Below are 72,089 nucleotides of genomic sequence, written 5' to 3' on the forward strand. Positions count from 1 at the left end.
GACTTTCGCCAATAGGGGACGGTGCCCGAAATTATCTTCACCTATATTTTCCCCGATCAGTCACTTCTTAGTTTTATTCTTATAAAACAACATAAACATGAAATGATCTCATAAACCTTATAAAAAGTGCGAGCGCGAAGCGCGAGCGATTTTGTTTTTACTTTCATGTAGTTTGTCCTGAAAATTTAATATTCTGGGCAATGTTATGTGTGATCCTGAACAAGATTCGTATGTAACTAGATGGTTACTGCGAACGCCAAGCGCGAGCAAAAATTTTTATTAACTGTTCTAGCATTATCGAAAAGGGACCTGTTAAGGACTGCTCATAGTTACCCATGAAGACGGTTTATATTTCAATAATGCGAGCGCGAAGCGCGAGCAAATTTTTTATAAACATATCGACATAAAAATAGTCATTCTAAGCACTTTTTGTATTAATAAATGGGATAGGTATGTAACTAAACAATTGTTTAATGGAACATTATGGAATACACATAAATAATATGAACTTGGCAAATCAAACAATGTGACCACGCAGCGTGAGCTTAAAATGCTGATATGTAGACCATAAAACATACATTTTACAGAGCACTTAAATTTGTAAATAAAAAAAAATAATGAAAGCTCGATGTCCGAGCTAAAATATGTTTTGTATATTGACTTCAAAACTTGCTCCATATTAGCCTATTGAGCAAGATATGAATCTCATCGAACAGGCAATTCTGGCGCGAAGCGCAAGCAAAAATTTTATATGGAAACATGACAGATTTTTTTTCTTCTCGTCTTCCCCTCACATTATTTCATTCACTCGTCTTCCTCCTCTTATTTTTTTTTCTTCTGTCTTTCTTCTTTTTTCATTTTTTCTTTTCTTCTTTCTCCCTTTTTTCTTTTTTTTTGCTCTGCCAATTTTTTTTCAGGGGGGCACCTGGGGGGGGGGGGCACACCAAATCTCAGGGGGGGGGGGCACGTGCCCCCCCAGGCCCCCCGTAGCTACGCCACTGAACCCGTGATATCTTATTCAAATGTAAATGCACTTCTTTTTGATCAAATCCTGACCAATTTTGTGTTTTAACTACAAAATCATAAAAAAACAGTATTGAATTTCTACCGGTAGAAATTCAATACTGTTTTTTTAATGGTTTTGTTATTGAAACAAAATGCCCTTGGCGTGTACTATCTTTGAAAAAAAAATAGGCAAGGCCTGACATCGCATGGACCTTTCCAATCGTCTCTTGATTTCGCGATGACTTAATGCCAACCTACTATCATGATTATTCTATCAAAGACTGGTCACACAGTAAATCAGAAAGCGTGGCTTGTCACAATCTAACATCATATAAACTGAGGTCAGGCTTTCACTCTTTCTGTAAATTGCATACAAACCCCTTAACCCCATCCTTTAATTAGGACTTTTAAAAGCTTCGAGACGAACGCTTCATCATTCTATGTCACCTGATTAATTATCTGTAAGATGATACATGATAAAAAGCCTTTCGTTTATCTCCAACGCGGTCTCTCCAATGATTAAACGTATTCGCTATAGGGTGTAAATGAGGTCTCTAAGTGCACGGATGAATTTACTTGCTCGCTTCGAAGATGTTGTCGAAAAACAGTTGCATGAATCGGGTTACTTTGTGTAATTAGGTATAACTTCCATTAAGGCCGGCGTCCACTTGAGAGAGGACAGGATTAAGAAGGGTTGTGGAATCAAACTGTTTTAGTTAGGCACTCTGGAGGGGGGAAGTCTTCGTTTCCAAACTCAATTCTTGTCTGAAGATTGTCTGCGGATTCTTCTGGTAATGTCTTAGACGTGTCCTGTGAATCGGTAGAGAATGCTGCATGTCCTGATGTTGGTTGTCGGTCAATATGCTATAGGATCACACAGGTAATGATAAAATCACTGACTACAAGACGATCAAGATGATTATCCGACAACGATGTTCTTTCACAAGACCATCCAGAGCTTTGTAAAATTGAGAATCTATCAAGGATTGGATAACTTTTAAGATTTTGTTGCTTGCCCTTCATTGCATTTACGGGCAGCTCCCCAATACAATCTCCTTTTAATCATAACATACCAACTATGTCTCTACGCTCCTCAACATCTCTTTCGCTTGTGGTTCCAAAAGTTTCAAAAACAAAGGGGAAAAGATCCTTGCTCATGCGTGTCCCATAAACGATAGAACAGACTTCCTGAAGACATATAAAAATGTATCTCTGTTGAGTCTTTCAAAAAAATTCCTAATAACTAAAAAATCTTGTTACTTCTTAATCGATTTCTTTATGCGCCTTGAGCACTCTACAGAGTGGAGTTTGTGCTTTATAAGTCTATTATCAATATTATTAGATTGTCCTCGAAGTCTGATGGGAGCTTAATGTTGAACGATTTTCTTATAGGAACGACTTATTGACTGTTCCAGATCTTTTTAGCATTCTGAGGGTATATAGTCTTTTATAGGGGTGGGGGTGAATTGTAGCTAAAAGAGGGAACCCTTTACACCATTGCCCAAATCATTACATGGCTATGCTGGATTCCTTTCCTTGCCAGAATAACGTGCAGTTAACATGGTTAAGAGGAGATCCTGACCCGTCGCTAGAGAGCCAACCTAATGTCCCGATATATTATATATGAACAGGTTTCAGAATGAATCATGAACACTCATGTTGCATTCTGCGTCTTGTCCTAACGTTGTCCTGGCTCTAGTGGACGCTTGGTGTTACGAATTGGTACTCTTATTTGGTCGTTGACCTCCATAGTGTGGATGATGGGTGGTAGATATTGATAATGTTTCGTTGCAAAGATGAATCGAACGCTTAACACGCTTAATGTCAGTTATACTTATACCTACAACAATGACAATGAATTATAGTTGACCTGTGCTAGTCCAGTGACAGTGAAAGTGTTCTGATTCTTTCTTCCTTTTTGCGCCCCTAAACCGGTTTATTAGTTTTAACTCCAATTTATCTATTTCATTTTCATTTTTCATTTTCTCTCAGGATCATGTTATGTTATATTGGACACATAGTCACCGTTATTATAGCTCCGTCACAATCGACATACTGCCCCCTTTTCTCTTTCTCTTCATCCATCCATTTATCTACCCTTTTAAGCAGACTGGTATTTTTCACTACAAAATGAAGGTCATTTTTATTACACTTTTCCATTTTTACACATCTTTCAGAATACCTGGGGGTGCTGTTTATGGAGAATAATACACGCAGCACCCCCGCTTCCAAGGGCTATGAAAACCTGTTTGCAATAATCAAGTCTAAATCCCGTATAACACGATGACAGATAGCAAAACACACGGGACATTGCTTCGATCCATCCAGAATAGCGTATTATGGGACATTACTCAATGAAACACATGTGTCGTTTGAAATGTCTGTTCTAAAAGACATCGTACAGCATCAATATTTACCCAAGAAAGCTTCTGACTCACGGGAAATCATTATACCACCAAACGCCCAACATGCCCAAGCCAAGGCAACGTCACATGCCCTTGTGGACTCGTTTAAAAACCAATATTATGTTTGGTTTCATATAGCGTGCCCCGCGGGTACACGAGGCAAACTTCGGGAATTTTATCATGTTACTCTCGCCAGCTCATTTTCCCAATGCCTGAGACTGAACTTGATATTTCACTCCCAACATCCCACGTTTTTCTAGCTGATAAAAGATATTTTTTGTTTCTCCCGCACGTTTCTTTGGGGTTTGTATATTGCGTTTCATATCACTCCTGGTTTAGCCGTGTCCTTTTAACCTTTTGATTTTGTTCTTCCAATTTTTGCCTTTATAGGGCAACGCTTTGCCCTGACTATATTTGTTTTTCATTGTTGAATCCAGGATGTTTGCAGATTTCTCACTTCCAATAAATGGATAACGTGATAGAATCTTAGATCTTAGAAAGAAAAGGTTAATGGGAGATTTAGGGTGAAAGAAATTTCATTGATATACACAAGAGTAAGCCAGGTAAACGAATGGAAGAGAATGTGAATGGTAGTCATTGAATTTATGGACAATAAAAGAAGAAAATTTCGTTTTTAAGAAAACTCTTTTAATGATAGGGCAGGAAAGAGTGAAAGTAACGAAAAAGTCGATGAATCATTCCGATTGTTATACAGAAAATCCATAGCAGGCTGTTTAGGAAGAGCTTGGGGCAATGTGGAATTACCTAGAAGTAATCAGTACGAAGATTATAGGCCTACATAACACGGAACGATGATAATTATGACTGTATTCTCTGAAAAATTTAACATGCAAAAGGAAACTAGACTGTACAATAGATTCACATCTAATGTAGATTGTAATGACAATTGTCGGAGAATGAAAGAGAGAGACGGAGAGACAGAAAAAAGGAAGAGATACACACATATGCTGAAAGAAAGACAATAAGAGAAAGAATAGATCAGAGAGAGAGAGAAAGAGAGAGGAGAAAAGAGGGAAAAGGTTCATTCTAAAGTAAGTACAAAAAAAGTAGGCCGATGTAAGGTTTTCTATGCGTTGTCACTGGATATTAAATATTGGAAAATGGTATCACGCGGCGCGCTGACCCAATTTGGTACAAATTCAGTGCTTTACTTACTCATTTCACCTTGATTACCAAGTCCCTCGGAGAGGACATTAAACCGTCGGTGCTGTGGTCGCATAAATACAAGCATTCAAAATTTTGATTAGCGGTCATCAATTTAAACGAAAAAGAAAATATAACCAACTAATACCAACCATCATTCCACGATATCAGTTTACATTAATTTTATAAACACAATGTCACACTCATTATGACGTCATAAATAATGGATTTGAATTTGTTTATATATGGATGTTATGCCAAACTGGTGACGTGAAATGTTGATTAAGTTTACAAAATGGTTAGACGAAATTGAAGTCAACCTTACACGCTTGTACGTATGGTGGTGTTACGTTTTCTCTCATTGCGTGTAAATCACTCCTTGTTAACACGTGGCAGCCGGGTGTGGCGATTAAAAAGACTGTCTTCTCCGAAATGCTATCGAAAGGACGAACAAAAAGTACATTACACTTTTCGAAAACATTATGAGCCCTGTCAAGGGGGAGAGAGAAATCCTATATAAAATACAGACGTGCAATCAATTGAAATGATTTCAGAAACGGTGCAATATAGAAACCTTTTGGCCAGAATTGGTCGATGGCTATTTCGAGTTGTCGATTTGCACTGAGGCAGTATTGATAGCACTTAACTGCCAAGCTTAGTAATTTTGCACGTCGGGCTTCGTCCAATGTGGCTGCGTCAAGTGATAAGTGGCTTATGGGAACGTGCTTCACACCCCACAGTTGAATGAATTTCTTGATGAGGTTACAAATCTAGGCAAGAGGGCTTTCCACAAAAGGGAAAAGAAGAAGACTCCCCTCCCTTTTGACCTGTACCTTTTACTATTGTATCACACATCCCTTTTAGGTTAGAAGATTGAAATATTTTCCTCTTTTTATGCAAGATGGCCTTGTTAATACGCTCGCTACATTGTAGACAAGGTCCTTTCGAAAAAAAGAAGAAGATACAAATGTATTATGTACGATCATTGCAAAATTAATGTATTATAAACCATGTATTAAAATGACTAAAATCAGTTATAGATAATTTTGGCTCATGGATTTTTCCCATTTAAAAATTCATCTGATTTTCAATACTTTTTAAAATTGTATTCAACACCGCCATTTCCCAACTTCGTCAAGAGGCTAGACCCGTGATCAACTACTGCATGGGCGACATCAATATCAGAAGAAAAAACAACCTCGACTTACCATCAACCAGAGTTTGTGTTCAAGGAGGAGACCGAGAGGCGGTAGGAATGTTCATTTCATTCTTTCGGCTTGGCATGTTTTGACATTTTGAATGAATTCATAGCAAGTGGAGAACATGGATTCGTCATCAAAATGTCAACCAATATAGAGACTTATTATTACTAATGTTAGGCAATCCAAGTGTGTTTATCGCTCATGGCAATACCGGGACACGGTCCGGCTGTTATAATGAAACTCTAATCTCTCTTTACTTAAGAAAGAATTTGATGTGCTCCATTTCTCATGTTATGATATAAATGGATGGCGTGAATCATAAAAGATGACATCATCATTATTACTGTCTTATATCACAAGCAGTGTTTATTCATTCATGTCATCTGGTCAGGAGGAGTCAGCCAACCCAAAGAGCTTCAAAATATATCCCAATGGTAAAGGAATTCGGAAGATTAACCTACCCTCGTGCTGCCACATTCATCGGTGCGAGTGTGTGTGAGGGTGTGCGTGGGTGTATGTGAGGGTGTGTGGGTTTGTTTGTTTTTTAGATATAAAAGTACATTTTAAGGCATTTCAATCCATCCTTATTTGATGAAGTTTTTGGAAAATATATTTTTGCGTATTCTTGTTGATATAAAATTAAGATTTGTATTTTTTTTATATTTATCTTGAGTTTATGTAAATCATTTCAATAAAAAAAGTGTGGGGGTGCCATGGTCGAGTTATCTAAGGCGCTTGGTCATACACAGACATTCCTATGCCCGTGAGCAAGGTACTTAACCGACAATGCTCTTTTATCCCGCATTGAATAAATGGAAATGCTATATGCATTGACTAGGTGTGCACTTTTTTTTAAAGGAACCTTATCTCATTAGCTTTAGGAACACTACCTGATTGGCTGAGAGTCCATGCTCCGTGAAAAACTCCCCACATGGAAATAATTTACCAAGACAATGTAAATGTATATTGCAGTAGTCATGGCAGTATGAACATGAGCGTTTTCTTCTCCACATCAAATTTTAATCTCTCCCTCTCTCGTTTTTCTTTCTACATCCATTTTCTTTCCTTGACCCGTTTCTTTCTAGATGACTGTGCAGGAAATTAAATTGAAGGGAACCCAAATAATCCAAGTCTATTCAATCCATGATGAAGTTTATGAAGACTTTGTGGATTGCGCATGCGCGGTGAAAGTGGAACGGAGAAAAAAAAGAACAGCGCAGGACAAGCCCATAAAGTAAACATAACTTTGTGCCCCACATATTATCATCATATCCGACTCAAGTCATGTGTGATTTTGTAGAATTTCGCCAGCTCATACGTCGTAAGTGGCGTACCTAGGATTTTCCACAGGGGGGGCAAAATCGACCACCAAAAAACTTGACAACCAAAAAAAAAAAAAAAAAAAAAAGTCTTCAATCCAAATTGAAGGTTATTGTATCAGAAAAAAAATTGACAAGCAAAAAAAAAAAAAAAAAGGTCTTTCAAGCTCGTCAGGGGGGGCACTGATATGTATTTTGTATGGGTTGTGGCTCGTCAGGGGGGGCAGAGTGCCCCCCCCCCCTGCCCCCCCCCCCCGTAGGTACGCTAGTGAACGTCGTGCGATGACATTTTGAGTAAATCCTAGGCAAGCGAAGATCATGGATATGTCATTAAAACGTCAAACACTTGGTCTTCCGGGGCATACCTAACTTATTCTTTACATCCTTACTGTTCGTCACGCAGATATGCTCGTTCAAGTGATGAATCCAACGGGATATCCTGGCTTTACTATCGGTCGCCAGGGTGCTTTAATGTACGTGATGGCTTGATGAGTGGAAAAGCTTCTCAATTGTTGGGAAAGACCCAGGCGAGCTTCATTGAAGAGACTTTAATTTGGTCATTTGAATAAGGATGGCTTTAAAAGTATAACCAAAATAAATGTTTACCTATATCACTTGCTCTGCTAAAATACGTTAACATCAGGGGCGGATCCAGGATTTCCCAATATAGGGGTGGGGGCACATGCCACATTCTCCGAGGGAAAATTAGACAAGCAAAAACAAAGTTTTCAACCAAACACTAAGGATATTTCGTCCCAGAAAAAATTTGACAAGCAAAAAATAAAAAAAGGAGGGGGGACCGGGCCGGCTGTGCCCCCCTCGATCCGCCACTGGTTGATGGGTTGAAACCAACATACACCTCTTGGTCTAAGCTAGAAAGACGGTAAATGGGTGACTCAGATCAATTAAAGTTTGCGGGCACGCCCCTTGTTCCAAGCTAGAAAGATAGCGAATGGTGAACTCATCTCAGTTGAGGGCATGCCCCTTTGGTATACGATAGAAAGATACGAATGGTTAACTTAAATATAAGTTGAATGGCAGGCCCACTTTGGTGTACGTTATAACCATAGCTAGCTAATGGTGAAATCAGATGTAAGTTTAGGGACACGCCCTTTGTTCTAACTTAGAAAGTTAGCTATTTGGGAACTCAAGGACACACTCTTGAAAGTGATCGGTAAGTTCAGATCTACTGAAGATAGTATAATAATACTCCTAGGTCTTTCTCTGCCCATCTATTTGTCTCTGACGACATTTCTCTGTCTTTTTCTCTTTTTGTCTCAGATTAACTCTTTCACCCTATCTCTCTCTCTCTCTTGCTGCCTCTGACGTCTCCTTCCTCAGTTTCGTCCACTCATTGTCTTAATCACTTCCAATTTCACTATGAGGTCACTCCCTCTTTCTCTATCTCGGCCTAAGGTATGGGTGGCGATCCCGGGGGAGGGGGGGGGGTGCTGGGGTTGCAGGAAACTACCGCCTCGACCTATGTCAGAGAGGGGGGGGGGGGGCGTCTACCTCTTTCCACCTCCCTCGGCCCCCGTAAAAGAAAACAAACAAAAAATATAAAGTAATCGCCGCACCTGTTCTCTTATACATGTCTTTAAGATTGTCTCTCTCCGCTTTTCTTGTCAACATAAATGTTAGAAGGCGAAATACAACCAAGCCCTGCTAAACCTATAGAACTTAGACATCGAAAATAAGTTGGGTTTTTTTAATTCTATAATAGACTCTAATAATAACAAACATTATCAGCTACCAAAGAACAGAATATGCAGATTCGTTTTTGACCGGTTGTCTCATTGGCATTTAGCCAACTGTCATTAAAACAAATTGAGTTAAAACACTTTAAACAGAATGACAAGTTAATGTTAGAGACAGCTCAATGCGTAGAATCTTTTTTTTCCCTCTGTCTGTCTTTTTATCTCTCTTCTAGCCATCACCCTCTCTCTCTCTCTCCTTCTCCCGCACGTACATCCCCTTTCTCCTCCCTTTCTTTATTTCTTTCACCATCTCTTCCATATACTGCTTTTACCCTCTCTTCCCTTATCTCCTATACTCTCTATTTCCCTCCCTCCTTAGAGACAACAATCCTTCCTCTCGAAACTAAACTGGCAAATATATACCCTTAGCGGCACTTTAAAACATGACTCTTGTACTTATATCTCGCCCATTTGACATGTTTATTACCAAACCTGTTTTTGAAATGTCTCGTGTTACCCCAAAATTAATTTCGGCCTTGCCTGCTCCGGGGCGTCAAACGCAACGGAATCCTTTGCCGAGGGAGATATAGAGGGATGGTCTGGACAAATCAAATGGTAAACCTGATGTCCAAGCTGGCTAACATGAACACTGATACGAAAGAGAATCCATGGATGGGGGTATTGGTGTCACAACTAACCGGTGGTTAATTAAAACTTCGAGAAGTTTTCGATCAAAGTGATAGGAAATTCGTGGGTTGTGGAAGGTTAACAGTAGGGGTCGGCAAACTGTAAATTTTAAGGGAATGTAACTTTTGAGTGTTGAAAGGGGATGTTGCTGTATTCCATCACTCGAAAAAAGGATAATTATCATGAAAGAGTTCAATAACAGCACACCCAAAAAAGTAAAGAAGAAGAAAGCCCCCTCGGTGACATAATCTGAACTGTAATGGGAATTAGAACTGCACACATTGTAAATTTAATCATTTCACAATCATAATAAAAAGGGTGTATGTTACTGTGAATGAAAGTTTAGACATAGACTTAATACAATTATAAATTGTAGGTCCGCGGTTAGAGGAGCTATTAAGCATCCAGCGGGTCCTATTCTGTCTTTCATTGGCTGGGAAATGTATTTTCATTATGATTGGGATGCTAATATTACATAAAGAATGAGGATGAGGAAATTAATGTTGTTCTGACTGCTGCCAGCCCCAGACCCCTTTCAGATGTGAGACATGACGTAATGTTTACCCTTTTTCTTGATGCGATTCTGTCGAAAATGACGGTCCTATTTGCCCTGTTGAGGGCACACATGATGAACGGGAAGCATTGTAATCCGTTGGACATGCCTTAGCCCAATTCCAGCTGACATAAACGCCAACATAACAACATGCATTTGTGCTTCAACTGTAAGATATACTGGTGCTGACCTCGTTGAAAAAACCATCAACTCCTTATGATTTATATGTCTTTCATTCGATGAGATGCCAACATTTCGGGCATTGTTAAGAAAATAAGACTAGTATAAGGTATCTAAAGAGCTAATAATTCATTTCATCTATTTCAAATTTATAACTTAAGAATAGGTACAAGCACCAAGCGATTTATCGCGAGATATGCACCCCAAATGACTGAATCATTATAATCATCACCCTTGATCGTCATCATCAACGGACAAATCAAAGCCATCATCAGAGTGATCATTGGCGTCAATCCCGTGGAGGGTAGGGGTGGGGGCTGGGACGTGTCCTTTTATATTTTGTAGAGTAGCCTATTGGAAAGTGTCGTCTCGACGTCCCCATCACCTAGACCAACAAATTCACGAAATCGCCGCCTTTGGTCGTCATCATACCCTTACAGACAGCTAACCTTTACTGATGGGGGAATTCCTTTTTCAATTGGAAGAACACAGGCATGGTAGTTTATTATTCATTGAATATCACACTTCAAAATAAACCATCTATTAACCCCATTTCCTATTCCAAAGATAAAGAGAATAATTTAGTTTGCCTTTTTAGCCATGGACCTCGAGGGTTTTTCTAATAGACAGAATTGGAGCACGGTTGATGTGCGTGTGTGATTTTCTCTAAGTTTGTGTACATAATCAAGGGTTGGTCGTTCTACCAGGGAGTCGCGAGTAAACTCCCTGGTTCTACCACTGAATATTTATAAATAACCAGGTCAAAAACAATCTATAGTTTCAAGAAACTATATTAACAAACTATTAACAAATTCTAGTGGGGTAGGCACAGGGAGTGGGGGAGATAATATTTGCGCCCAACTTGCAACTCAGCGGTGAATGCAAAAAAAGTGTTTTAGAACAAAGTTTTGCACAGTTTTACAAAAGTGTTGAGAATTAACAAGTTCTCAGGCCCACGTGTAATTCAAACAGCACAACTTTCACATCGTTTCCTTTCTCCTAATCAACAACCACCAAATATTGAACTCAGGCGGTGATGCTGTTTTATTACCAATATCTTGGAGAGAACTAAAACGTCTCGTAAAAAGAAGAATCATAAATCCTGGTGATCGAGTGTGTCTGATATTTATTTGGGCTGAATTTATGAGGAGGAGAGCTGAGATTGTATGTCTGAGTATTATAGTCTCTCGCTAGAGGTCTCACTATCATCCAGGGAGCATGCGTCACCATGGCAACCAGTGATACTCTTCCGCATAATATACCGCCTCCTTTTTACCGGCCAATTGGTCAAAATGGGATGCTCCTCATACTTATTTAGATTTTAAGATATTTTAGGTGGACTACAAAGCAAGTTGAAGATAACAGCAGCTGATGAAAAAGATATATTTTACCGTACCACACCAATATTACGATTATGATCTTTGATAGCGAACGCAGGTCTAACAAGGTTAAGAGAGAGAGAAAAAAAAATCTTTTCGGTCGTCAACTCTTGTAATAATTATGTAAACACGCTTATTAATACAGGATAATGAACAAGTTCATTGAATGATCTATTGTTTTGACGCCTGGGGTTGAGTTGAAACAGAGAGAGAGAGAGAGGGGGGGGGGGAGTGAGGGGGAGATAGCAAAACATTTTTAGATTGTTATCTGTTAGTAATCCAAAAGAATTTTATTATCTGGTAAAATGAGTATCCTTGAATAAATATAAGAATCTAATGTTCAACCATCATCCAAGCATAGCGCCAACTTGTCATAAACCTTTAATTGTTAGAATTCCCTGGTCTTGACACTGTTGATATGGAATGCTTTCCCATGCAGTATCGACCATGTACATGATGTAAGAGTGGAAATTCTTTTTTATTGTGGTCGTAAACATGGAAGATGGCAAACAGTACAGCTTTTCGCTACTTTCGTTATATTCAATCATCTCTGTACAAAGGCCTATTGTATTTCTCTACCAAAAAGACCACAACGTGTGGTTTCTTTTGAATTGGAGTATCTTAATAATAAGAATAAAGTTACCTTTGTATAGCGTTTATATCACTTTGTTTCTAAGCACCGATTGCAGTTATAATTACCCAAGTCATCTGATCTTGGCATGTCCGCACATAAGTCAATTTGTCAATAATTCAACTTGTGTGACAATATATATCCTGGGCAACATAGAATATGCCGCATACATTCGTAATTCCGAAGCTTCGTTATTCCGAAGGTTCGGATATTCTGAAGGTTTGTTATTCCGAAGGTTCGTATTTCCGAAGGTTCGTAATTCCGAAGGTTCGTTAGTCCGAAAACGAAATGAGGTTCGTAATTCCGAAGGTTCGTTAGTCCGAAAACGAAGTGAGGTTCGTAATTCCGAAGGTTCGTTAACCCGAAAAATAAATGAGGTTTGTAATTCCGAAGGTTCTTTAGTCCAAAAACTAAATGATTAACTAACCTTATTTCGTTTTCGGACTAACGAACCTCCGGAACAACGACCCTTATTTCGTTTTCGGATTAACGAACCTTCGGAACAACGAACCTTATTTCGTTTTCGGACTAACGAACCTTCAGAACATCGAACCTTATTTCGTTTTCGGATTATCGAACCTTCGGAATAACGCCACAAATGTTCGGATTAACGAACCCTTTTACGTTTTCGGATTAACGAACATCGAGGTACAGGCAATTTGCGTGTTTTGGAATTACGAACCTTTGGAATAAAGAACCTTCGGAATTACGAACATTCGGAATTACGAAGTGTAACCGAATATGCAACTAGATAATCGGTGCCTCATAAATGCTGTATTATAGAATTGATAACAATGATACCCCCCCCCAAAAAAAAAATAGCCAGATTATATAGGATATCTCAAAAGTCCTTGTAAATATCCTTGCCATTAAGAAATACTTAGTTGTCTACGAGGTTACCTAATTTCATTATGTTAAAGTACTCAAATCTAAAACAACAGAGTTCAATGGTAGGTCAAAGTAATCTACTCGTATGAAACCGCTTCATGAACGAAATTGGCTGATTGGGCCTAAACGAGGTAGGTATATGCAAATATACTCCATTTTCACGAAGGGGATTCAAATTAAATATGTGATTATTATTCAAATGCCATACAATCAGAAAGCCTACCGTTCCATTATCGAAAGAATAGGATCAAAATGATAAAAACAAAAATCAGTGCTGACTATATATGCAGACTAATCGCTATCGCAATGTTCATCGCAGTGTAGGCCCCTACTTGTAATAGATTCTCTTGAGCACGTGTCATTACAAAGATTATTCAATAGGTTTTTAATGTAATGGATATTTAATTCCTTTAACGACGATTTAAAATGGGGCGATCATTTTGTAGGTCATAAGTGATCATAATCCCATGTGTGCGAACAGGCAAGAAACTGAGATGAATCTTGAAGAGTGGATGGTAGGTTCAAAAGGATAGCGCGGAAAGTAGCTCAGCTAAAGCCAGACTAGACTGCGTTTATTGTAGGGCGCTTTAATAGAGACCTCTCAAAAAGAGGTGGGGAAGATCATTCTGATAAAAAGTTTATTGTTAAAAAAAGCAGAAAAATACAAACAATATTGTTGAAGGTTTGAAGAAAATCCACCAACATTTAAAAAGTTATCAGAATTTTTTTTTGTGTGTAATGTCACATGCCAGCAGCTTCACAGGTATCGTGAACCCCCCCCAAAAAAAATCAATGAAATTTCATTTTCCCAAAAACTTAAAAATGGCTTTAACTGTACCTTTAGCAGACAAATTATTTTGCACCTGCAAAATTATTGATCATCATGAACCATTAAATAGAATAGATTTATGCATTTTATGGTTGATTGATTTTATTCGTCAAGAATATCACAGGTTATTATAATGAATTTGAAGAATACCTTGACAGGATAGCCCATGAAAGCCGAAAGGCTTATTTCCGATGGGGTCTTCTTGTTAGTATAAAACATTAATATATTGCAACAATAAAAAAAAACTACGACAAGTACTGGAATATGGTAAAAAAATACATATCCATCAGTCAAATAATTTACAAAAACCTGAAGCAAACAATAATCTACCTTATATATGAAACAAGGTTATATTTTAACATACCCTACATTATCTACAATACCAGAAACCAACTGTACAAAATGTGTGATTTTTCTGGTAATACTGTTCCAGTTTTAGGCCCTTATTTTACAAAACATATGGCAGCTGCTAGTTTATGACGTCACAAGTCACAAACTTAAAATTCTAATAATTTTCTTTATTTCTAATGGATCTTGCTCAGACCTTCAGCAATATTCTTTATTATTATTATTTCCATCTGCTATTTTTACAATAAACTTTTCGTCAGGGTGAACCTTTCATTTAAAGGATAGGTTTACAGAAACAAAGATTTCTTTAATAAAAATCCGCATTTGGATGAAGGAGAGAGTATGGTAGGGGAGGATGAGAAGAGGGCATATATACGGAGAGAGAAAGGGAGAGAGAAAGAGAGAGAGGGAAGGGGAGATACTGCGCAATCATCTCCAACAACTTTGTTTAATATTGGTTGAAGTTATTTTTTTATAACCTCCTCACCTTGGGTGATAGAATCAAACACTCAAAGATCGAGCTATCATATCCATCAATGACTGACAGTTTGGAAGTAAAATAAAACTTCTCAAGATAAAAAAAAGAGGTGTGATAGATGGATCTCGTGCGAATTATTGATGCTATGAGGAACCCATCATAGTACAGTCACACTGAGTCCAACGTTATTACGTTCATTTCAATGACATACCATCGACTAGTTCTACGTTGGTTTCGTACGTGTGACTGCATGGGCATTCGCCTCTCAATAAAATCTTATTCCCTGGACTCAAATGGAACGCAGGCAAAATTAATCTTCGGGACCAATGAACATTGATATATTCAAAGTTCATTCTCAACGGTCTGACTGTATTTCCGATCGTTTCAACCAATTCATGAATCGGGCCGCAAGGTGATAATGTTCAATGATCCCAAGGAGACGGCATACGAAGTTTATTTTTAGTTCCATACTAATTTTAGGCCAAGTTTCCGAACCCTTCGTATATGTAATCACATTTTCGTATTATTCTGATCGTTTTATTTTTCTTGTTTAATCTCAGAGATACGGTTAAGTTCATGAAAACACTGTCAATTTGAAATTGATTTCCTCAAATTTTAATTCTGTGCATAAAAAACACAATCTTTTATTTCGACTGGTTTTGATTTAATCCCACCGATGAGTAAATTCATAAGCGTATATAACAGGAGCTTTAGAATAAAAATTCACTCCCAATTGTTTTCTAGCATGGAGAAAAAAATCCTACTTCTGTCAATTTTGTGTTAATTCTGACTTTCCCCTATTGATTCCCTAACGGTCAAAACCATCCCAGAAAAATGTTGATATAAATCAATAGAGAGAAATCAAACAATCATTATACTGAAAAATTAATTGAAATAGGATTTAAAATAAGAAGGTTATGAAATATTAAAGTTTCGTAGATTTTTCACAAACCAGTTATATGCACAACTCAGTGACATGCAAATGAGAGAGTCGATAATGTCTCTCATTTTTTTTGTTGTTGAAATGTACAATATTTGAATTTTTACAGATTTGTCAATATGGACCAACCTGACTGGACCAGAGTGTTTAAACAGGGAGGAATAACACTTTTTTCACAGGAAAAAATAGATTATATCATATATCAAAAAAACGAAATACAAAAAAAAAAAGAATGTGTGACGTCATCAGTCCCCTCATTTGCATACAAACCAAAATGTGCATACAAATATTTTGTGAAATAAAGCGGAAATTTAAATGTCATAACATTCTTATATTACATGTGATTTTGATGAAATTTTCAGTGTTATGCTGTTGGATTTCTCTCTCTTCATTCAAATGAACTTTATGTTGGGGGTGGACTTCTCTTTCAATAAGTGCGATGTGACTATATGAAGACAGGGCGTGTATATGAACTGACAAGACATTTGCTAGCATGGCCAGTGCGACATTGCTCCGGTTTTAATATATCAGACTATACAAGGCTAGAATTAGAACTGTAATATTTGTTGGGGGGTTCATAATAATGTAAAGATAAGGATTAGGGTTAATTAAAAATGGAGATTAGTTTATTTGTTTGGCTTAACGTGCAGATTTTCCATCGGAACAATTTTCGCCGTATAGCAATTGATAAATGATTCGTTGTCGTATTGACATTTTATTATGATTAATAACCTACATTTTGTTATACCTAACTTCATGGTTGTAGTCTGAACCGTCAAGCAGCTTTTATTCAGGAAACATTAAAACATTTCTCGTCTGAATGAACTTGTCAAACCCTTTATACAGAGGCGGCGCAAGGACATTTTGACACGAAGGGAGGAGGAGGGGGAGGGGGCAGACGAATTTTATTTGACGTCAAATCTTTTCTCAAATAAAAGTGTAATATATATGTAGGCTTACATAGCCCAGACCTCTCTTATCTTTCACATTAAAAGTAAAACGCTATAACATTTTATATAACGATGTTTACTATATGAACTTTACAGTAGTTTTAAAACAGTTTAAACAGGTCTTAATATATTTTGAACAACAACGCTTGATTTATGAACTTTAAATATATCCAAAAAAAAATATATACTGCACAGTTTTATAGTAAACAGCGTTCTACAAGACAATCTTTAACAGCGTTTTTACTGCGTCCTTTGTTCCTTTCTTTTTCTCACTTTTTTTTGTCTCCCCCTGTCGTAAGAACAAATCATATTGAGAGCGGTTACCCCTCCCCCCCTTTGGACCCGTCCCTGCCTTAAACGATAATCAAACCATCGAGCTATTCCTTTTTTAAACTCTATGATCAAATCCTCTACACAGACGTATTCGTAATTAGAGCAGAGATGATTAGCTAATTATACTTCTTACAATCAACAAGGGTAAGAAAAGGAAACCCATTACAATCACTGTACAGAAGAATCGTCATTAAGTAGCATTAATATCACGGAGATGGGTTATCAATTTTCGGGATAAGTGGCGTGCGAAATTGTAATTTCATCGCATCTTGGTCATGGATGTCAAATGTTCTGTTGCGTGTATTCATGCAGAATGCAACATGTATGAAGGTATCCCTGTATTGTATTGTACTGTATTGTAGTATGGTTAATTCATTAGAACTGTAAAGATTATCTACAGGAATGAAAGTGGCTTCTTCATTAGTGTCTGTGCCTTTAGGGAATTAACTTAATTAATGCTAATAATCATGACATAATGTCGATAATCTCTACTCGAATTGTTTGTCTGTTTAACTATTTTATGGTTATCCTATATGCAGTGGCGTCATGAGTAAAAATGACGCTTTTGACAAAATTTATAAAAAAATGATCTCGAGGGCGAAGGGATTGATTGCAAATTTGGCTCTTTCAAAACAAAAATCTACCAATGTGATAGGTTTTTCCCCTTTTCATCTTGTGTTCATCTTTTTATTTATTTCTTCTTGGAACTTAGATGGGGAGGGCAGTGTTACAAAGACCCATCTATACGCCCTTTATCCTATGCAATAAAACAAAAAACGTGAAGAAGATGGTCATGTCACGAGCAAAAAATATATAATTTGAGGCATGCAACTGACCATTTTTTTCTCTCTATTTTTAGTTTATACGAGTTAAACAAAAGTATATCAAAATGACACAAACGTATTCTGCCCTGCTCTTAACGTTATCATCGGAAAGATATGACCCATTATGACTTTAAAGGAGAATGAAACCCTTGAAACCAGCTGAATCCATATCAAAGAGAAAAATCAAAGAAACATATTGTTGAAAGTTTGAGGAAGATTGAATGAATAATAAGAAAGCTATGAGCATTTAAATATTGAGATCACTATAGTGCCATGTAGATCCTCCCATCGGCAATGCGACCAAGATCTGTGATATCACACACGTACAACTCCCTCATTACTCTAGTACTTATTTCACTTACATTCTCACTTTTATAGAGTCTATCACAAGATGAGGTGTTCTCTTTATGAGATGACAAGTACAGAGGTTTCACAACATTATACCATTGATGAATCGTTTGTCATATGATTAGAATGAGCAAAACGATATGTTTTGGGGTATATTTTCAGTGTCCAAATGGGAGAGTTGTACGTGTGTGACATCACAGATCTTGGTCGCATTGCCAATGGGAGGATCTCCATAGCATTAGTGATCTCGACATTCAAATGCTCATAACTCTTTTATTGCTAGTCCTATTTTAAGTTTTGTTGATCTTATTCTTTGATTTTTCTGCTTTCACAAAAGCTAACTTGCTCCAAGAGTTTCATTCTCCTTTAACCTTCGGCCACTGAATCAGTTTGTAGCTTGCACTTTATTTTTTATTTTTTTTGGCGAAGATAGGGGGCTTATATACCTCACCTATCTAAATGGGTGTGGGTGTGTGTGTGTGTGTGAGGGGGAGTGATGAGGGATGTGCGCTCATGTATTTCTTTCTTTCTCATTGCACTGTAAAAAATGAAGCACTTACGGTGCTTGTATAGTGACTGCACTACGAGTGCTGATTTTCTAGTTTAAATTTGAACTAGAAAATCAGCACTCGTAGTGCAGTCACTATACAAGCACTGTAAGTTCTAAATTAGCACTTCATTTTTTACAGTGTATTATCTCTTTTTTTTTCTTTCTTTCTATCTTTCTTTCTTTCCTTCCTTCCTTCCTTCCTTCCTTTTCTTTCTTTCTTTCTTTCTTTCTTTCTTTCTTTCTTTCTTTCTTTCTTTCTTTCTTTCTTTCTTTCTTTCTTTCTTTCTTTCTTTCTTTCTTTCTTTCTTTCTTTCTTTCTTTATTTCTTTCTGTCCGTCTGTCTGTCTCCACTCTTCCTTTCCTAAACATTCTGATGCCTATACTCTTTCTACCTTATCTTTATATTAATCTCTCCCCCTCTCTCTTGCGCTCTCTCCCCCCTCTCCCTCTTTTTCAACCCTCTCTCTCTGTGTGTGTCTTCTTTAATCTACACAAGAAATCATATTGCATGTTGATTATGAAAACAGAAAATCGACTTGTGAAGTGGGGATGGATTGGAAGGTAAGTGGTGGATTTGTAATTGAGTGGTGAACTTCTGTTTTCAGTACGTAGCTCCTGGTAATACATCAACTGACCGGAAAATAGAAGGATAATAGATGAATCTGACTACAGGAGAAGCTAATGGGGTCTCTACATTTTGACAAGTCTCTTCAATTTTGCTTTGTAATACTCAACTCTTCAGAGTGTTTCGCTTCTTATTCGTTTTTTTTTCTGTCATTGGGGTCTGTAGATTATTTTTCAAATGATATGACCCGTTGACCCTTCTCTATTGCTTTTCTCTATTCTTTCCCCATATCAATCTCATTCGATCGTACTTTGTCTACCCTCTTTTGAAATTACGTCACCCCATTTTTTTCTTCGTTTTTACATGAATCTTTCTTATTTCCCCCTTTCCCTTTATTTTAGTTTTTATCCATTATGATTTTCGCTTTTTAGTAGGTCTTTTTCTTTCTAAACATTTTCCTTATCTCTATTATCTATCACAGACTTTCAAGGATTCAGACTATTCAATTTCTCAACACTTTCTCGTTCTTCTCTGCTCAACCCACACTCCTCTCACTCTCCTTTCCTCAAGCATTTTATTTCTTTTCCCTTCACAGTAGTAATCCAATATCCCAAAAGCATCAACTAAATAACTTTATAGAATTATACCCCTTTCGTTTTATGGGTTTCCTTTTCTCTTAAAGAATACATGAATTTCTTTTTTTTAATTCTCTCTCAATTTCTCTTCATTCCACTTGTTCCATCCACCAAGCTTACAAGTCTCTCATTTGATATCTCGTTTCTTTTCCGGATGTATCTACTCTGAACTTCTCTGAAGTTCACTTGTCTTCTCTTCCTCTCAAATCGATCACTTGGACTGTTCTATTCATCGTTACAGTCCTACATTAGTAATTCAGTGGAAATGATACTTACAAGCGCTCCAGACATTTGAATTAACATTCAATGAGTAATCTGTGATTATATAGTGCTAAACAGATATATAGTTTGCAACACACTAAAAAGAAAAGCCACTGGGCTACATGTTTTTGTTGAATATTTGAAATTAAAATCCTTTATTGAATCTGCCCGAATCGTTTTCTTCCGTAAAAAAATACAGCTTACTTTTGATACCTCATTAACCTTTACTAAATAACGCTTCATACCCGTTCTATAATCTTGATCACACGGCTATTCATTATAATAATTTGATCATTACTTTATTCATTTTGAATTTATCGGAAATGTAGATTCTTTATGTGTAAAGGCTGTCCGATGTAGACTTTATTGATATTTTGATGATTTCTTCATTTTTTTATTAATTTTTTTATAATCTAAATCTTTTGAATAATTTCATAACTACTAAAAGATAATAATTTGGAAGTCTGCTTTTAACCTAAATATATTTTACCTCCTCTTTCTTCTTCTTATGCTCCCCTTATTTTGATTACTTGTGATGAAATTAACTTTACCATTATCTTTTATATTACTTAGCTCCCAAGCTTTTTCATGTCTTAATCTTCCGCAGTAACATATCTACTCCACATCTGAACGTCTGACAAGTCTCATGAAAATAACTGGAACTTGACATAAATTGTAGTAAACAGTTCAAATCCTTCGGTTTAAGCTCTAACGATCGTTGATAAAATTACCGATTAAGTGAACTCCTTTCATTTTACACTCCTTCTGAAATATTATCACGACAGGATAAGTAATCAAATATTTTCTAGTGATCTTGTCTATTTTCTCATACGATCGAGGGTATTACCCCAAATATGTCAGAAATGTACACTATTTTGCCTGGCTTCATTCATTTTCTACGAATAATTATCCTTATTTAGAAAACTTGTGAGAGTCTTGCCCTTTTAAAATATTTAACTTCCTTTTTGGCATCTGTTAAGACTCGACTTAATTCACAGGACAATTTTAGGTTAATTACTTAATAATTTCTTGTAATTGTTATACGCCTGTGCAATGAATAGAAATCTTTAAGAAACCTGAAGAAAAAATAAGGAACCCCTTTCCTGTATGGAATAAACAGAATTACGGAGAATGTAGATTTATGTATCAACGTTATGTGCTCTACCTCTTGAACGTTGTGAGCATTTTTTTTGCTATTTCAAATTATAAAACTTTAGAATCACTATCATGTTTGAATTTGAATTTATTGATAAACTTCATTCACTCGACATGAATATTTCATTTTATAATACATACAATGATAGCATGAAATGATATGTATACAACAAAAATATGTCAAATAATTTTTATCAAATGCGCTTTTCATGGATTTTCAATAAATTTTTATTGAAAGTAAAACAACACATGGAAATATGGGAGTATATCATATTGCAATAAAATGAAACATTTATATGTTTCCAATCCCATCCAATATAGCGCCTTCTCATTTTGGTTACAAAATGTTGAGCACAAACTACTCCATGATTGGGCCACTAATGTTATAATTCAGCACCTCGGAATGGTCTGCTTAGTCCAAGCAATTCATTGCATTGTTTATCAACATTATCATACAAAGATCAGAAATTGACTGAAACTGCTTGTACATGTATGTATAAAACAGAAATAGACTCTTAACGAATCCTCGCTTTAATCAGAATTAATTCATGGTAATTGGGATATTTTGTTAAATCCTCACCTGCATTCCACTCCAAGGGATGGGTGATAAAACCTAGAGTGTAGAGACTGAATTTGAAAAAGGACATCGCAATAAACGAGTTCGTAGATACAATCTCAACATGTACAGATTAAGGTCATATGTAGGCCTAGCAACATCTAATACCTCAGTCACATTTCCCTTACGGCGCATGGGGAGTCGAAAAGAGCCGTTTTATTAATAAAAAAAAACACCTCTATGTATCTGGTACAAAAATTGTTAAAACGGCTGTTTTCGACTAGCCGTTAGGCCGCCGTATAGGGGAAATGTGACTGAGGTATAAAACCCCCTGACATGAAACTCACACACTATTTCCTGACATAGCAACACTCAATTCATGCAGACTAGATTCCAAATACCAAGATTCATAAGACTCCTAAATTTATGTTTCTTTGTGAGCATAGTATCTTTAAGTGCATAAAATAGGCTTCTTTATGTTTTCAAGTATTTTTGGATGTAGAAGAAATTTGGGGCACGAACCAACCAAGATCGGCTGTATTCATAGTAATTCCCGGACTTCAAGAAATGTGAATGTTGTTCCTTATATGTTTATTAGATGTGTGTGGGGGGGGGGGGGGTGTCATGAAAAGGATGACCCTTTGATGTGATTTGGATATTGCATCAGTACTAGATTTTCACTTTGTTTGCATGCGGGCATGGACATGCAATATAATATGTACAAAGAAGAACACAAAAATAAGGTATAAAATCATCGAGTAGTCTTTTCAAACTTACCCTGTACTTGCATTATTATTCTGCTTGCATTAACTGAATACCTTTATCAGAAAGAACAACTGTGACAATATACTATGTTTAAGGTGATTTATAACGGGTGGGAGGGGAAGTCACGTGACGTATGCATAACAAAAACAGTGTAGACTGACAGAGTGATGTACCTGGCTCATTGTCAAACATATTGGAAGAGATTTCATTCTTTTTGGAAGCACCCCCTTCTCCCCTTGTTATGGCTGCCATTAGTTGCAGCATTCTTTAGTCGGTTTTATGTTTTATACATAATGATATTCTCACTTTTTGGTCCCTTGTCACTCATGATCACCAGGGCCCCGTAACACAAAACTTAGCAATGATCGTAGAACATTTTTCTACAATTGATTCCATTGACTACAATGTACAATCAATCGTAAAAATCAAGTGTACGATTGATCACTAACCTTTGTGTTACGGGACCCAGGTTCTATGATTAACGAAATGTATATGTGATTATTGAGAAAGCTCCATATCATGAAGTTGATAATCTCTATACCTTATCTTTAAAGCCATTATGATGATTGAAATGGCATGGATTATATAGTAATATGAATAAATGTTCTTGATAATTTATAGCTCTTCTCAAATGTGATTGAAATATCATTTTCGTTCCCTTATCCCTTATAAACCTTCAAAATTGTCATTGGAAAAACACATTAAAACAACACATCTCATATAAGTTCATTTTAGTCAATTCATGCAGAATTATACATTCGAAAAGTATTTTAAGTAATGCCAAACCTTTTTACACTTGACGGGTAGATGTCAGTAATCATTATTACTTTATTCTGTTTCTCTTTTTCATTAATGATAACTAAAATAGAGTTGTAGGTTTTCCTGAGATATTCGTACAAAATTGGGTAAAATCATGAAGAATAAATTAAATCTATCCTTTTTTTAATATTTTATTTCACCATAAAATTACCTCGATGAGTCATGTTGAACTTTTACAATTTTTTCTCTATGAAAATTCCCATGTGATCTCTAGAATAATAAAGTTCCTGCATTTCACTAACTGATAAGAGTAATCTCGAATGATCCCACTCACTTTATTTCTCAAGCTCAAATCCTGAATGACGAGAAAAATCTAACACAATTTTCAGAAATAAAGAAAATATACGGTATATTGTGATTCCATCTTGATTACCCGTTTTAAGAAAGCTGACATTGATGTATACAATCTTTATTTTTTTCTTTTTTATTTGAAAATGCTTATCAAATATAGGATTTAGGAAACGAAAATCTGAACAGGAAAATCCTATAAAAACGTTCACCATTGCAAAAAGGTCGAATAAAATTTCACGAAACATAGTTGCTTTATCTATTCGATTTTGCGATGTTAAGAGCTGCAATACAAAATAAAAAAAACTAGCATGCAATTGCCTCAATTTTATCAAAACATATCTAGGGTCAGATTTGACTCTAGTTGGTGTCAGTCTTTAGCAGTGACGTAATAAGCCAAAAACCGAGGGGGATCCGCTTGGCGTCCGTGCCACAAAAGTTCAGAGAAAGCGAATCAAGCAAATAACAAATTTGTCATATCTAACATGAAAATCTAATTTGTCTTATATTTTGACGTATTTTAAATATTCGGAAATTGACATCACAGTTTGCTTGTCCTTTCCTTTCGTTTTTTCCATTTTTCTCGGTCATGGACATTGATGATGGGATTATCTAGACTTGATCTCTGTTAATCATGTCAATAAAAACTCTACTTCATTCATGTCCGAATGATACATGAAAGCAAATGACGCCATCACTCCGTCAGATACCATTTTCCCTTTTTCCCCTTCTAAAAAGGAGAATATTTAAATTAGCTTTTTCTCAATGCAACTTGGGGAGATGAACAGAAATGCCCAATGTCGCCCTTTGAACTAATCTCATGTTCCACTACGTCTCGCAATAAATCGCAGCCATGTAACATTGTAATCATTTTGGCAGCTTGAAAGCGGATAAAAAGAGCGACGAGTTAGTAATTTCATCCGTTGACATGGCAACAGGAGATGAAATTTTCATGCCTGGGTTCTTGGACGGTGACACATATATACTGTGAGTGACAGTTCGTGTTGGAACAAACATCGTGAATTCTTTGAAAGAATAAATTCGTTCTATTTTAAAGATCGTGGGACTGTTTTCAGGACGAACACAAATTTGCCACTTGCGTATTGTCAGTTAGTCTTTTTCTTTTTACATTATAGAAGAGAAGCATGCATATTGAATTCCAGATACAGTTATAGATAATGAAATGAAAGTCATTCAGTATATTATATTTCAAATATTTAGGAGTAGCAGACAGTAAAATGTTTTGCCTATACTCCACGTCAATCAGGCAATACATTTTAGATTCATTAAGCACTCCTACTTCTCAGGCAATCATAATGTTTCTGTTTATGGCAACTCTGGTAAGAACTCGGCAATACAGTTCTTTTGCTGGTAAACGCCAAGCTGGTATATAACAATTTACATATGAAACATTTTATTGTCTAAGTTAATTAGGCATAGTTGCTGACCTTAAAGGCGACAGATATTTAGCCTACTCATGGTTCTTTTTATCAAAGTGGAGACAATGGCAGAGCGGGAATTTGAACTCACAAACTTACGATTATGAGTCCAATGCTGTAACCGCTAGACCACACGACCCGCTTCAATATGTGTGTAATGTGTATCTTTTGGCACTGGGTGTGTGGGTGTGTGTATCGCATGAATGTGCATTATAACCTTTTATAAAATAGGTGTATTATTTCAAGCATCGCGATTGGCCAATACGCGTAACATGACATCCAACTTTTTTGTGCATGCACGGCAGTGCAATAGGTGCGCAACGAAAATTGACATTGCCCGCTTAAGCAGACCAGTGTGGTAGAAGTCCCGGGAGAAGTCCAACAAAACTGTACTGTAACTTTTTTTAAGAATTTGTTTCTGTGTTGCTATTTTATAAAACAAATATTGCACTTGCTCTGTCGTGCGTAAAAGTAAATGCAGAGAAAGCTCGGTTTCTTCAGATGGTGAACACTGGGCACTCGCCAGCGGCTCGTGCACAGTGCGGCACCTATCTAAAAAAAACCTCGCGTGCTCTGCACTCGGCTGCATGCATTATTTGTATACGCAAAGGAAAGTGTGTCATACTGGAGGTTGGCTGGATACAGGACACTTTATACTTCCTCTCTATCGTTAGAATTTCACACAAACTGCATCCTACATTGCAATTTATACCCCCTTTGATAAATTATGTACGCTCCTATCTGAGACACAATAATATCTACAGTATTGGTAGCGAAGTCAAATTATTTGTTATTTTTTTAATGTCAATTGAAAATGTGTCATTTATGTAAAATATTGCATATTATTTAAAAGAATTTGTTGTCAACTTTCCATCTTCTCCGCAGTACCTCAATCCATTCATTAACAGCTTAACACCCGTCCAGGATCATTATGTTCCTCCAATTCCAGACTTCCAGTTTTCTCGTTAACCCCAATGTTTTCCCCGTCCTGCAGGGAAGGGGGGGGGGGGGCATTATTTTTCAAATCATCTCTAAGATATATAGAAAACCTTCCTGAAGACATTAAAATGTTTTTCTGCTTTAACTAAAAAAAGAGACAACATTTCTGTCCAATTCATCTGAATTTCCTTTAAACATCTCGAAAAGCGCCTTAAGTGCGCTACATAGTGGATTTGGCAAAATATAAGTACAATATTTTTAATTTAGTTTTTTCATTATTATGATTATTATTATCATAATTATCATTATTATTATCATATTATTATCACTATTATTATCATTATTATTGTTATTATAAATTTCATTATCATTATTTTTATTATTATTGTTATTATCATTATTATTATAATTATTATTAGTATTATACATGTATTATTACAATTATTATCATTACTATTATTATGTATATCCTCCATGGTTTTAAAATTATTATTTGACTTGCTATTTTAATTTGGTAAAATAAAAATGATATGGATCTCATTTCCAGTCTATAAAGGCGTTTTGCTGCATTTGATAGAAATATCACAAAATATCTAGTTATTTTTCTGCATTGGAAATAATTCTGGCACGGACCACCTTGAGAGATTATCCTTGCCACCTTTCTGAAATGAGGGTGGGAGTTATGCTCAGGTCTATATAGGAGCTTTCCCGGTCACTCATGTATACTCTTTGCCACCGATCATCCTTAGTTTGCCTGTTGGAAAAAGGCAAAACAAAATGGACCCATATTCTGTACCCCTCTCAAGTCACGAAACCTGGATGCACCCTTGCCATTATCTTCAAAGATCCCATTACATTTCATTCCCAAAACCCTGATAAATGGGTCAGTTGACCTCTGTAATATTGGATGTAGGCTAATTGAGACGAAGACAGAGCGTAAATGGGAACGTAGTTCCACGGGACCAGAATAGATTAAGAATGATGGGGTAAACATGAGGTAACAGGTCGGAAGCAAGGCATTGGGCTAATGACGACCGATAGGGAAGGAGGGATAGGCAGTAAAGAAGGAGAAACATGGACACACTGCAAAAACTCCGGTGTTGATTTAACACCAGCCCGGAATCTATATATGTCCACACCAGAGAAGTATTGAAACAACACCAGTTTGAAATCAAACCGATGCTGTTTTAATACTAATTGGTGTTTTATAAACACCTATCTGGTGTTAGACCAAAACGAAACTGGTGTTGTTTAACACTTCTCTGGTGTGGACATATAGATTTCGGGGGGGGGGGTGGAGTGCATGAAATAAGGGAATGAGAGTGAGAGGGAGGGGGTAGACGAAAGGGGGAGGGAGGTGCATAGAGGTACATAAGGGGGAGAGAAAGAAAAAAAGACAAAAGATGGTTGCTATGTTGCAAAGTGTACTTTGCCTTTTTTATGTGAGTGCATGATTTGAAAATGCTTTTGGACGATGTTCAATCATGAATGATAATGGCATCGTAATCATTTTAAGGGGATATTAATATTTCTGGCTGTTAATTGATATACCTAATGGCGCTGTCACAGATCGCCTACGGTGGCTCTGCGGGAAGTCGAAAGCAGCTGTTTTTATATGATTTTTGTTACCATCTTCCTGTATAATATGGTCTATAGAAATCAGTAAAACGGCTGTTTTCGACTCACCGTGTGGACACCGTAGGAGTATTGCGATTGCAGCATTAGGGAGCATAAAATCGTAAAACAGACATGAAAATAGACAGCCAAGTCACCAGAAAGTAAATAAATCCCTTTAAAATCCAGTCAGCATGGCTGAAAGAGACAGCTGGTGACTTGGTAGGGGTCTTCAGTGACATTACATCCAGGAAGAGCGGGACTTTGTCAAAAATGTGGGATTGATGCTTCATTGCTAATCTCTAATACTCTTCAGTCGTATTACAACTTTTTTTCATTACTATATGAAAATAAATTGCATTGAGATATTACCTTTAAAACTAAATCGATAAGAGTTGACATAATTATATACAACCATATTTAACTATTATCTAACATTATAATCAAGAATAATGTTTGGTTACTGCACTTGAACAGACTGCATACAAGCGAGATGTGTAACCATCTATGTAAATCACCATCTAAATTCAATGGATTGTATGGAGGGTTTTTTCATTTATCAATTTTTTTTACAATTTCAATTGTGATAAAGTATTAGACTGGTCTCGTCATCCAAATATAAATGAATGTAATTTGTTTGTACTTACGGTTTAGTTGTTAATATGTTTTATGTATATCCAAAGGAACTCTTACTGCGCTAGCGCCATGGTCATCTCAGGACGGTGTTCGCTCAAGAACACTGTAAGAAATGAAGTGCTGATTGAGCACTTAAATTGCTTGTATAGTGACTGCACTACGAGTGCTGATTTTCTAGTTCAAATTTGAACTAGAAAATCAGCACTCGTAGTGCAGTCACTATACAAGCACTTTAAGGGCTAAATTAACACTTCATTTGTTACAGTGAAGACATCACTATTATCATGATTATTATCATTATTTTCGTATTGCATCAAATAGTGAGATTTAAGTGTTCGAATCATACACTCTAAAGACAAATCAGTCAATAATTACTAGTTGATAGGGTCAGCTGGGTGCAACTGTTATTCTAGTCGTATTTTACTAAATTAGAGTTATTTCTGACTAGAATATATGTCAAAATGTGGCAATCAGTGATTGCCATATCAGATGCACCCAGTTGACTACTGGTCTAGTCAATTAGACTGATTTGTTTTAAGAGTGTCCTCTATCTAGTTAACATGAATCATTTATGGATAACTTTCCTATATATTTTTGCATCAATGATCAAGAGAAGTTTTGAAGTCATTGTTTGCATTAATGTCCGCTACATCAGAATATGATGATTTGGCCCCATTAATAGCAATTCATTTGATATTAATTGCCTCAATTGAACCAACTTTAATACATATTTTCATTCAAAACACACCAACCAGTTCATCCAGGTTCCGCGTGAACTACAACGTTGCATTCTATCATCATGTTGCTTTTAATACCATTCTTACTATCATCATTGTCATTATTGATATCTTTATTATCACTTATATCACGTCCAGTATTATCAATATTATTGTTATCACTTTGAATGTGATGTGCTTGATGATAACGATGATGATATTTATAACATTGATGATTATCACTATCATCCTCATCCTTATTATAGTTGTTAGGTTAATATGGTTATCGTTGTATACAATATTTATGATAGATTGCTCTGTTTCTATTGGCTTAGATATGTGATGGTATATATTTTATTGAACGTGTAAAATAATACTTCTCGGAAATGCCAAAATTTCAGTTTGTCTTAGGATATTTTCCACAGGGTTACAAAAATGCCATTTACAATATTGAAAAGAGAATCATTGCAGGTTGTTGGATGATAGTAGAGTAATATACAAGCCTGTTTTGGAGAGTCATATATTACTATTGTATACCCTAAAAGGTCATCTTATGACCCCAATAATAAGAAAAACGGAAATATGAAGCAAACTCACAAGGGGACAACACTATCGCATCATAAAACATTTATTGACCGTCATGGCTCGACGTTAGCAAGAATTTAGCATCAATTTGTTCCTCTTCCAGATGAATGCCTTCCGAGTTATATCCGAACGTCAGCGAAGCATCCCGAATTATCAGGGGATTATCGATCCAATTTGTTTCGGTTTTTAGCCGAAAGGTGTGTACCCGAACGACTCAGTAATCGAAAGAAGTTTTCAGGTTTAGGTGCTCAGGTATTTATAGAGTGCATTGAGCGAAGGTGAACGAACATTTTTTTTAAGGGCAAAGTCGAGATGGAAAATGGATTAGGAGAAAAGAGGAATTAGACATCGAAGACCTGTAGCGAAAAAAACAACAAAAATAAACGATAGTAAAATTAATTGTATTCTTAGTGCTTAGAAACTACGTAGTATAGAATTCGGAGTTGATTATTTCTTATTAACAATGTCCTGAGCAGAAGACATTCATTCAGTTTAATTTTGTGTTGTCAATCCAATAGCTCTTCATGGCTGGGGAAACTCCTTAAAAATTACATAAAAATTAAAATTCTATCAAATCAAGTAAAATCATATCAAATTAAATCAGATCAGATCAGATCAAATCCAATGAAATGAAATCAAATGAAATCAAATTAAATAAATCGAATCAAATCAAACCAAATCTTTGTGTAGCATCGCAAATATAAAATGAAAATTCACGAAAATGAACGAAAACATATCGCTACGATTATGATACATAAAAAAACTGAGCCAACAATTTTCATGACTATACTGTCATTAATGTACTGTTACACGGTTAATAGTACTGGCAGTGCTTATAAGTATTCAATTGTTATTTCAAGCCTTACACCATCATAACCCTTTATTTATTGTTTTATTCAGTCGTGCCAGGAAGAATATGTACTAGTGGCGGACTTCACATCCAGGAAGTATGGCTTCACACATATGCAATTATTTATGGATTTTTGGGGGAAGGGGGAAGACTGATGACGCTGACTGGTAGCGTCATATCGCTAATCACTCGTGTAAAAGCACGTTTTAAACCGGCTTCTCGTCACTCAAGTGGAAAGTTGAATGTTTATAATATTACTCAAAATCTGATTGGGTCACTAGCGTAGGGGTGGGGGGGGGGGGGGTGGGGGGGGGGGGCAGACTGCCCCCTGACGAGTCACAACTCATGCAGGGGACGTATCCCTGCCCCCCTGACGAGTCACAACTGATACAGGGGACGTGCCCCCCCCCCTTTTGAGAAGCCCAAAGCCTTTTTTTTTGCTTGTCCATTTATTTTTCTGGTAAGAAATCCTTTTTTTTGGTTGAAGACCTTTTTTCCTGTTTTTTTTTTCTTGCTTGTCAAATTTTTTGTGGTAAGAAATCCTTCATTAGTGGTTGAAGACCTTTTTATTATTTTTATTTTTTTGCTTTTCAAATTTTGTTGTTGTAAGAATTCCTTTATTTGTGGTTGAAGACCTTTTTTTTTTTGCTTGTCACATTTTTTCTCGGACGAAATATCCTCCAAAAAATTTGCCCCCCTTCTGGAAAATCCTAGGTACGCCAGTGGATTGGGTATTCTACCTTTGTTCCAAGACGGAAAGGTTTGTTGGATGAAAGTGATAAAATGGATCAGTCTGTCATGAATATCAAAGCACAAACTTCATTCCCGAGACAAAAAGTGTCCATCAGTATCAATGACCGAGAAGTAATAATTGCTCCTTGAAATATTGTTTAATATTTATTTGTTAAGAGCTCGGATACTAAACCTGACTTACTGACAAACATGTTAATTCCACAATTTGAATAACCTAATGATTGAGCATGTTTAACAAAGCGAGCGAAAATCATGGGGTTGTAACTCATTTGAACAAGATAATTCATAAACAAAATCCTTTATTTATATGGGCAATTCTCGGGATCTTAAATCTGTATCTATTACCTGTTATATCAAATGAGAGATACAGGTTCTTTTAAACGACTTAGATTGCATCGTATTCCAATTGAAAATCTACATTAACTCGGTATGTTACATTTAGGACATGCTCATTTCAGGATGTTTGAAATGTCAGAATGATTTAAATCAAGCTTTCATGTTTCGCGGAACATCTATTGCATTATAACGAGAGTAAATGAACTATATGGCTGGATATGCTATCATCATGGATAATTCACCGATCAATAGCCGTCTACCGGGTTTGGTAGTGACGTGCTCTGAAAATTAAAATGCTCTGACTGATTCTTGATAGAAAAAATAGAGTCTTGCACTCCACAAATAGCTCCTGTAAAAGAAAATCGACTTCATCAAGCTTAACAATTGTGATTGATGATAAATGCAAAGGCACAGCCAATTTGTTCCGCTTGATGTGGGCGGAACTACCTTTTATGACTTGTTAACAAATAGTAACAAAATTGTCTGATTGCATAATTCAAAGATTCGTTTTCATTGCGTTTTATTTGGTCTGATGCATTTTTGAATAGTTGTAAACCTAGTCACAGCAAGTCTCTCCCCAATTTGTATACGCGCTTAGAATAGGGAATGCCTGTAATATTTAGTCTTGTACTATGCTGGCTATAATCATGTGAGATAAAATCGATCAAATCACCATGAAAGACATGATTAATGAATAGCTGTTGTAAAGGAAGCATTTTCACAATCATTCAACGTGTTCAACAAATGAAAATGTATAATTTGAATGTGAAGCAACGACATATAAGCACTGTGAGGTAATTTCCCTCGTGAAGGGTCAGTGCAATTACAGGCATGTTAGTATGATCGCCTACTAGATATTTTTCTTTTATGACATTCAAATTCTAATTTTCAAAACCAATTTACTTCTTCGAAAACATGCCTCCTTCTCTTGCTTTTCTTGACTGATTCGATGAGGAAAAACGAATTTTTTCATCCCTTTACACTGTAAAAATTGAAGTGCTATTTTAGCACTTAAAGTGCTTGTATAGTGACTGCACTACGAGTGCTTATTTTCTAGTTTAAATTTGAACTAAAAAATCAGCACTCGTAGTGCAGTCACTATACAAGCACTGGAAGTGCTAAATCAGCACTTAATTTTTTTTTACAGTGTATGTACAATGAATTCTCTATTAAACTTGAACCAAATATTTTTATACCTGAGGTGGTCTTATCGGCTTATCATACCTTATTCCCAGGAATATACTCCCTGCTTCAACTGAACTCTAAAACCCTCGCCCTCTCTCCCCTCTCTAGGTAATATCTCCAAAGTTTGAAAGACAACACGAAATACCTATACTATAAAGTTAGTCTGCCTCGAAGGGGACTGTCTGCGTATACATGTACATGGGAAGAAATATTTTCTGATAATGCGCAAATGTATTTCCTACAGCCTACCCATTTCAATCAACTTGTCCATTCTTGAGTCTGTCTTTAGCACTCATCTCACACCATCCATCTACTTCGTTTATATATTTTTTCTCTGATATTATTACTCCCAACACTCATCTATATCCTTCCCCCTACTACTTTGGATTCGATAATACATTTTGATCTGCGCTAATGGCGCGCGCTTCAAATCCTGCCTTCTAGCCAGACGCATATTATATCTGATACAAAAGGGTAATTTCATTCCGGACCCTATAGCTTGTATAGTTTTGTTATAATAGAAGTTATGACCCTACCTGGTGTATAAACTTCTTTATTATGACTGTGACAATTGATTACAGTATTTTCGTTATTGTTTTGTTATCTTTATTATCATTGCCATTATCATGTTATTATCAACATCATTATTATACACTGTAAAAAGTGAAGTGCTAATTTAGCACTTCCAGTGCTTGTATAGTGACTGCACTACCAGTGCTGATTTTCTAGTTTAAATTTAAACTTAAAAATCAGCACTCGAAGTGCAGTCACTATACAAGCACTTTAAGTGCTAAATTAGCACTTCATTTTTACAGTGTAGCTTGTATAGTTTTGTTATAATAGAAGTTATGACCCTACCTGGTGTATAAACTTCTTTATTATGACTGTGACAATTGATTACAGTATTGTCGTTATTGTTTTGTTATCTTTATTATCATTGCCATTATCATGTTATTATCAACATCATTATTATACACTGTAAAAAGTGAAGTGCTAATTTAGCACTTCCAGTGCTTGTATAGTGACTGCACTACCAGTGCTGATTTTCTAGTTCAAATTTAAACTAGAAAATCAGCACTCGAAGTGCAGTCACTATACAAGCACTTTAGGTGCTAAATTAGCACTTCATTTTTTACAGTGTAGCTTGTATAGTTTTGTTATAATAGAAGTTATGACCCTACCTGGTGTATAAACTTCTTTATTATGACTGTGACAATTGATTACAGTATTTTCGTTATTGTTTTGTTATCTATTATCATTGCCATTATCATGGTCATTATTAATTATTGTTATTATCAACATCATTACTACACACTGTAAAAAGTGAAGTGCTAATTTAGCACTTACATGCAGTGCTTGTATAGTGACTGCACTACGAGTGCTGATTTTCTAGTCCAAATCTAAACAAGAAAATCAGCACTCGTAGTGCAGTCACTATATACAAGCACTATAAGTGCTAAATTAGCACTTCATTTTTTTACAGTGTATAGATGCCACTTTTGTTTCATCGGCAGTAACTGTTATCACTCTCATGTAGAGTGGTCCTATAACGGACACCAGTTTTATAGTTTATAGTTTTAACACTGTGTACCATTTTCGCAGTGTAATATTAGACTTACATATAGATTTATTTATATTCCGTCAAAAAATACAATATGTTATCCTTTCCTTGCCAATTTTTTCTTTCTTATTGTCCATTCCTCATTTCAAATCCATTCCACTCTTTACCTCCCCAACCCTTTACTCTTAAGCCCCTCTCTTACAACTTTCACCTTATCATTCTCTGTTTCTTTTTGGCCCTTGGCATTTCTCCATAGCTTCGATATTGAATCTCACAAGAAGCTTTTGTTTAAACCGTCTGATCTGGGTTGATCCTGTTCAATATTCATTACTGGGATGTCCTGCATTAACCCTGGTATAAAATACACTTTAAAGGACAACCAAAGTTTTCCACTCCCTATCTCCAATAAAGAGAAGTTGGAAGAAGAATATAAATAAAGACAAGCTTTATTTTTTGCAAATTGACCTAGAGGTATTGAAATAAGTTTAACGAAAGAAGCATAAGACGTGCTGAATACAAATACGTATGACATCTGGTTATGATATTCTTAGAGCTTTTAATTTTTTTATTTCCAATTCATGTATGGAGTTTTAAGGTTTACCTTACTTCCAATAAGAAAATTGAATGTGTCAGGTATTCTTTCAATTAGAAGTGTTTATTAGAATGTTAATCTGCATATAGATTATTAGAGAAAACTTGTACGAAAGTGAAGAGAAAGAACAAATAGTGCAAAAATTAATATTTATTACACTGACTATAGATCCCTGAAAATCATAATTAAATTTGAAATGAATTAGTAAGGAGTAGACAGGGAGATTATCGTCCTAAGTCGCCAAATACACAAAAACAGCAATGAGTGACATATACTGATCTTCAATTTCACAGGATAAACGGTGAAAAATAAATTGAATCTCCAAAGTGGTTGGTTGATTTTAATCAATTTTTTCCGAATGCATTCTTTTGAATAAAACAGTTCATGTAGAAGTATAGCCTTATCATTTTAAGGAATGTAAAGAAATTACAAAAGAAAACATGGCAATGCACTGGGAAGAAGAGGAAAAATAATACATTGAAACGAGAAGGCTCTGCAGGGGTGGGGCAAGTGCCAACTATGTTCTTTTTTAGGTGATACAAAAACAACAATCGCTCATTAATAAAGCTCAAAAAAGGAAGAGCAAACTAAAGTGCAAGGAAAAAATATAAATCGTAGTCGTGTATTAGAAGATATATCTACATCTTAAGTAGAATGGATTCGATAAGAATAAAATAATACAAGTCTATACATTGGAGTAATATAGGCCATAAGACATTGTAAGATGAACTCCACACCCCCTCGGAAACTGTAAGAATATAATCAAAGGTATTTTCTTTTTGGTGTAGCACATAATAGAGAGGACTAAGTTTCTTTTTAAGAGGAATAATATTTACTTTAAAAAAGAGGAGTCACAACATAAATCATTGCAAAAATTAAATGAAAAGATAAAGCAGAAACCACATGATGAAAGGGATAAAATGCTTCTTGTACTTAGTAAATCAAAAAACGGCAATAAAGCGCTGAACACCATTAGCTAATGAGATTTGCAACAAGGATCTATATTCCTCACGATAATTTAATCTTTTAAATCTTCCTATCGTATAATAAATGTTTCTTAGAATATTGTTTGTCGATTCTAATCCCTATAGAGTTGTATATTTTGTCGGGGCCTTTTCTTTTAAATCCCAAATGAAACTTATCTCTTCGAATTTATATCCATTTGTCATATACTAGTAGTTTATTGGCAATGGTGGATAAGATCAGAGTCAGTCAATATATTGACTTCTAGAATCATCGTTAAATATCATATTATTTTCATTTTTTGTGTATATCTTACTTTTTCTATTTGTTGCAGTTAAAAAAAAACAGCAGTAACGCACAGTTTCATTTAAACTTGATGACTAAGAGCAGTAGCTTAAAATTAAATTTCAGAAAATGAACGTGACTACGATGTGTCAAAGAGAATTTCAGTGACCAATACAGAAGAAAAGCGTGATTATATTGAAATGAATTCGTAAAACTGATTTCTTTGGGGAAAACATTTAAAAGTACAGAAAGGCAACAGGAGACACGATTCATCAAATAAAATTATGAACATGCAAAGACTAGGTGTCAAAATGTATTGATTGAGTGTATAATGTTAAGTCAAAACGCCATATCGCTTGAAACTTTTATCAAGGAGAACTCGAGATAAGATGAAGTGATAAAAACATGAAATATTTATGTAACTGGTATGCAGTTCGGATGTTGAGAAGTGCGGTATATACTAATGGTTATATGTATTTGATTTACCCACGGTATAGCCACTTCTATTGCTCTCTTTTAAATCTTTTCAATCGGGTTCTGCATAATTATGAATGTATTGTTTTCTTACTTGACCCTTTTCCCATAATTTTTACACAGAGCTCCTGTCTAGATGGCACTAAAGATCCAAGTTTTAAGAATTTGACCGGACGGGTTCGTACAGTACGGTTGTAGTATTACATTATCGTTCCTAAAATTTGAGCAAACCCCAATGTAAAAGGTCAAACTCGGCAACACATGCCCCAGGAACTATATAAAAAGAGACACCTTTTGAGAAAAGAAAATCAGTCCTTTTGAATGTAGAATATGTTAAACCCAGCGCATCCTATGCGATCCGATGTGACGCGATTTTTTAATAAATCTCATTTTGCATTAAATGTGACCTTTCCAAGATGCAAAATTATTTTATTTGAAGTTTGGCAAAATTTTAGGAATATAAATTATAATAAAATCATAAGTTTGCTTTGCGGTAAGCCTGTGTTCGGAGTAAAGTCCAAATCGGCTTTAAGTCGCAGGCGATGATGACGTCATTGCGATTTGGAATTGATTTTATACCTACAGGGAGTCTCCAACTTAACTCAATTCCGATTTCAGTAGTCCTATCACAATTTCTGAATTCTAATTGCTAAGATTTTATTGGTTGGAATGTTCAAATCAAGTATTATTGCGATTTCTTTGAAATTTTGATCGCAACATATCGCATAGTGTGCGCCAGGATTTAGATGTATCTGATACTGCGATCGCAAAGAAATTCCCTAAAATCTTAGAAACGGCCATATAGGTAGCGGTAAATGGTGGTGAAAGCATGAATGCTAGTAAGCTAGCAACCAGGGGTCTGACGTCTGAAGGTCATCTTCGAGGGACCTGATAATGAGGAGTTAGGCCTTACAAAAGAGCACTAGCGCACCGAGTGGGAATTGAACCCGGGTCACCATAATCCGAAACCCCCGCTCTACCGACTGAGCTATGGCGCCTCCATTGGAAATACCGTAAAATGTTTGATCGGTATGGAGTCGGTTTCGTTGGTGTGACTTTAGCATTCATTATTGACTGACCGGTTAGTCCACTCTGAAACAACAACGTTGGTTAGACTGCTTATCTAGTTTTAGCTTGACATTACTCAGTTATTTCAAGTGATAGAGTGAGTTCGGACTAAATATACCTGAGAAATCGTTTATCAATGTTCCCGTTTTAGTATTCGCTTTTATTTTATATTTCCATGGCCCCCTCTTTGACATTTTCCCTCTTGTCTGATGGTCGAATCCGAGGAAGTCTGACTCCAAATTCACGAACCCTCCATGACTCAGTGAACTAGATCATGCTCTTAATGCATAGATTTCTCTTATCTGTTTCCTCTTAATTTAAAGGTGTTTTTCTGAATCTGTTTATGATTCATTTTAATAAATTTATTCTCCCAATCCAATCCCTTTTTTCAGTCAGTTTTGTCTTGCATAAACCTTGTAGGTCAAATGTATCTGAAATGGCGTACAGTGGACAATAAACTGATTTTGATAGAACAAAAAATACTCAGAAAACTTTCAGTATTTAATTGTTTGAGTTTTGAAAACGACGAAAGGTGTAGTTTGAAATCGTGACCAAGATCTTAAAGGAGAATGAAACTCTTGGAGCAAGTTAGCTTTTGTGAAAGCAGAAAAATCAAAGAATAAGATCAACAAAACTTTGAGAAAAATAGGACTAGCAATAAAAGAGTTATGAGCATTTGAATGTCGAGATCACTAATGCTATGGAGATCCTCCCATTGGCAATGCGACCAAGATCTGTGATGTCACACACGTACAACTCTCCCATTTGGACACTGAAAATATACCCCAAAACATCTCTTTTTGCTCATTCTAATCATATGACAAACGATTCATCAATGATATAATGTTGTGAAACCTCTGTACTTGTCATCTCATAAAGAGAACACCTCACCTTGTGATAGACTCTATAAAAGTGAGAATATAAGTGAAATAAGTACTAAAGTAATGAGGGAGTTGTACGTGTGTGATATCACAGATCTTGGTCGCATTGCCGTTGGGAGGATCTACATGGCACTAGTGATCTCAATATTCGAATGCTCATAACTTTCTTATTATTCATTCAATCTTCCTCAAACTTTCAACAATATGTTTCTTTGATTTTTCTCTTTGATATGGATTCAGCTGGTTTCAAGGGTTTCATTCTCCTTTAAAAGCTTTTGCCATCCTTCACATCATTAAATTGTAATTGACATATTAAGGAGAATGACACTTGACAAGTGAGTGGTTTTGCTCCCTGTCCAGGCACAACATTAACATTCATATATCATCATGTCATAATCATATTTCTCGAGACTCCTTTCATCATTATACATGATGCCATTTTATTTTATTGGAGTTGTCAGCTAACGCTGCAAGAGAAAGAATAAAGCAGATATAAGAGCTGAAAGATCGACCAACCGAATGAGGAGAAGGAAATAGAAGGCTCATATTATTCGCATTCAATCTTCCACCATGTACCTGGGTGTACTCGTCAACGTGGAACGGATTGCTGACATCATTCCTCAATCACTCCAGCTCTTGCACCAACCGACCAAATATACGACGAAACACGATAGTACTTCGTAAAAGAAAACCACGAGATCGAGGCATTTCGAGAAAGACACCAGGAGACAAGCGCATTTGTTACACTTTGTTGTTTTGGAATTGCATGTCATATAATATTCCCATAGAAGAGAAACACGGATATAACAACCATATGAGTGCTCCTTTGGTTATTGTCCGTGATTGAGTCCCATCGCCGAAGAGATAAGAATGATTAGGTAAGTAGCAAGCATGTGTTTTGTTTTATCTTTAAGCTGTATGTTTCTTCTATCAATTTCCCTTGGTATTCGTGGAAAGCTTTAAACATTAATTTATAAATAGCTCAATATACAATAGGTATTACAGTTAGCACTTATAGGTACATTGTTTACGCGTAGTTGGCGTAGGTGGCATAATGGTGGCGTATGAGGGGCAAATAGTCATGGGTGAGCGAAGCGAGCATGCATTGATGGACTTTTTTTAACTGAATACGATTTCTATCAAAAATTTTGATTTAATACACAAATGTCATTGTTTACCCTTCTCTTTCATTTTCTTTCACTGTCTTCTTCTTTTTATTTGTCTAGGCTGTGACGGTGTCACTTCGGAGTTTGCTAAGATTTTTCCTATCAAAATATACATACAATGGATATAAAATACATACATTCAGATTTCATGGTGTTCAAAGTTTTCTTCGTATATATAGGATAAGACCATTAGCCAATGTTTAATATTCTCTCGGATTAGTAGTGTAGCCCTACCACTGGCACAAAATCCATTTACTTCATGTGCCAATGCCACGAAAGACGTTAATTCTTGATATGAACAGATTATAAAGTACTACCCTTTAATGGATGTTGTTACCATATTCAATTTGTATTTTATTTTGTACATTATCTTTTAGATGTCAGTTGTAAATGTCTTGGCTTTTAAAAAAATGATCTTACACACTCACTTAAACAGAATGGAATCGAATGATTATAAACGACTTCACTTTGGGAGACAATGTTTGACGCTAGCAGTACCATATTACCAAAAAGTACCCCGAACTTATTCCGGATCAAGAAACAACTCGCGGTTTGCTATATTGAAATGTGGTCAGGCTGAAACGCACTGGTCTGTGTTCAAGACACGTATACACTTAGCAATGAAATAGAACCTACTTTGTTCGTAGGGTTTTATTACCGGTTAACTTCATCCGATATTCTCGCCTGGAAACATAAAATGATGGTTTGATTGACATTGATATCTCATAGGAATAGCTGTATAACTCGCGGCGCAAATGAAATATATAATGGTGATTATAGTAGTACGCGTACCAGTGTACTGTGTAGTGGAGGTTGTCGTTCAATGGTAAGAATGCAAATAAGCTGGCCATGAAGTAGCCTGATATAAGACTGTTTGGGGCCGAAATTGATAGTCTTGTCTACTAAAAGTTTACAGTTTGCAACTAAAACTGTTCTATTTATGGAAATGTTGTCATACTGGTGAACAGCGACCCGAAATTAACAATAAGTCGCCGTGGAAGGTTCTCTCTAAATTGCAACACTAATAGAAGTTCGGTCTTCAAAAAGTGAAAATCTGGAAAAATAGCTTATCTAAAAGAACAATCCTTCTATTTTATACTTTCTAAATTTTAAGTCCGGGCCACGGGGCCAGGGCAGTCCAACTGGCAATTAACAAAGTTCGTTCTCTCCCCAGATCTGAAGTTCTCAAACCAAAAAGTGACAAGGAGACCACCGACAGAATACCGCTTGTGACCACCTTCCATCCCAATCTACCCCCTCTCCGCAAAATCCTGTTTGATAACCACCACATTTTACACACTTCTGATCGTCTCCAACAGGCCGTTCCCGATACTCCCCTTCTAGCATACCGACGCCCACCGAATCTCAGGGACCTCATTGTTCGTGCTGAAGTGCCCTCCCTCACTAACCATTCTTCTCCCATACAGCATGGCACCTTCAAATGCACCAGCAACAGGTGCATCATATGTGAAATACACCTTCACGAGGGCGATACTTTCACCAGCAACTCTACCAGCCTGTCTCACCAAATCAAGGGCAACATCACATGCACTACCACTAATGTTGTATATCTCATCACTTGCAGAGTTTGTAGGGTACAATACATAGGGGAAACCAAGACCACACTCAAGAAACGATTCTACGGGCACAGATCCACCGTCAACACAGCAAAGCTGGACACTCCAGTTGGCCGCCATTTTAACCTCCCCAACCACTCCATCACTGACATGATGCTACAGGGCATCGAATCTTTAGGTACCCGTCCTGACTCAGTCCGTACTAGCAGGGAGAAGCTCTGGATGAGACGACTTCGCACCACCCAACCTCATGGCCTGAACATCCAAGAGGGGAACGACTGATTTTTCTTTCCTATCCACTTTCAATTTATATATACATATAATTTTTCCCCTCAGCTCTTTTGAATAGTTACATTATAGTTTCTTACTCTACTTTCCTCCCATATCTCATACAAGCTCAGCTCCAATTTTTCCTTCCTTATTCAGGCGATATAATAATAATTATATATATATATATATATTTGTTTTTTCTCCACTCACCTCTTTTAGATTTACCACATTTGCTTATTTACATGTATACTATGGTTTCTTCATAATACACCCCCTCTCTTCTATATTTGCTTTTACCTTTTTAGGCAATTTGCTTCCTCTTTTTCACATATACAGAATTTTTTTTCTTTCCTACTATATAGTCTTATGTTTTTTCCCGTCACACCTAGCGGATTACCATATCAGTTACACCATATGTGTATATATTTATATATTTTTTCATATACATTTCTTTTTTGGATATATTTATATACATATCACTTATAGATACATATTTACACTTACCTTCTTCTCTTAGTTTGTTTAATGCTTTATCATATATACTTATATGTCTTTTGCACATTATCAGTTGTTCCCCATTCTTTTTCTTCTTTTTCCCCCCCACTCTTATGCACCAGTTTATTAAGCCTTTCTTTGTAACCTGTTTGACCCACCTCTCACTAATTCTCTAGTTATTCATCCCTCTATCACTGTTTTGTTCCAGATCCTGTTTGATGTTGCCTGCCTCATTATCTTAATCCCTCTTGGCCTTACTTACACTAACTTCCCTTTGTGTCTGCCTACTCCTTTTCTTTCATCCCCTTCACTAACCTGATTGGTCTTCTCTACTCACTAATGCCCCTTTTGTCTCCTTGTTTCTAGTGTTGCTGTAGCTTGTTTGTGGTCTATATTATGGTTGTTCCACTTTATATGTTTGTCATTTTGCCTCCGACGAAGATTCTGCTAGGATCGAAAGCTTAGGCCCCTTTTTGACTTTATAAATTTTAAGTTGTAAGACTGAATTGAAAAAAAGATACAATAGTTTCTTTGACACAGGTTATACGGACTGCTTTGAAATTTCAATGAGATCGCAGTGTACACAATCATGCTTGTACGAATTCTGAAAAAGTTTCTACTAATTTTCTGAAGCTCTCTGTTACTTTCTTTTGCATTCAATCAAGTCAGTGGCGTAACTACGGGGGGGGGGGGGGGGGGAGGGGGAACGTGCATAATTTGCTTAGGGCCTATGTGGTCATCACTCCTGGTGCTTGAATCCTGTTCAAGTGGATAAAATGGTACTAAACCATCCCGTTTTCAAATCAATTTACCCAAATATATCTTTCCGCACTTCTTCCTTTTTAAAATTTTGTTTAGTGATATATGCTTCTTTTTCATGACTACTTTAAGTGATTACCCCTTTTAAGGTCTGAATATAAAACATTTCCAGTCCGTGCTCTCATTCACATTAGTGGATTGCCCTTCATGAATTGCTAAAAACTGTCCTTAAAATGTCAAATTTTCTGGTCTAAATAAAAAAAAATTCAGCTCGCGCTTCGCGCTCGCATCATTTTGGTCAGTAAAACGCGTATGGTCTTAATAAATTCCAACGAACAAGTCTTAGAATTCCCCTCATCAGGTCTGAATTTCAAAAAAAAAAATCAGCTCGCGCTTCGCGTTCGCAAAATATGATTTGAGAGATATGTATTACAATGACAACAAAAAGTGCTTCATGTGCTTGATATACTTAATTAGCATTAGCCAATTTATCTATAATCAAATCTCATTAAAAAAAATCAGGTATTGAATTTCACAAGAATTGAACAGAGTTTAAAAGGTAATCTTTGTTGCGCATATATACATGAACAGATATAACGGACCCGTTATATAACGCTTAAATTTTTTACTTTTATTTCACTTTCCGCTCCACTCCTCCCATTTGCTATTTTTTATCAATGTTGAGAATTTAATTACTTTTTCAAAGCTTAAGGTGTGCTTTTTCATTTTGGCGACTCATTGTTGGTTTTAGGGTGGCTGGTCAATTGGTGATCAGTGATTGCAATCATCATTGTGTTGATGTCAATGCGACCTCTGCCATGCCATTAACTGTTGTTCCGATGTAAATTCATACTTTTTATATCAATATTTAGAGTAATCGGCATCAAGTAATCGAATAGCAATTTTGGTGAGCATACGTCTCTTTTAAAGGTATAATATGAATTGTTGACGTAAGTTTACATGATGATTACCTGTTGAGAAAGATATTCTTATTAAGGGTAACTTTCTCCGACATTTTATAAAGTTTATTCTAAAATACATGTCTTATTACCTGTATAATTCCATATCAATCCGCCCTTTCACACGATAAAAAAGTCGTAATTTGAATGATGATTTTAGTGAAAAATAACAATAATGACGAATTTTTTAGCACGTGTGAAACCAAACTAGAACCACGAACGCTAATCACAATCACGAATTCAAATTTTACTCTGGAGGTAAATTCCAGTTAGGTTTCACTCAAATTGCGGTTCGAATTTTGCGTGTGAAAGGCTTGACCTCCAAAACATCTTTTGGGGCGGAGCTTAAGTGACCTCTCAAACACTTCCGTAGATAATACAATTGTCATGCACTAATCGTAGTTTGTATTTGCGATGCAGTGCTTTGATTGACAAGTCATCAATGCCGCATACCGCCTTCCATCGGGAATTGGAATTCAAATTACAGTTTTTAAGTGAGCGTGTGAAAGGTCTGATGATTCTAAAGACAAATTTGATGATTCAAGATTCACATGTGAAAAGGCCCAATGTCTAGTAAGATTTGGTAAACAAATTCTAGGGATTCAATATCAAGTCAAACTATCCCGTCCAGTATGTCTTCAGGTTTGACTTTTTTTCAAATGGTGTCAAACTCTCCTATTCGATCATCAAGCTTGCATTCTTATATCTAAGAGGCAATTTATCTAGAGATCGGGATAGTCCTTTAGTTTTGGTTGACAAAGGTCAATTTGATTTAAAGAGATTGATGACGATACGTCCCCCTGTGTATGAAATCTTGCAGATAGCATGGTTCTAATGTCCTTAAGGCAATTATCTTACAGTCTATATAGCCATTCCCAAACTCTCGTTTACTATCGATTGCTTTTAAGTGAGAAACACAGACTCTTCTTGAAATCATTAACATGTAATCCTTTAGCTTTGATTTAAAAATTTAAGGTGTGTGGGACGCAGCGTCATCGGCATCTCGTTGCCTGAAATGCGTTTACGGCAGGAAAGTTAGTCCGCTGTAGCTGCAGCGGGATTCATTCGTGCGTCCATTCATACTACAACGGGTGCTATTTATTAACTCCTTAACAAAACAAGTCTGTGGCTCATGGCCAGGAAATCTTATAAAAACCCAAAAAATGATAATGATAAATGAAATAAATAAAAATAAACAACAACAACAACAGAATCACCACGAGTGACCACGGTGTCTGTTAGGCATCGATATGTAAGCAAACCAGTCTTGGTTTATCCTGGTGCTTTAGCGGCGAGAATGATGACTTCATATCTACCGTTGAAGAACGTAGGAAGGAAACTCCGTTCCACAGAATGTCATCTTTAACACTAACTTCTCAACGAAAAAAAAGTATTACAATGTGTTTATTACGCGTAATAAATCATATATACTAGATTTATTTTCCCTGCCAGCGATCACCGTTAAACTTGTTTATATCAGAGAGCACTGAAGCAGAGAAATCATGTCTGCAATTTTGATTCTTCGTACTTTCTACAATTCTACAATTCCCTTTGTTTGCTAGTTAGAGGACGAGGGATTCAAATGCCATGTTTACAATGTAAGATGAAATAATGAATTAACATTGAACAAATTAAGTATAATTTTAACTGAATGAAGTTAGCGACTGGACATGGCAGGAGATAACGATACCAGAGATAATTATGTCATAATCATAAGGGGAAGCCTTTCATTAACATTGTCATCCAATAGGTTGTATGATTTGACAACTTTTCTGGGATATGATCGGCTGAAAAACACAGGTGTCCGACTGCTACTTTGTGATAATTGTCGATTAAATAAGACTCTGATGGATTTTTTTTAATCCGACCTACTGTGTTTTATCCGACAGTTACCATAGTAACATCCACTCATGAAACGCTCCCCAGTTCTTTGCGCGGATATTGAAAGTTACATACTTGCAATAAAATGTTGAACAAATATAGACATTATTTCCCTTATCGAAACCATATTTCATCTGCTATGTTCATTGCTTTACTGATGCTATCTTTGTTCAAGGTGTGTCCGATGATTAGAGCAATTCCTCATAGCTGGGATACCAGGAAGCCATTGCCTGACATTTTTACTATCTTCTCATTTCGTTTTGATATATTTCTCGTCACCTCCCCAGATTACTAGATGTATTCTATCACCTACAGCGATTTGTATTCTCGGAGGAGACCCGTATTGATTCTCTTTTCTTAGTTGCTCTTCAGTATTGATAAAACAAATTTTGACCGGAAAATTTGATCTCTGATGATTATTCATTATTTTTATTATTATCATTTAAAGAAAGGTGTTTCAGTGAGACTGGAGTCTAGACATTAAAGATAATTCAGAGTTCCGGTCAGAGGACCTTAATGTGAACGAAGTGAGAGGCCGTTGAACAGAAAAAACGGGCAATTGTGGATTTATAGATTTCAGATTTTCTCAACCTGTCCAGTATTTAACCCGAGGGCATTTCGAAGGGAACATTATGTGACAGGTAAACTTTTCTTTTGAAAGAAAGTTTCGATGATGCTTACGCAGTACGATTAAGCAGCGGTACAAGACCGTTCGGCTTCTAAAGACAAACATGTGTGTGATGGTGTGTGTGTGTGTGTGTGGGGGGGGGGGGTGGTTATAAATAATGGTTCGAGGAAATCTTGAGAAGAGACTCGGTTCAGCGTCTCAAAGAATACTCGGCTGCGATCTTGATTTTCGTCTTGGCCATTTCGGTATTCATAAGAAGTTCCCCTTATAATATTTTAGGAGTTATGCATGATCATTTCTTATGAATGTGGATATTGTGTATGTGAGGAGGAAAGCAAAGCGCAATAAATGTCACTACTAATGTTCTGCCGAAGTGCCTAACCGGTTGGAAGGGGGGGGGGGGGTAGGAAACCTTTGTCACTTGAGTACATCTTTTATGGTATAAGTAATATGCGGAAGTTCAATTGCAATTGAAGTTTAAGCAAGATCAAAGTTTACTTCACACCACCTGTATATCTTCCATTCGGTTACAATATCGTAACCCCAATGAACATTTGAACTTTTTTTGAAGGACGGATTATCTCCCATACCAATCGCCAAAATTCAAAATCATATGGCATCCCTTTCTATTGTCAATAGATTCATTATCTTGAGAAAGGGGTATATAGAGATGGAGTGAAGGGGGAAAGGAAGAGGGGGAGAGAAAAAGAAAGAGACAAAATGGGGAATAGGGCCAATTGCTCTAATAGAAAGGGGCGTGATGACCCATAAATCAGTACATTTGGTTCTTCATGACTGTAATCTTTGACCACTTCTATGTTAATGAAAATGAAACAATGCGTCTCAATAATCAAGCCATGCTCACTACCTGTCTCACATTGACGGAAGGAAACTATCAGGTCCTCGTCGAGGATACCGCCCAATTCACAGGCATTTATCAAGTAATATATTCAAGAGCATGCCTTTCTCACACGAGAGCGACTAGCTTTCCAGTGCTGCATGAGTAGTCCGACGTTTTGAGTGATCAATCTGTCCTGTCTGTCTGTACAAGTTTTCTTACTATTGCATCTTTTTGTATCGAATCAGATCATTCAGATGGTTTCATATCTTATAACGAACGAAGATTTTCTGTGGCTATAATTTTTACGAGATAATTTTTGTCTGCATAGCTCGACTGCCTTCATCAGGCATGTCACTAAAATAACTAATAATTTTACAAAGAATGGCTAATTTCCAAATTAATATCGAATGTAAAAACAACAATATCGCTTAGATCTGATCAATCTCCTTGTTCCTTTTTGCCTAGAAAAAGACAGCGCATATACCGCCTAGATCAAGAATCGTGAAATGATGTAGATGACTCGTCATTGCTGGGATTAATTATTGTGAAGGTCACATGAAACTTCTATTCATTTTTTTAGATAATCAAAACACTCCTTGTGCAGAGAAATGTCATCCAGAACAGCTGGATCCTGAGCCATTTCAGCCCATTATCCTCGATTTGGCTATGTGACAAGGAGGCGGGTCAGCTGCATGAGGACAAGATGCCACCTCCAGCTGCTCATTTGGTAAGTTGGCTTTATATTTATTCCAAATCCAGGCTGAGGACCTTGTGGCAATCTCCATCAAGTCCAAAGCCAGCTTCCGTCTGTTGGTTATTCCCATACTTGAGAGGAAGAAATGGAGAGACTTTGTCGCATATCCTCTGCAGCCGACCTCCACTGGGAAGTAGTCTACTTTCCATCCCATCTCCTTGAATCCTGAGATAAATCCGGCATACTTTGATGTCTTGTACTCATGGACCATCTCAATGTTCTCCTCCCATGTCACAGTCCGTTCAGAGGATGACCGACTTGGACTTCTTCGAACAGACTACCATATCTGGTCGCATGTTCGTAGTCGCAATCTCACTAGGAAAGGTCATCTCCTCATCCAAGTCTGAGACCAACTGCCAGTCTCTTGCTAGACGAAGGAGCATGCATGAGTGCGGTCTAGCATTCCTGTTGGCTCCAGTACTGGTTCCAGCCTTCACAAATGAGATCTTCACTGGAGCGTTTAGGGGTTTTGTCTGATTGATTTCTCAATAGTACTCTTATGGGCATTGATCAGTTCCTTCAAGAACTGAGCAATGCCCTATTTATTTTTATTTATTTATTTTTTTATTTATTTATTCATTCATTTGTTTATTTATTATATATATATATATATTTTTTTTTTTGGGGGGGGGGGATGCAAAGAGAATCCCCAGCTCCAAACTAGCAAATCATTCATTGATAGTCGATCTATCTGGCACGTTATCAGCGAACATCACTTAATTGCCTCGCATTACTACCTTGCCCTTCTTGACCCATTTACTCTATTCAGAATATTCCAAGAGACGTCTAGAGAATTCGCGATGAGATTGATATATGAGTATGTCTTTGAAGAGAAACAATACTATTAAATAAAATACATATCATCGACATTTTACCATCGTCTGCACCGCATAAATCATGTACATGATCTCATTTGTTTTAGAACTAATGGGTTTCACCAGTGGAATGTTGATTGTTAGTACACTTTTCAAAGTAGAGAAAAGAGTAAAGATTTTTAGTTCTATTTTAGTTTATGAGCCAAAATGAAGTGTTCAGATTCAGTTAACAAATATTGTGTAACAAGACCTCAGTGAAGCTAAACAATTAGGTAAAAAAAAATCAGTATCATTATGACCCGATGACTTATATCTTTCTTTTACCTTTCCTTTCGCTTTTTTAAACTATTCAAGGTGTTTGTCTGGCGGGAGAGTTAGATAAAGAAAGTAGCAATATACAATTTAAACTCGCCGATTATTGCTCAGTCTCTCATTTCATATCCAATATCACTGACATTTTTGTTCGTTAAAACCCTTTGCTCTTCGTGGAATTTCCAATCGGGGAAGTGTGTTTTCTTGGAAGGGACAAAGTTGACAAAAACAACAACAATAAAAAACACAATCTATATGAATCAGAATCCTGGGGCAAAAGTATGTCGACAGGATGTACGATCAAGGATAGGTCATAATATCCAGAAGTACTTTCATTTTCTGGTCGCTTTTGGCTCCATCTTCGTTTTCAATGTAGGCAAAATAAAGTCCATAACATGCACTTTTCGACATGGTACGACGAAAGCCATACAATAATAGCAGCCGAAAATCCGGCTCTGTTTATTGATGAACGGCGAACGGTAAATTTGAAAAAGCTCTCTTTCAGAGTTTGCTTATTTTCCTTTTCATCACGGGGAACGTACTCAATATCCATGTTGCAGAAGATTGCCAGATTGTTTATCATAGTTAGGCTTGTAAATACGAGGATTCTGGGTCTCTGTTTGAATTCGTTTCACGAGATTTTTGTAATAACGCGTGAAACTTGGTCCAGACGATCTTGGTTTTAATGCTTCCTGTATTGATCATTCTCAAAACGAATAGTCGGGGGATGTAATGCTATGACCAGACTGTCATTGAGGCGCCATAGACGCCAAACCTGACTTTCAGTAAACACTATCTTGGATGGTGTTCTCTGGTGATTGCTTATTGCAACGAGCTGGAGAGAGTTTGGTTGGCAAACTTACATTCTATCCTCGGCAAATAATCATTATAATGAAGTAGCAATGGTCATTTCATGTTCGACAGAGATTGACTTGCAAATTTTGTCCAATGATGATTAAGTAGTTCTTGAGAGCATGCGAATTGATATGTTTTCAACGATGAAGCTTCTCAGTTTCCAATATCATTTAGAGTCATATTCATTTGAGCGAAAATTATCCAAATGATCATCAAAATAAATAATTGAACATCAACTACTGAATTTCGTAAACAGAAATAAATTTCTTGTTCGTAAAATGTTCCAGGGTTTGCTCAGAGAAAATATATAATATTCTAAACTTGTGTTCGGTTTTTTTCTCTTTGGTCGAGATTGAGGCTTTAATTATGAGTATCTGTTCTGTTGAAAATCCCAAGACAAAATTTGTTTTGTTGCTCTCATGATAGCCACTTGAGTAAAATCGGCAATTATGAGAAATAGTTCGCGTATCAATAACCAATGAATATATAGGAGGTAATTAATGACATGGGAAAATGAAATAAAATGAAATATTCATCCTAAGAAAGAAATTGAGAAACTCCCATCACACATTCAATAATGCTGTGTAAATAATTAGCTTCTACTGTTAAAACACAGGGGCGCCGTTTGAGTACAAAATAATGACGCCAAGCAAGAGAGACAAATCCGTACACAACTTTTTTTTCTGTTGACCGAGGCCACGAAGAAGGTGCTTTCTTGAATTGACGTCGTCATCATACGTAAACCGATTTGATCGACGTATTCTTTTTTTCTCGATTTTTTTTTACATATTGTGCTATTTCCGACGTAAACTCCATTTTGCTTAAGGTTTTAAGGTCAGTCTCTACATGAAATAATCAAGAATAACTCTTTCGACTTCGGTATAGGCCTCTATTTGATCTATACTTGACTAGATTTTGATCACATCAGATAAAAGTGTTTACCAATATTGTTATTTTTTGTTAGTTTATGCGGAGAGGAATTTAAGTTATTTTTGTGGCTTGATGATGGTGATATGAATAGAGTTGACTTTTAATTCAGTCCATCTCAAAGTCTGTATAAAAAGTAACAAAACCCTTGAAAAACACTACAAAGATGAGACACTTCTCTCGCACATGGGCATACAGTGAGGGAGGAGGAGGAGGGGGGGGGGTGTGCGCATAATAGGACATGCTCCTCTCATACATTCTATATGGGCCGACAGCCTCCTTACATCAAATTTTACCAGCGAAAGATTTCCACCCTAGACAAGTATTATTCAATGCTTAACAAAAAAAAAAAATGACACCGATGATCTCCTCCAAACCGACCTCGTTTACCTACTCGACGAGGAGACAATCTTTAAGTTAAATCAGTTCAATCAGCATTTCTTGAGGTGTACGAGTGCTTCCAGATTGAGTATTCCAGCCCCCGATAATAAAATGACCGAAGAAAGTCGACGGGTAGATTTTGAAGTGGAGACCATGGTGCGCAAGGCGTATCGGTCGTGGAGGATTGCAGTACTTGAATAGTCCTCAAAACCGTCACAACAGGTTTGGGCAATCTATACCCAGCACGCGTGCCTTGGAATACGGTCTGGTGTTTAATGGCGATCGTGGGTAGATAAATTGTGTTTTAACTCGGGACCTTGCATAAACTGTGTGTTTCGTCATGTAATAGAGCGGTCACGATGCATGGATAGGTTACCACATGCCCTAGAAAAAGTCATGTCTTTTACCATGCCCACTTCATATACTTATCCAAGTTTTATCTGGAAATAAATTCTTTATCCAGCAGTACCCTCTTTTATTTCTGTAACTTTGATTATATTTTTTGTTTACTTTACAAAAATCATTTGGTTAAGCGCTTGATAGGTAATGCTACTCAAAATACACTTTTAATTTGCAATGGTCGTAACAATCAACTTTAGCTTTGGGAGATCATGTGTTTTAAAATGTGGTTGAACATGAGAATAACACTTCTGATAGCTAGATAGATAGATAAATTAAACCAATTTACTTAACTTTGGTAAGTAGTGGGCTCTGAGTGAAAGGGGGGGGGGGGTATTCCTTGACTATCCTCCCCTAATCAAGTCAACGGAATAAAAAACGGGGAAAGAGGATAAAAATGCCCATTAATTATAACGTATACTCTTTTAAAATGAAGCACACGATAACATTTAATTTTTATACTGTCAATATTTGTACATTGTTTCACAACGATTTGTATTGTGCAAGGTATAGTGTCCTACGACTAGAGGTCATCATATCTTGTACGTCCATACGTCCAGTTAAGCACTTTTGCCTTTTTATCTTTGATGCAGTCTGCTTACATTTATTGTGTGTCACACCGATCGGATACGCTTGATAGCATCTGTCCCCTTTGCTTTGCGAACCCTCTCATGTGGAACAGTCGCCCTTGCTGTGATCATGGACCTACCAGCGCCATTCTTCGTGGCTCAGCCCTTTTCTCTTAAACCTTATCTTGCCTAAAGGTTAATTAATGTCTGAGCAAATTTGATGTAAGCATCTTTATGCTGACAGACAATGCAGGATTCCCATCCCTTTCACCTAGTATACCCGAGGCTGGATCTGTTTTAAGTCATCACAAATATCAAGATTGGGATGAATCTCGTAAATTATCAGTAGCCATGACGTTAGATAATGACAGATTGGTAAACATACCTGGGAAACCTTGTGCTCATTACTCGCGGTTTGCTCTTGTTGGCTGTGGTTGTGGTAGGAGGTTTGTACATGTGCAGGAGAATTTTAATGAGAATTTAGTTTGCTATGGTATCTAAAAGATACATTGTCCTGTCTTGGGTAAAGAGTTATGATTTGCAATCCCAAAATTGTGCAAAACCTTAAGAGAACAATAACCATTAAAAACATAACTAATGCGAACAATTAAATCACTGTCTAAGTCTAACCCATTTTTTTACTGCAGGAAGTTTAACAAGAGGTTTATAAAGAAAATGTAGTATATAATATGTGTGTTATTGTATTGTTAGAGGCGCTTTTAAATGAAATATGATTATTTAAGTATGTGACTGATATTATTAAACTTCACAAAAACGAGATCCAGGTTTCAATTTTTTGACCTCTGTATCAATTTGTAACGTCAAAATGCATGCAGCTTTGCTTCAGACCACGCCTCAGTGCCCATTAGCTCGTGCACAGTATTTCTGAATTTACATCAACTGAGCGTTACATGATATTCTACTTTATTATCAGCTAGCGAATTCTAAATTTCAAAATCTATTATTCTTTGGTATAAGTGAAGAGAGAGAGAGAGAAAATAATTTGCAGTGGATTGCTTTCAAACTTTCTGCAACCTGTCGATGACCAAAATAGGCCTACACTCTTATGTATTCCGACTCTTGTGCTTTAATCCGCGACTTTCCAATTAATGTTCAAAGCATAAAACGTATTGTCTTATATGTGCGTGGTCACGTCTCTGTATCTCTCTTCATCGAATCCGTTCCATGTCATCCCAATTCTACCCACCATCTCTCCCCCCCCCTCTGTCCTTTATCGAAACCAACCACCTGACAAATGCATTCTGACCTCCCATGATCCTTCTTAGAGTCCCCTGCTATCCTACCGATTCATTAGGTTAAGAAGACGGGTTTGTACTGGATCAAAAGGTCTGTTGAGCGCTTGATGTCCAGGAATATGAAGACATGACATTTCACTTTAAGGAGGAACAGAGAGGGGCGGCGATGGGGTCCTTGAATGGTTACCCAAGTCTTGCACCTTAATTGTTTACTGGTTTATAATAGAGCTGAGAAACATTAATCTTTGGGTAAACTGTAAATAAAATTGGCATTTCTTTTTAAAATCATAATCGGATTTTTAAATCGTAAAAACACCGTCAAGCCCTTTCCAAGCGTTATTTATTGGGAGGGTAGAAATACCTTGTTATACCTAAAATTTTTGAGGGAAAAGACTGCTGTAGATGGGTTGGAAGCATTCTGACTTTGATAGTTATTTAACTTCAAGCTGAGTCATTTCCGTTGTCTAGATCTGCCTACCCTGTGTTAGGAAAATGAGCCTCTCAGTCTTTGCCAATCGTTTTGAAATATTAAAGAGATCTTAATGATTAAACTGTTTTGTTATATAGGGAATCGAAAACAAGTCATCATGATGATCATAACAGTAAAAATGAATTATAAATGAAATGTTTTATGAGGCAATTCGATAAACAAACACATAAAAGCTCGCATTCCATCATTCGGAACTCATTTTTTGGCTGAAAGTATTGTCTTACCTTCACATAAAAACAATTTTCTGAATAAAATATTTCATAAATCCTTAAAACACTATATGGGTAAACTCCTAAATACTCCATACATACATATTTTTTAAACCGTAGTGCGTTGAAATAGCCCTACATGACCTTATATGAAAAAGTGTGAAAATCAGCGCTCGATGATGAAAATGGCAAAAATAATGTCGTGTGGATCCGATTCTGTTTAGCTAAAAAGTACATAACACATTATATCCGTCGCAATCCCACACGCCATGCCAGCACTCAATGGTGAACTCCGGATTTTGGAAGGTCAAAATAGTAAGGAGGGCAAAGACTGATATAGATGGGTTGGAAGCATTCTGACTTGATAGTTATTTAACTTCAAGCTGAGTCATTTTCGTTGTCTAGATCTGCCTACCCTGTGTTAGGAAAATGAGCCTCTCAGTCTTTGCCAATCGTTTTGAAATATTAAAGAGATCTTCATGATTAAACTTTTTTGTTATATAGGGAATCGAAAAAAAGTCATCATGATGATCATAACAGTAAAAATGAATTATAAATGAAATGTTTCATGAGGCAATTCGATAAACAAACCCATAAAAGCTCGCATTCCATCATTCGGAACTCATTTTTTGGCTGAAAGTATTGTCTTACCTTCACATAAAAACAATTTTCTGAATAAAAGATTTCATAAATCCTTAAAACACTATATGGGTAAACTCCTAAATACTCCATACATACATATTTTTTAAACCGTAGTGCGTTGAAATAGCCCTACATTACCTTATATGAAAAAGTGTGAAAATCAGCGCTCGATGATTAAAATTACAAAAATAATGTCGCGTGGATCCGATTCTGTTTAGCTAAAAAGTACATAACACATTATATCCGTCGCAATCCCACACGCCATGCCAGCACTCAATGGTGAACTCCGGATTTTGGAAGGTCAAAATAGTAAGGTCGGGTTGCATGGTCGGACATGATTTGTCTTTTTGCCCAACCAAAATGCTCTCACATCTAAAGTTTGGCAGGCTGGCATATCATTTTGAGATATAGGAAGTGTGTTATAGGCCTATTTCGAAAATGGTGAACCCGACCCTTTCGCTAATAACTTCAAATAATTCGACGATTATACGATCATTCCATATTCGAAGTAATACCTGATCTATAAGACTGAAATATAAATCCAGGATTCGGGTTGTCAATTACAGGTGATCATGATTTCAATCCCTTCAGTATGGAGTTTATTTACATATGTGCTTTTGTTACTATAATCTTATATGCACTTCTAAGCTATCCACCACTATCCATCTTACTTTATCTCCGTTTATCCCGCCCCTACTTCATTATATATGCAATTCAATTTCTCCATTTAGTCATGTAAGTCCTGAAATCTTTTAATTTACCCTTCGGTCACACCAATAAGACCGATCACAGCTATACGTTATTTGAAATGACAGATCATCGGTCGGTTTGGAGTCAGTTATGTTGGTGGGACTGCAAACGTTTCTCTCGTTTTATTTCCAATTCGCCATCGGTCTCTCATACAACCCTAGTTTATCATACTCTACCACTACCTTAATGCGTAAGTCGCGCCGGTTAACCGCGGTTAAACCGACTCCAGGATCACATCTCACAAAGAATTGTGATTGATCAAATCATACTCAACTATATGGAAATCCATCATTGTCATAATTTTTACCACAGAAAAATTTGCAAAGTGTACTGGCGTCCTTTTTTGGTAAACAAAGAGGAGCACACTAAATAATTGTCAAGGCGAGGATAAATGTATACAAATTTAACTTATCTAGAAAACATTTTGAAACAATACAAAAACATGCATTTAGATTTTGATGTTGCTGATCGGATCAAACATAAGCCTTTGTAAGACGGGGCCCAGACTGTCCAATGCTATTAAGCCTCCCGCACACTTTGCGATTCGATTGCATTTTGTCTATTTAATAACATCTAAATATAAAATATAAAAGAAATTGGAATAAAATTTGTCATGACAATTCTAACTAACTAAATCTAAGCGATCGAAATTCAGTCTAGTTCGAGCCTCCCTGTAGGAATCAAAGCAAATTCAAGTCCAAATCGTAATGACGTATTCATCGGCTGCGACATGAAAGCCGATTTGGACTTTACTCCGACCACAGGCATGAACGGACTGCAAAGAAAAATTATGATTTTACTATACCTGACATTATGTTGAACTTAAATAAAATCATTTTACTTCTTGGAACTTTAACACATAATGCAAAGTGTGATTTATTAAAAACTCGCGTTGCACTGTTGCATCGGATGACATAGTGTGCGCTTTACGTCTACACCAATATCATACCATCGGTCGGTGTAGAGTCCGTTACATTGGTATGACTCTAGCATAATGTTTTTGTCACATTGTTCATGTAAACTCTTCAAAATATAATAATGTTGCCATTCAATATACCTCCGTCGTCACCATACTAAAATTTCGCTTTGAGGCAGTATTCTCGCTAAACCCTGCAATTGCCGAATGGATTTACGGATGCCTTTCTTATCTCAACACCCAGTAACTCTTGTGGTCTTACTTTGATCCTGATATCGATTTCATAAGCTTAGCAAGGTCACTGTCGATCAAATACGATATCAATTCGCCATTTTAGAATATCTTCACGCCCTCGTTTAATCTGCCGGAATATCATCGCGGATATCATTGCTTTTTTTATGGGACGTTCATAGTAAATGATCCACAAGTGATACACTTGGTAATTGGACAGTAATTCAGTTTTTGCTTCAGACGCTTCAGTGTTTATTACCTAATAGAAACCACTGTGTGTTAATAAACCAAGTCATTGAACCTCTTAAATAAAGTTAGAATCTTTCCCGTTTTTGTCTTAGTCAATTCATTCCTTTAGAAATGAAGCAAATGGTGTGTAGTTCTGTTAAGAGGGTTCCATGACATTTAATCCGGCGACAATTGCTCCGCTGTAAATTCCACACACTAATGAAATCGCCAACTTCAACCCTGGGTTTAACACTATACCCTTTCCTAAACCTAACCATAAACCTTAAATGAAACCCCATTGCAACCCTAACTCTATATCTTAGAGGAAATGAAGCCCGCACAAATTATTTTCGCAGGAGCAAATGTCGTGTGACCGTTTAGATATTCGTTGAATTTGAACCTTAGAGGTCGCTATCAGTGCTAGGCTTTGTCTTGCGCTTTTGAATGAAGAGTCATGACCTGACTTGATATGGTATGATAACAGGTTAAAGAGATTGGACGGATAAGAAATCTTGGAAAGACTTGAAATCAACGAAAATGGCAATTTGCCTTTTAAACTCAATCGCTCTGTTTTAAATACACACACACACACACAAATCGGGGCAATAACAGATGTAATTACGCAAGAGAGAAAACACATAATATTGGCATTCTTTGCATAAAGTCTTCCTAAGGTACAGTTATAAACTCTTGATAGTCAAGCAGTTCGGGAACACGATGAATCTAGCATCTGATTTGAATTCAGGGCACATCCTACCGAGTACACTGGAACCCGATCGCTTAAATGGAGATAGTTGTTTCCTCTTCTCGTCAATCAACTTGGTTTGTGCCCGCGATCTCTCCATTGCTAAACTTCCGTGGTTAGGGACAAGCACCACGTCACTCCACCAATTCAAACAGAGAACAGACTCTACAGGAATCCATCAAGAAACACTGATCCCAAAATCGAACAAGAAAACCAATCAAAGATCAAACAGTCGAGAAAGGAATGCAAGAGAGGTTTGGTCGATGGCCGTGAAATACATGCATCTGACGAGGATATAAATAGCACTCACACAATCTACGCACCCTCAAACACACCCACACGTTCCCATTTATCGATAAGCTTTTATCTTGAAAACATAGACGTAAACCGCGAAGGCATTTAAGGAAGAGTCTTAATACAATGACTCACATATATATAATGTCTTCATTCGGCAATAAACCGAATTGTCATGACAATATAAATTGTATTCATCTTTTATAAAATTTTATTTCAACTCCTTCCTATGAAACTTATCAAAAAGCAATGTGATCTCTCTGGGCGAACAACATTCGAAGCAATAGCAATATACATAACGAGAGATTTATAGGCTACGGCAATATGGAGCAGTGATTGTGTTTATCTTTGTGTATTCGTGTCCATATAAAAATAAATGGGAATGTTTAGAGTAGATGAAATATTGATTGAGCTTATAGATTTGAATTACGAGTTTTTGAGTGGCTCGGAGAAATTCTTCCCTCCCATTATGACGATTGATCACGTGTATAGTGTCATATTTGGCGCCATTTTTCTTATTTGCTGCCGTTTTTCTGAATCGGCACGAGACCCAACGTTGCCACGCTAATATATATATATCTATTTTTTTTTTTGGGGGGGGGGGGGGGGGGTAGGGGGATTTACAAATGTGACTGCCTTTAGACATTTACTATTCGGAATGGAGACTGAAAATAGAAATGATAGATATAAATAATTTAAATGATTATTGTTTTTTATTCATGTTTCGTGTATATTCGTAATTGTAAAGCGCACAAAGAACAATATTAGTTCTTATTGCGCTTAATAGATATTCTCTATTATTATTACTATTATTATCATCATGATCATGATTATATTCAATTTCGACTAAACGCAATCGTGACTCTGCAGAATCATGATTTGAATCATGATTCAGATCATGATTCTAGGGTAAAAAAGTGGCGGATAAACGCACCCTCAGTCAAATACATCATACGTTTAAAATGAAACCTTTTGCATCCACTCAACAGTTCGGCGCAGTCTGATGGAGAGCGGTTGTAATATAGTGTAATGTGGGATTACTCGAAAAGCTCGAAAATTAGTTAGGCCTATAATCTATGGCACAATTATCGGATTTGTTAGATTCTTATTTTAGAAGTATTTTATCTTTAGAATGAAAATTTTACCCTAAGATCACTTTTAACTGACATATGGTTCGAAATTTTATTCTTTATTCTAACTTTAGCCGCACACCAATATTTCGCGCACACCAACATATACAGATGATGTGCTTACGCGCATGTTGCTTTGAAGAACGTGAAAATGAATGGAGCCTATTTTAATCCGCATTTGAATTTTAATAAAATATATAATATTATTACGTAAACATGAAAATAACGTAAAATTGAGTCCTCATTCATTTACTAATAATTCGCATTATGATTATGAATATCGTTACAGGGGAAAGCGATGATATTCCCTAATAACCTCATAATTTAATAACATCTCCCTAAGAAGAAGGGCAGTTGTTGATTTATTTGATTTTACTATAAAAATAAGATTTTACAGGCCCTTTCATTGAAATAAATTCTTTCGACAATATTTTTTATGAGTTATGAGTTTTGTTAGATATCAAAATGGAAATCCATTCTGAAGTCACCCCTCAATGCCTCCGATTCGCTCCGAATGCCAGCCGAAGGCTAGACATCTTGTCGGGTAATCTGACAAACTGGAAATGTTGTAGAGCAAATGGAGTTTATTTTTGTACCGGGCGTCCCTGGCTCTGGTTTGATAATTGTAATAATGGCAAGTAATCCGGCTTTTTCATCAAACTCTTAATTCTGGGATTATCGAAGGTCAAGTTCCGTCTTCATCAAGTCTTTCATTGAGATGTAAGCAATTAAATTATGAATTCAGTCTGTCAAGTAAAGTGAAACAAGTGGGATGACCTATGCGAATGAACTTTCTTCCATTCCATTATGCTGTGAGACGCGTAATAGAGTATGATGGATGATATACACATGTAGGGTCTGTAGCCTAGTACAGGAAGAGGGGATAGCAGGAAGAGACAAAGATCTATTGAAAGGCAAAGAGACACAGATAGATAAATGAGTGAGAGAGGGAGAGAGGGAGAGAGAGAGGGGGGGGGGGGTGAGGGGGAATCAGAGAACAACTACCGAGTCAGAAACACACAAATTCTTCAAGAAAAATATCATAACGAGTTATTTACAGAAACAAATGTAATGCCATTTCTTGTTCTAGTCTATCGTTCTTAATCTTCTTTTTCTTAAAAGCTCGGAAAAAATAACCGCCTTAACAATTTTCAACTTCTATTCCTAAAGCACATCCATGGCAAACAAATTAAACTTTAATACGAACCAAAAGCTTCGTTGATGGACACCCTTTCGAACATTCGACTATGATTTTACCCCAACGTTCCAAATATGTGGCAATATATTTTTATACATGAGCACCAAGTGTTCTTTCAAATCGTAAATCCTATTAATTTCCGTTTGGTGAAGGCTCCCTATTTTAATTACACGCCCAGGCTTTGCGTGTTTGCCCTCTGGCGTACATCTGTGTAAGGCAGTATACGAGCACGCAATCCACCTATATTCAGGCTTTATTGGACATGTTGGAAGCGAGTTTTTAAAACGATTTCACATTTTGTGTGAATGTGGGAGAAAAAGGGCATACAGCTTATTACTTTGTCCTTTGCAATCAGGATACATTTTGCGAAGTGATCAATATATACATGTTAAGAAACAAATATTTGGCACCCTGCAAATAAGATTTTTGTACATTTAACCATTTTCGTTTACACCCTAAAGGTGAGAAGTAGGTGTACCTTTCACAGAAATGTACAAATTGTACCCTTCAAAACTAGTTGACATTGATATGGTCCTTGTTTATTATTATTTTTTTACTTATTAAAAATATTAAAGAGAAAATTTCATCAGAATGCCTTGCACTTCTTAATATCTTGTTAGTTGACAGGATGCTCTCTTATCTGAAACGTTTAAACCAAGCTATCCCTCAAATTTCAACACGATGAAGAGACGCCTCTCGTCTTGAGCTTTTGGAGATGAATATAGATTATTTTAGACTGTCGTCTATTATTCCTATTAAGTAACCGTTTTTTTCAGTGCTTTGTTTTAAATCGTTGATTTTTTTGTGAAGATTCTAATTTCAAATACACTCAGTGTAATTTTCAATAAATGATTTTTTTTAAAGGACCTTCAAACGCTTATATACTTTCACGAAAAGCAGAGACATTAAATATAAAAGCTAAAATATGCTGACATTTGCAGACCATTAAAGTATGGAATAGATATGATGGAAAGTGGTATAATGGAGAGGTCAATATACATGTAGTTACCATATATACCATATATAAACTAGTAAGAGAGTAAGATTGGCTAGAAAATAGATGTAGAGAACGTTCTTGAGAATGAATACTAGTCTTATTCGCATTTTCCCCTCGTACTTTTCATTCCTACTCCCAGTGGTCAATTTATTTTGTCACAATCCATCTTCCATATCAACCCTATTATGATTATATATATATATATATATATATATATATCTGACTTTCTAAATAACTAGATTTTACCCATAAATATTATATTTATGATGAAATATTTTATTAAAAATTTCAAGATCTTAAAATGAATTAGTTTTGAAGATTAACCGAAACATAATAGTGGCTTTAAGTATGCAAATTATCTTAAGAAAAAATAAATAAGAGAGTAAACGAATTAGGATGATTATCACAGAATAGCGAGAAAATAGATGCAAAGAACGTTCTTGAGAATGAATACTAGTCTTATTCTCGTTTTCCCCTCGTACTTTCCATTCCTACTCCCAGTGGTCAATTCATTATGTCACAATCCATCTTCCATATCAATCCTCTTATGATTACTTTCAATTTGAAATAAATAAACAAGGCATGTCTAATAGTTGTCAACGGCTTAACGTAAATTGCTTTTCTAAGATTTATTTTCCTATGCCATATGAATGAGCTTCCATCATGATGTTTATCAGTTGAAATTGTCTTCGATTTTTATCCCAAGTCAAATTATTGTACCACTCTCTCTCAGTTGGCTATGAAGATGATTGCATTCCAAGTATTTTTATTTTTTCTATCGCAATGCGGCTCAATATGAATATTGCTCTATTTCATTGAGTTCAGAAGTATAATTTCACAAGCTTTCATAAGGTAGCATTTATCGTGTAATATATACTTACCATGGATGATTGGCGAATGTATTGTCTACGGGAAAGAAACAACTCACTCCCACATGGATTAGTGATGCTCCATTTTAGTTTTATTGTTTTTTATTCTTCATTCTCTTTGAAAATTAATGTTGACGCATGTATATGGCCAACGAGAAATTTAGATGGCAGTTACATTTAAAATATCTACATTAATGGATGATATTTGTCAATAAATATTCTTTAATCCTAATCCCGTTATCATCTTAACTTTGCGTTACAAATCGACAAAATACAATAATATATATAAAGAAAAAAATTCTATCTGTACGAACTTGAAGAAAAGGAAGGCTCACATTTTTTACTACATCGGCGCGCTACCATGCGTACTCCAATAGTTTGCCCCTATGTATTTTTTATGACATCTGACAGTTGCAGACTTACGTTACGCAACATTATACATCTTAAAGTGCACTCTTAGGAAAGAAATACTGATTCTTTCGTTGAAATCATAAACTCAAATGGGCACTTGAATGCGAATGCATAAAACATGGGATAGATAAAGATACGATGTCATGGGTGTCAACAATTGCATGAGAAAGGTCAGCTCACGGACGGTTCTACAGATTCTAGGATATGAAGATACAGTTTTGGAGAGGCTTCGGAGAGTATACTTAGTCGGACTGCATGCATGGTGATTTGATACGCAAGAAGTAGCAAGTGGGTCGAAATGTCGCCTATTCCAGCATACTTTCGAATAAGAGATCACTTGAGGAGATTATATTATTTAGGTCTTTAAGAAATAGAGATTCTACAATGTTCTCATTTAATATACTGTACAAGTGAAAACACGGAACTTATTTCCCCCTTTATCTTATGTACATTGTCGAAAACAGACTACTTATTGTCATTCAATGACTCTTCAGAATCAATTTAATTACTGCGAAGATCTATGCCTCATTTCAATGGGAAGGGTATATAACCATTTCTCTCCCTGCTGAACATGTATTAGTTTCAAGTGATTCTCCCGTTTCAAAAATTGATATCCGTCTGCTTTAATTTTTGCAATTATTTACTTTGAGCTAATGGACTATGTTCGTGATGGCAATGCCTCACAATATTATGCAAGGAGATTGGACCACCATACTACAAATTCGCACAATAGATTCTGCGACACTTAACTCACTGCCTACCGCCTACCGGACCTGGATAGTAATAAAACCCATGTGAATTGTATCAATATAGTAGTAAAAAAAGGTAAAATAAGAAATTTGATTGAATAAAAATCTTTTCTTGAAGCGATTGGAATAGAACCACTGTAATAAAGAATATATTCCACAGACCAATTTAACAAGTGACATTACATTTCCATTATCTGCTAATCCTAGAAAGATTCAAAGATTTGTGATGATTAAAGGACAAGTCCAGCCCGACAAAAAGTTGATTTGAATAAAAAGAGAAAAATCCAATGAGCATAACACTGAAAATTTCATCAAAATCGGATATAAAATAAGAAAGTTATGACATTTTTAAGTTTCGCTTAATTTCACATAATAGTTATATGCACATCCTGGTCGGTATGCAAATGAAGGAGCTGATGACATCACTCACTCACTTTTTCTTTTGTATTTTATTATTTGAAATATAAATATCCTAATTTTCTCCTCAATGTCCTGTGAAACAAAGTTTTATTTCTCACTAAACATGTGGAGTTACCATTGCTTAACATTATATGGTTCAGTCAAGTTGGTCCTTATTGTCAAATCTGTAAAAATTGAAATATTGTATAATTCAAACAATAAAAAACAAAAGAAATAGTGAGTGAGGGACATCATCGAATCTCCCATATGCATGTGGGTAAATTGTGCATATAACTATTTTGTGAAAAATAAGCGAAATTTCAAAATGTCATAACTCTGATTTTGATGAAATTTTTAGCATTATGCTTGTCTGATTTTTCTCTGTTGATTCAAAACAACTTTTTTCTGAGGTGGACTTGACCTTTAAACACGTTACCTCTTGATACCCCAACCCTTGCTAAACTGCAGTTCTCTTTCGTTGTTTTATAAACCAGAATAAGGATATATTGTGTACATATCGTTTTGTGTGCGTACCTGGTAATCGAATGCATTTTTGAGTGAGAAAAATCGTTTAAAGAAGTCATAAAAGTGTGAATGTCACATCATGTGCACCCTTGAAGGGACGCCTCTCCATTCCCCTTGTAACACCTAGATGTACAAAAATAAAGATATTCTTGATTTTCGTTCGCCCTTCGAACACATTCGAAGGTAGCGAGTGTGTTTGCTGTCATGAGAATGGATTAATCTTTGGTAACGTGTTGTCGTCATCGCGACGTAATTGCCATTTTATATAGGGTATGATAGACAAAGGTCGTGGTGACCACCTGCTGATTGAACCACCTTTGAGATATAACAATATGTCCCACTGTTGTCTGGTATAGTACCTAGCATAAAAAAAGTCAAATTCTCTTGGTTGTTGAGTAATGCTATCATGGAAATTGCTAGAAGGCACGATATTTCTTTCCTTTCGTATGTCAATTGGTTAGCATATGGTTCATGAAAGATTGGCTTGCTTTGTCATTTAACACGTAAAAATTAGATGGGGTCAATATTCACATTAAAAATACAGATTCTGCTTTTTTTTTTCATCCGAGGTAATGACAACGAAATTGCGAAGGTCATTACTGTTAAGTAACGCATAATCCAAATAACAACAGATGCGATGTTGACTCAGTATAGCACATCAATGTTCTCGTTTCTAGTTACAGGAGTATGATCCCTAATATTATACCAACATGACCAATTAGATATCATCGCACCAAGCTTGAGATTTCATACCTTCTCAAGCTTAGGTCCACGGGGGTATACACCTAGGGTTACACTTCGTATTTCAGAAGGTTCTTAATTCCGAAGGTTCGTAATTCCGAACCACGTAAATTGCCTATACCTCGATGTTCGTTAATCCGAAAACGAAAAAGGGTTCGTTAATCCGAACATTTGTGGCGTTATTCCGACGGTTCGTTATTCCGAAGGTTCGATAATCCGAAAACAAAATAAGATTCGTTGTTCCGAAGGTTCGTTAATCCGAAAAAAGAAATAAGGTTCGTTGTTCCGAAGGTGCTTTAATCCGAAAACAAAATAAGGTTCGATGTTCCGAACGTTCGTAATTTCGTAACGAACCTTATTTTGTTTTCGGATTAACGAATCTTCGGAATTACGAACCTCAATTCGATTCCGGACTAACGAACCTTCGGAATTACGAACCTTATTTCGTTTTCGTATTAACGATCCTTCGGAATTACGAACCTTCGGAATTACGACCCTTCGGAAATACGAACCTTCGGAATAACCGAACCTTCGGAATTATGAAGCGTCGGAATTACGAATGTATGCGTACACCTAGTGCCTCCTTCTCTACATGTCCTTCCACTTCCACGACGACAACCAGCAGGATCCATGCGTCAGGATGTAATGCCAAAGAATTAACTTACGTGCTCATCTGCAGTGAATACTTATTGATGCTTTTAAAACATTGTGCTGTCTGTGTAAATTAAAAAATCTAGATGTTGGTTGGAAGCGCTCTCTTGAAGGCCTCCAATGAAGGGGCATCAAGTGTGGTTTTTGGAAGCACATTCCGCGCTGTCACTGTCCTAGGAAAATAGGAGTTCCGGTAGAGTTGGGTACGGCATGTAATATCCAACAACTTCTCTGGATGATATTGCCGAGTGTTGCTGGCAGTCATGGGTGGTGTGTATTTCTTGGCTTTGATCGCTATCATCCTGTGTTCAATCTTGTACATAAGGTAGAGGCTTACAGCATTTCTTCTCCTCTCCAGGCTCTCCTATTTAGGTTGTTGGATCATGGCAGAGACACTGTCCTTACGATGGTATCTCTGGAGGGTAAACCATGTAAGGATTCAACATAAACATCTGTGGTCCAAACAACTGCACCCCTGGTAAACGTTAAGGCCCACAATACAACGTCATATGTGTTTTTTTAAAATAATATTGAGTGCTCTGGAACTCCAAGAAGAAATCTAAACTACGTAAATAGCATCTGCTTGAAATAATTTTATCTAATTCACTCATCTATTTCTCAAATACCCCATTATATATCCAACTTCAGTATTCAGTTTGTTGGTCGAGAAATGACCTTATCTTGATGAAAATAAAATTGCGGTATCTCTATTTCCTTGCTCCCTGTCTCCAGTTGTTCTCATGGTTGAGGTCCAAAGGGACATCGGTGCTAATATGTGCACACCCGCGTTTTGAATAAGACACTTAATCAGAAACCATACCAGCCAAGCTACTTATTGAGCGATTTCCCATCATTTTTGGTTCGTCTCAGAGTTGGTAGCTTTTGACTGTTGCGTTCCCATTGCTCACGATCTAGGTATGTTTACACGTTATTTATATTAGACGCGTGTGGCGTCTGTATCGTATCATTGATCTACCGTAGATGTGAACATACCCAGGTCCAATTCCACAAGCGGTTTACAAGCCATATAGTAGAAATGGCCAATCTAGGTCATATTATCATTTGAATTTATTTTTCTCTCTCTGTTTAATGAGATAATCTACAGTTATTGAGTAGTTCGTCTCGATTTTTGTATAGAGTTGTATATATAGTTTGTTTATAATTAGTATTGAAACTAAGTTTAGGGGCTTGCCTTCTCTACAAGCTTTTGCTTTTCTTGGCAAGTCCCTCCGTTCATTTCTTGTTTCTTTTTATTGATAATATTACTGCAACAAATTGTAGTTTTGTTTAATTTATATTCAACATTTGTTACGAAATTTCGTTGATTTGTCTGTATTATCGATTATATTGAATATTTATTGTTACTTTGATTATATTTTGAAAAAATTGTTGAACGGAAATAAAATCTAAATCTAAAATCTAAATCTAGTTTTGTTAAGCCATTACTGAAACGTTCTCCATTCACTCAAAACTCCGTTTAGGTCTTGCTACGCTGTGCGTATTCGTGGGTTATTTAATGGGTGCGGATGAGAGGACAGGGCACTCGGCCAAATAGATCTATTCCCTGAACTCCTTTGTGTAAGCCGATGTGACGGCAGTGTGAACGTCGCATAATAGATTAATAGCCATGGCGTTGGACCGTCAGGCGATGGGTGCTAGGTGTTATCCCAGTGGACATCCGTGTCTGCGTTTAACGGAAATCGGTTTGAAGTTCTCTTAAGCATTCACGGCCAATAAGGTGCTAGTCTCACTTTTAGTTGGATAGGTCACACTTAACATTATTGTGAAAGTCGGAAGACGGAGACAAATAAATTTTACATACCACTAGCTCTTCCCGATTTTCAGTCACAATTATTTTCGGTCTGATATTTTGGTATCAATAATAAATCGAAACCGAACTTTAATAATGAAAAGGGGGAAGCGCTGGAAAGAAGATGACAAACTATGGTCAAATTCTTGCAGGATGATTGACGCCTTCAAAAAGGACTTTTTGCCAAGTGATGGAGAAAAACCCCTTTATTTTCATGTAATTGTTTAGTTAGACATGATAGATATATTCAATTCAGTTTTCTTTTATGGTGTAAATGTACAGTGTTCATAATTTACCAGCGATAGGAAATTTCTAGAAGGAAAATCGTTATCTACACTTTGTTGTAACACACGTAATTTTCACACGAATAGATAGCCTTATATCAAACGTTCCAAAAAGCAATTCTCTACGATTAATGGTGAATCGAGTTGATGCAAAAAAATATGTAGAGGTTTTAAGTGCGCATGGTAAACGCAAGCATTTGATTTGCATTCAATGTCTGAAGACATTACAATGTTCATGCTTCCACTTTAAATCCATTAGTAAAAAACGAAAACATTATTGAAATTGTGTTATTGAACCAATGAAGAATGAATGGATCGAGATCTGGGGAGTGTTTTATCAACATTTTTGTCGAACAAGTTGTCAGATCTGACATATTTCCTTGATTCTGGCTGAGAAGCACTGTTTCTATGGTAACTGTCGAATAAATGGGACTTGTCGGATAAATCTTCTGACAAGTCCTTTCATGAAACGCCCACCTGATGTAAGTTGTATTTCACTGTTTGTAAATTTAAGGCTTTTACAAACTTTTGAAGTTATAAAGACCATACCAAGAGTTTATCCAGCTATAATAATTTCCCCTAGCATCTGTCATCAACTTTGAGAACACAAGGAACTCTAAGAGACGTATTCCTCTCGTCGTCGTAGTGGACGTCGCCTTCAACTACCCCTTGCTATTGAGCACATCATCTGAAAAAAAAATAACCGATACGGTATGATCCATGGTGTATGTAACCTAACTTCATCGAGAAAATGCCTGTTCACCTGTTGGACTTATATTTTACCGTTAGGATATGAACTTTATTCTTGACATTTTAGGCCATGACGTAATCACTTGAATTCTTGTCATTTCCTTATCTCTGGTTATTAAAATCTTAATGTCAACGTGAATTGTTCAATCGCATATTTGTTTGATTGTTCTTCTTATTTGGACTGGCATCGTAACAAATTGTTAACATCAAACGCACCGCCAGGCTTGCCATCGTTGTTTTCATGATTATGATCTTCAACATATGAAAGCAATGAACACTCATTGCAACATTTACATCCTGACTTGCCCTTTTAATTCACTTCTCGCCCTGCCCCAGAAATTTGACGCCCCACTTTGACGTGCTTGATTGAATACAGACACAATTTCAAACCCACGATATTGCTCTTTTCACTTTAGCACGCCTGCGGAGCGCTGGAAGTGTTGTTGTAGTATAGTATTTTTTGTGATGAAGCTTTTAGTAACATGATATTCTCTGATGCTGGAGGGATGAAGTGGGTCAGGCTGATCAGTAGACCTGGGACATCCGATAAGAGATGACATTGAAGCTGCTTTCGGCTACTTTCACTCATCCAAATTCTACGATGATGCCATTCATCAAGTTTTTATCCTAATCGGATCAGCAGATACATCCGCCCCACTATCACCATCACATTCTTTTAAAGTTCATTTATTCACCTTTTTTCTTTGGCAGAGGCCCCTATGAGAGATCTACTGGTATAATTTTGTCAAAATGTTTTTCATGTTTCATCTTGACACTGCAGTAGAATGATTGATTAAACCAGGGGCTGTTCCACATAGACCAATATTCTGAACCATGGTTTAACCTATATCACAGTCTTACAATTCTTAGCTAAAATTATATGGGAAGCTAAAAGGGTCAAATGAAAATTTAGTTTTATTTCCTAGGCACTCTTCATATGCTTTGAAAAATTGAACTTATAATGTTCAGAATACTCAAATCAGAGTTGACTTAAACTACTGCTTAAATATGAACTCGCATCAGATTGTTAACAATGAATTAATAGGCGGTAGAGCGTGTATCGTGGTCGTGATCAAACCATCGCGATGATATACCATACACATAATAAATGAAATTTTGTTGTCATATTTAAATCTTTGTGAAACATCACCGGACGGGGAATAAAAGGTGTTCGTGTGTATATAGTGTTTGCGTTGTTGTATGTGTGTGCGTGAGGGTGTTGGCGCGCGAGTGTGTGTGTGTGTGTGTGTGTGTGAGAGAGAGATTTGGTCATGTAATAAAAAAAGGTGTGAAAATATAGAAATTTAAACAGTTCTTTAACGATTTCATTGTATCTAGCTATTCTAGCATCTAATTAATGATTTTAGGTCAAAACATTTTCGTGCCTTAGAATTTTGTGAAATGATTTCCAATACAGACCCTGGGCTATTTGTTGAAGGTATAATTTATTGTTACTATGAAACATATTTTAATCTAACGAGGATTATAACCATAATAATATTCAGAAGCGTTTTCCTGGTGACATGCAATTTGCCTGTTTTTTATTTATCTAAAAGTCTGTATATGAGTAAGTAGATGCTGCATACTTTTTCTAGTAGCGATATATAGTTTGAGTTTGAAAGAATGATATCATGATAAAAAGGAGAAATCATATTTGAAATAACATGTGGATTTTCTGTCCTTGCTCGACAACTCCGAGTAACCAAGATGGGATGCCAGAGCTCGTCATCATTAGAGCGACGGAGGCGGGCAATGGCAGTCACGGTTGGGAAATATCATGATGACCGGCAATTTTATGCTCATTTTCAATTGTGATTGACCATCCATTGCGATATTCTGCGAGCCAAGAATTCATCTATTTCAAGAACACTTGGTTTAAAGTACAGGTTCACTTCTAGTAAGCTCACATAATATTCATGTGCTTTCTATTCTCTGTTGGCCCTCTTTAAAAAAAGGAAAAGAAAAGAAAAAAGGAAAGAAAAAACTACTGCGTTGCTATGAAATTTATTATTCATCAAGTTTAATCAAGTTCCCAGTAGTCTGGTATCTGGATAAATTTTCCATGGGCAATTACTATAACCCCCTCCCCTCAGTTCAAAACCCGGCGCCATGTTCAAGAGCTGAAATTCGCCCTTTTTAAGTTTCTCTATGATTTTCATCAGATAACCTAGTTTTCTATTCTCCATTGAATTTTTGTTTTCATTTCTGGTCAGATATTATATGTTCTGTCCCTCCAATATTCGCCCCTTAAAATTGAACCTCCAGAGATGACTGTGTATGTAGTTTTGAAGCCCATGTGTTCACCGAAACCGCTAGGAATATGGATAGTAAACAAGAATACAAGAAAATGAAATGGAGTATTCCGTCAGCCTTTAAGATTAGAATAAATAACACATAATGACCTAGTATTAGTCATATACTCAAGAGGGTATGTTGAAGCATTATGTTTGTAGTCCCGTTCATGTGCTAATTTCATTTTTGTTTCCCGTAAAGTTTGTCCGTTACAAAGTAATTTTGTGGAAACAAAACGTGTAGTAGAAATTCGAAAATATCGCTTACCTTAATTACCTAAACAGTAATATGCTGTGGAAACATTTACTTTGTCTAAGTACCGTATGTACTTGTCTTGCCTGAAAGTAATACTTCAGTATTGAGAAATCGCTAACTGGATTAACCGGAACAGAGATCCGGATGATAAAATAGGAGTTTTTATAGCCATAACCGGTTCTTGTGATGATTGTTAACATAAAAGACTGACAATAATCTGAACTTCGTTTAACTCTTGAAAATAATAGGGGAATAAGACTGACCATATACTAAAATTTAGACGTCTATTAAAAAAGGGGTTGGGGATAAGGTTGAACTCTCACCTTCTTCTGCTTTAGATGAAAATCCATATGTTGTGACGATCTGATGTTGCATATGTTTAAGTAATTGAACTATCTTTCGGCGCCCTGGCTTATTTGTTGAATTTGTCTTGATTATGCAGCTCCTGAGTACCCTCTCTTATTGTCATTAACTTAATTGCTCGGTAGGTCATCCTTCATCGTTTAAAATATTTCTCAATATCACTTCCCTGCACCACGATGATCATATCCTATTACTGATACACACTCAGAAAAAATAATCAATAATTTATGCTAAACTTCCATAAAAATAACCCATTATCTAAAAAAAAAATGGTGATGGCATCTCCTCCAAAAATGCAATTAAAATAGTACTAAATACTAGTGGCCCATTACCAACATATTCCAAAAAAAAAAAAAAAAAAAAAACTAAATTAGTAAATAAATTAACTTTATGACTACGTTCATTTGATTATTTGAGTTACGGAATGGATAAATTTAATACATTTATTTTAACAAGGGTACGCGTTATCAGTATGATAAGCTGCATAACGTTCATGTTTAACGTTAACTTTTACAACCTCAACCAGTGCAGACACATTAGATCTGTTCTATCAGCAGACCTGAACTATATATATGCCATGTAGCGCGCGGAGCCCCAAATACTGACAAACTATAATCCGTTATTAGAAAACACTGAACGTCCTTTTAACAAACTCGACCATCAACCTATACGCTGCACAAATCCT

Source organism: Lytechinus pictus, chromosome 10 (assembly GCF_037042905.1).
Source record: "Lytechinus pictus isolate F3 Inbred chromosome 10, Lp3.0, whole genome shotgun sequence".
In the NCBI taxonomy this organism is placed as follows: domain Eukaryota; kingdom Metazoa; phylum Echinodermata; class Echinoidea; order Temnopleuroida; family Toxopneustidae; genus Lytechinus; species Lytechinus pictus.